Raw genomic sequence first — 72,089 nt, forward strand, 5'->3', positions numbered from 1 at the left:
AGTGAGCTCGCTCATTTAGGTGATGAGCATGCCTCCAGATGGAGTTCAATGGATGGCAGTTATGGTGGCTGCCTCAGTTGCTAAGGGATGGACATCCTCCTATAGCCTCCAGAGGTGGAGGACCTCCAAACACCCACATGTAGCTCAGTTGATTTGGCTCAAGATACATAACAACACCAAAGACCCACATGTTAGTCTGTTTTTTGGTAACTTTGGGTGTTCTGGCTAGCTTGTGCACGTTATTATTGATTCTTGGGGGAGCTACCCCACTGTTTACCAGGGGGACCTAATCAAAACCAGGCCAAGCTCAGTATGGATTAGCCCCACAAGAGTGGATAACATCTAGCAGGTTTCAAACTTAGAGACCTAGGAGGCAGCAAACCCCTACCTCCCAGACCTTGGCACCAGGCCAACCCCTTAGGGTTAAGAGCCACATGTAACTAACTGAATATCGCAGAAGGTGTATTGTCTGAACTGAACTTATTTTATTGGGGTTCCCATGACATTTGAGTCATTTGACCAATTTACTGAACTCCGCATGTGATTCAAGAGGTTTGAAACCAGAACATTGCCAATAGCAGAACTAATTTACAAAAAAAGTTTCAAGAAAGGAAATGAAGCCATGGCTATGGCCTATGGGAAGCAATTTTGTTGAAAATAAGTAGAAGAAAAAAGTCAATAAGAAAAGAGGGCGTTCTTTTCTTTACTTTTTTTCCTCTTTGGGTTTTTCTTTGCCTTGTTTTTCTCCTGAACTTTTCATGGCAAGGATGCTGGTAAAATCACAAGATGGAAGGGAGTTGCGCTCATTCAGGTTCAAGGATGAAGATGAAAGGTTACTAGTCAACTCCCTAATCTTAGTCATACCAAAGCATGCCAAACTTCTTTTTGATAAGTACGGTGATAACACAGCCAAGAGGTTCGCGCTGTGGAGAGGAGGATACTTCTGGAGACTCTTGCCGATCAACTGCCACCAGATTCAATCAGTTTTGGCTCCAAATTGAGAAAAATTGAAAGAAGTGAATCAGGTGGAACTTTGTTGGAACTCACAGATGGGTCAAGCATATCTGCAAAGGTGATTTTTCATTTTTCTGTTTGATATTTTTGTTTTGGGATAACTTAATTCATTCCGACAAAACAAGGCCAATGGCCAACACCAGCATCCACAAAACCAGAAGACACAATTACTCCGCCCACTCTGACACAGGACATGGCAGGGGAAAACCAGAAAGACAAAGCACCAAAAAAAAAAAAAACCCACCTCTAGAGTCTGGGCTACAGCTACTGATTACAATAGAACTACGTGAATACAACTATAGAGCTTAAGGCTTAAAAATTCTTGAAGTCCAATTCCAGCTGCTGCACCATTGTCTATTCTTAGCTTTGATCTCCATGGATCTCTAGGAGCTTAATTTGCCCTAACCCCCTCTACAATTAGCTTAGCAGTAGCTGCAGGGCTGGCTGCCTTGGTCTGCGTAATCCTAACATTCCATTTTCTCCACCAAATGTAAATCACTGTGTTAGAGTCAGTTTGTTTACTAAATTTAATCTCTCTGCGGAGCTTATTTCAACTTATCAACAGAAAATTGGGAGAGAGTTTGCTATCACTACCTATCTGTGAGTTAGTTGTAACTTCTAACCTTAAAACTGGAGCCAATATGCATGGGTAGCTATAGGATGTGAAATGCTCATCGAGATGAGTCTTTGTTCAATATTTATTTGATTCTTTGTCTTATATTGTTATTTTCTTCATTTAACTTCCGGGTATGGTACATTAGACTTGATTGTTTAATTCTTGAGCAAAATGATCCTATTCTTGGGTTCAAAATCTTCAACAGATAGTAATTGGCTGTGATGGGATACGCTCTCCAGTCGCTAAGTGGATGGGCTTCTCAGAGCCCAGGTACGTAGGTCATTGTGCTTTTCGTGGTCTTGGATTCTACCCTAGTGGACAGCCATTTGAACCGAAAGTAAACTACATCTACGGAAGAGGATTGCGTGCTGGATTTGTTCCAGTTTCTGCAACTAAAGTTTACTGGTTCATCTGCTTTAACAGCTCGACACCAGGTATAACTTCGTTATGCGTGAGATTATCCTAGAGGAGCTTTTACACTACATAAATAAACTACAATGGACCCGACTCATCATAGTCCGTGCTTTAAGTCTAATGAACAAGCCATGTTAGTAAACCTTCATTCATAGAGGGTGCTAGCCCCGTAGAATGGGAAGCTTTCTATGGATAGTCTCTAAACGTCGTGTCAAAATCACAGAGTTCATAGCTGTTTGTCCAGTGGCTTCTTCCCGGCAGTTTCTTATGCCTAGGAATGTCACTTCACTTCTAATAAAGATTGGCCATTTTAAATTGGTTTTCTGCCTTCAGTTTTAGATTCACACAACCTAATTCTCCTCTGCTTTTGTTTCGTTCTAGATCCACTATTATTTATCAAAAGTGCTTTTTTTGTTAAGTGCCAGACATATACATGGATACCCGTCAATGTTGTGCAAAATCCGGCGTGTTCTCATTGAATGCTACTTTCCTGAGTCAAATCGGCAAAGAATTCACCTAAAAGGATTTACCCCTTTTACGTAATGTTGGTTTTTTGTTATTCATGTACTGTTAAGTAGCCGAGGGAAAAGATTGTTCTAACAGTTTTAAACTTATCACATGGCAGGTCCAAAGATAACTGATCCGTCAGTGTTAAAGAAGCAAGCTACAGAAGCAGTACAAAACTGGCCCTCAGAGCTCTTGAACATAATAAATCTCACCCCAGATGACACAATCATTAGAACCCCATTGGTAGACAGGTGGCTCTGGCCTACCATAAGCCCTCCTGCTTCTTCCGGTAAAATCGTGCTGGTTGGTGACGCATGGCATCCAATGACTCCGAATCTCGGTCAAGGCGCTTGCTGTGCGCTGGAAGATGCAGTAGTTCTGGCAAGGAAACTGGCTAGTGCGATCAAGACTGGTTCTACTTCCGTTGAAGACGCTCTAAGATCTTACAGTAATGAAAGATGGCCCCGTATCTTTCCGTTGACGGTACGTGCAAATCTCGTGGGATCACTTCTGCAGTGGGATAATCCGGCAGTCTGTTCTGTTCGAAATAATGTTATCATACCCAAGGTTACGCTCGGACCTATGTTGGAGCATACTAACTTTGATTGTGAACCTCTATAGTATGGCTGGAAATTCAGGTCTCGACACAATTTCAGGCTAACGTCTGATACCCAATATATTGTAAAGTTGTTTCTACAATTTTTTGTAAAAATGCTTTTGACTGTTACAAGTAAACTCCAAAACAGCTTTTCTGTTTGGATTTTAATTCGATAAATTTAGCACGAGATACGTATGAAAATTAAATAACTGAATCAGTGATTCTATGTTCTTCATTTACAGAAAATGGAAAATTAAAATTTAAAAAAAAAAAAGGCTTCCACATGAATGACCATGTCCATGTATAATGGTGACTCTAGCTTATCTAAGAAATATATATCTTACAACCTTTCATCACTATTGTGGGTCTGGATCTGCGAAATGCTTTATGATTTAGAGTACCTCGGCTCCAGGTCTGAAAGCCCGCTGATTGTGCCATTGTCATCAATATATCCATCAACTATTCAGGCTCCCAATTCTGGCAACAAATGGACCATCTTCATGCACCAAATCTACTGCTGTACGAGAAAGCAAATGGCCTTGGATTTCGGAAAAAAAGAAAAGTGCTCAAGCACCTAAACAGTGTTGACCAAGTTACTCAAAATATGAATAATCAAACTCGACTTACAAACATAATCAAGTTTGAACCGTGTCATGCTCTGATATCGTATTTTTTAACACAAAATGAGTAAAATGAAAAATAGCTAGTATATAAAGGAAAACACCGATACAAAGTAGGAAAGATAATAATGGTTCTCCAAGTCCATCCGCATATATAGAGTTGGAGGGAGGGGGGCTGCTGTCCCCTTAGGGGCAGCAGCGCGCTGCTGTCCCCGAATTCGGGGCCCACTCCGGTCTCGATCCGATGATCGGAAACGTTCACTTCGTAGAGCTCGTCGAGTAGAACAACTATGCAAAAAATCAGCTTAATTGGATATCATTAAGTACTTGATCGGAACCTTTTTATCTTAAAAAGAATGGATCCGAAACACTGGATCAAATCCACTGTAACCCATGGACTAAGAGTTATATGGGCTCCGATCAGGTACTTAATGATATCCAATTAAGCTGATTTTTTGCATAGTTGTTCTACTCGACGAGCTCTACAAAGTGAACGATTCAGATCATCGTAGCGAGACCGGAGTGGGCCCCAAAATTAGGGCAGCAGCACGCTGCTGTCTCCGAGGGGACAGCAGCCCCCCCGCGTCCTATAGAGTTAGCTAATTCAGAACATTGAGCTTGTCTTCATTTCTCAAAGTACGTAGGTATTAGGAGGCATCCAGAAAGAGAATCTAATTAAGGACCAAGCCTTATTGTAGGCAAGCCGAAATTCATCCCATATGTCCACAAGCCTTAATGGCTAAACGCTAACACTAGTAATGACGGCATCCAGAAAAAGAAAACAATTAGGGACCAAAATAGCGCATTCAGACAAAAAGAGTTATCTAAAAAAGCAAACAAAGTGAAGACCAGAAAAGACTAGTTAATAAAGGGAGAAAGTGATTACAATTTCGTATAAAAAGGAGAAAATGCCAAATCTTTTGTCTGAGTCATAGTCGCAACAACAACAACAATAGAACCCATGTAGTCCCCAATCATTGGGGGTGTGGGCGAGGAGGATTGAAGATAGACCTAACCTTTGGCAATATGCACAAAGTGGCTGCTCTCAAAATCTTTCTTCCCAAAGTGACACCGACAACCTAGACCATACGGCAGCACATAGCAAGGTATGAGAAAGGTAGCCCGTCTGTTAGTCCAAGGCTTTACCCAAATGCTAGTTCGGTTACAGTAATCTTGCTTCGGCATTTAACATGATCAAGGGTTATAATCTCAGTTTATCGATTTTCCCTCACTTTACTATCAATATCTATTATATTATCATCCAGCCCTTATTCCTAATCTATTTTCCTAGTTTGGTCACAAATCAACCTCAAACATACTCATACACGCACCATATTAATATCTGGGTTGCTTCAAAGATGTGCAGATTCTACCTTGTCATTTCGTGATACAGTGACTAGACAAGCCACCAGCAACATGCGTCCACTTTGTCCATTGAGCCTTGGCAAATGTCAATACTAATCTCTTACTCTATAGTCCATATGTATAGTGAAAGCTACCATTTGATCAAGACCTTTAGCAGATTGTTCCTATTATTCTAGTCCAATGTAATCCCGGATCATGCATGTTTTCTATAACTCCAGGCCAAGGTCTTTGCCAAATGGGATAGCACGTCCTCCCTTAACCATGATAAGACTCTCCACATTCTTTAGGTAAGAATTAAGTATTAGGAAAATTTAACGACTCATTGAAGACATATTGCAGTTAGATTAGTGTTTTAGTGGTTGTTCAGGTGTAAGTATTATTCAGATGTAATATGATCTTTTTAACTCTTTTTTTTTCTTTTGATAACTCAAGCGTCCATGCTCACTTACACGCACCTCAACTAATCATAGGAGCCATCTTTTTAACTCTATAAACTAAAAAGTGAGAATCTAATGAGGAGCATCTGAATTTCCACTTCCCTGTGCATTCTAGAATCTCTGCCAAACACTCCAAACACAATTTAAGAATCCAAAATTAGGACTTGCCAACACCTTGGAACAAAGGCTCATTGAGCTGAGCTGTAAAAGTCATTTATCAAGTCATGATTACGAGAATCACACATATTTGGAAATTGATTTTAGCACTCCAAAAATTGATGGAGGGGCTCCAAAACAACGTCGTTTTGTGTATAAACACAGTTCAGTTTTGGAGCCCTTCCGTCAATTTTTAGAGTGCCAAAATCACAATCCCACATATATAGTTAAATATGACATCATCCTAATGTAACATGGAGAACAAAGATTCCAGTGTTCAATAGGATTGAGCTTTGGCTCTCCTGCGGTCTAACCCTTTGAACCAGGTCCTTTGCCTCAATTCCTCTTATTCCCATCTCCTTTCGCAAAAAGTACGCAAGATAATACGCAAAATCACGCATTACTATAGTTAACTGAACATGGTTTTTAATAATCTACAAAAATCAGACATCAAATGGGGTTGCGCGACAAACAACAAATCAATCAATAAATGGGTTCTCGCCTACAAAAAGAATATGAAATCAATTGGGGTTGCAAAAACAAATAACAAAGCAAATACAAATGGGTTCTCGTCTACCAAAAATCTGAAATTAATCAAACAGTGGGTTTAGAAACAAACATAAAAAGAAGATACTAGAAGGGGTGACCTGGGGTGGAAAAGAACCAGAGGATGATGCCACAGAGGACGAGCAATAGAGGGATGAGATGGACGGCGGTCTCTGCCGATTTGAGGCGACTCCTCTCCTTGTTTGCCACGTAGGATTGGGGATTGTATTTGGGTAACTGGTCGGCGGCGGTGGTGGCCGATTCCGACCTGAAACTTTGGTTAGACGGCGGGTGGTCGGAGTATTCGTCCGATACTCGGCTCCCACTCGACGAACGGTGCATATTACTGTAGTATTCGTCCGATACTCGGCTACCACTCGACGAACGGTGCATATTACTGGGTGGAGAGACAGAGAGAGAGAGAGAGAGAGAGAGAATTGAACGCGTCTGATCGGTTGTAGTCGTTTTGGGCGGCTGGGTGATTCGGTTTTTAATTTTTACTCGGTTCGCAGAAACCTCCCGCAAGTCTCCAAAACGTTTGCACTCTGCCTAACTCAAAACCAGCTTTCTTTTTCATTTTGAGAAAATCTTGTTTTCAGGCAGCCGTAAAAAAGTGTTTAATAATGACGGAGAACAAGTAGAGATTCAATTTTATGATCTATTAGATCGATCGAAGTTTCGAAAACTCAAACGATGTTTAATTACAAATTACTTAATTTGGCAAAATTTGGACGACCTTCGATTAGGTCTAAAATTGATGGGCTGACTGATTTTTGTGTTGCGGTCAATATCCACGACCCCGAGGTCATGACGTGTGGTGTTTTTAGACCCGAAACATTCGTTTAGCCCCTCAATTTGATTATTTTGCCGTTTTAGTAAAATTTTGTTTCGTTAATAACTCATAGACTATAATTCCTTATTACAGTGGTTGATTCTTTTTTAGAAAGTCATGTTTTTCTTTTTCGTTTTCAATTTTAGGAGTTTCACCAGATTATGGGACTTTTTATTTTTTGACTTAATTTTCTAGGGTTTCGGGTTACATCTTATATAAAGGGTTGTAAACCTAATATTTTGATCAATTTTTTTATCAATAATATTTAAACTTTATCTCTTTTTCTTGTGAACTCGAATTTATCAATCATTTGATTTGTAAGTAACTAATTTTTTTGTTAATTTCGCTGTGTCAAATAATCTCTTATTGGTAATAGATACTACTATTATCTATTACTATTAAGAGATTATTTTCAATTCAGACCGTCTGAAAACGGACTGTTGAAATCACTCAGTTCTGTAAAAAACCGCTTTACAATGGCTCCGTAAATAAATAAATCTCTATTATTTTTTCCAAAAATGATACTCACAAAACAATCCAAATACAACAACTTACACAAACTTCTCATATGTATGTGAGCTCCACACATAATTATGTGGAGCCCACATGCATATGAGAGGTTGTGTAAGTTGTTGTGTTTGAATTATTGTGTTAATAGCATCTTTGTATTTTTCCAGCAAAAATTATACTCACCTTCAACAAGGGATAATATCTAGGATTGGGAGATGCTGCCAAGCAGAGGTGCTTGGCAGCGGTGCCGAGCGCATCTCGGCCGTCCAAAAGTGTTTTGGATGGCCCGGATGTAAAGGTACCGAACGGATTTAAAAAAAAAGAAAAAGAAAAGGAAAAAGATGTTTCGATTCGGGCCATTGATTCCGAGATGAACGGCCGGATTGGCCGCTCGGCACCCGCTCGGCAGGGGTGCCGCTCGGCAGGGTCCCCGGGTCCGGATATATCTACGCATTGGAATCTTGGGACTTTGGGAAAAAAAAAAAGGGAGACGGCTTGTCTGCCGTTGCTGTTAGAATGGCACCAACAGCACCCAACCAGATGGCGACAACTCAGCAACCTACCCAACCAGTTTTTATTTTTCCTGAAAAAAGAAAAAAGGAGGCGACTTGTCCTGCCGTCAGCTGTTAGAACGGCACCACCAGTCCACTCAACTGGATGCGCGACAACGCAGCAACCAAAGAAACCGATGGTTCAGATCGACGCAATAACAGAGGCACTACTGCTCCCACACCGCACATGCGGTGACCATCCACCGCACGACTATTGAGGCCCACAAAAATACAAAAAAATATCTATAAATTTTAAAATAAAATTTTATAGAGCCATGTAAGAAATCAGCTCCACCAGATTTCGGTAGATATATTTTTCTGAATTCGTAATGGCAAAACTATGAATTCATTTTATATGAATAATTTGTATGATTTTGTGTGTAAAATGTGTGATAGTTTGTGTGATTGGTACACACTTTGAAAGGCATTGAACTAGGCAATATTTTGTCTCTCTCTCTCTCTCTCTCTCTCTCTCTCTCTCATTGGCAGTCAGACGAGTACATATTCGTAATACCATAGCAATTGCAAAGAAAACTGATTGGAGATTGTGCGCAGGAGTTTTAAAATCCAAAACGAACAAACCCTTCCCAACTACTATTTTAATTCAACCCTCAACACGGTGCCATAGCTTCAACATCTCCTACCAAACATTAGTAAAATACAAACTTTTGAGCATAATCCCAAACTTATAAACATCACCTTGAGACAATTTTCAAAAAAAAATAAAAAAACCTTGAGACAGAACCCAGTTCACTACAATGTCAGACCTGCTCATGACTCCCTTACTACCAATAGCATTACGTTAGAAGTTAGAACACAAGACATTCGAAACAAAGTTCTAGTACTTCCACCCAGTTGATTTGTTTTTAGGTATCCTTCAACGTTTTTTTGGGGTAAAAAGATGAGCTTGAGATTGGTGGTATTCTTCCATGTTGCCCCTGGCCGAACCTACAAACTAGTATTTCTCTCTCAAGCTCACTACACACACCACACAAAAATTTATATTTCTCTCTTAGTCCAAAAGATCCTTGTAAACAAAAAACGGAGCCCAATCCTGACCCATGCCAAATTCCACAGTTCCGCACCAAGCAACACCCCATTTATGCCGGTTCTGCCACTGTTTTCTCCTCCTCCATCCCCCACACACCTGCAAAACAACGTCACACTTTCAGCACCAAGAACCCTACTCGTTAACCGCATAGCAGCAGAGAGTGCTTTACATACAGTCCCTGTGAAAAGTTTCTCATCTTCCTAGGTAGAACTGTAACCGTTTTCCATCAATTTTCAAGCTGGATTGCTTGATCGTTTTCCATCCAATCTTCTCATTTCTTTTAGCACATCAGTTGCCACCTAATAGGCTAATTGCATAGTGTATCCTCCAGTTCTTGTACATCGCTGCTAAAAAATTAAGAAAAAAAGAAGTGACCTAATCAACATAAACAATCCAAGAAATAGGTTAATGTGGTTTTCAAATCCAGGGAATGGATCAAAATTAAAGGCACTGACGGGAGATTTGTTCTTGAGGATGCCAGAGAGAGAATTGTATTAATCTCTTTACGGATCAGAACCATTGCCATTTGTGACTGCTACATATTGAGACAATGACAAATAAGTATGTGGCGCCTGCCAACCATCCGTCATAGAAGAAAAGAAAAGCAAACAGAAAATGGAAAGCCATTTACCTTTGCAAAACGAGTCACAGCATTAAGGCATTTTGAGAATACTGACTTGACTGCTACAAACATGGATTGTTGTTCAGTAATTTGGCCTATACATGGAAATTATGCCTTCACACTTCAATTAAAAGAAACAAACACTTAAACTGTATGCACTAGAAAGAGAATATAACATTTTTTGCATGATCTTACTGTTGTTTGTATGATTGCTGAGACAAAAAAGATTACATGTTGCCGATTGGTCTGATTTTCATGCAGCGGTTCCACCGACTGGCAATGTCACGCCATGCAATTATTTAAAGGGGGTATCAAGCCAAGGAAATGCATTGTGGGTCTTTTAGTAGTAGCTATCGACATTCTTGAAAATAAGACAGACACCTTCGTCTTTCTAATGTAGAACAGGAAGATATAGGCATAGATATAGAAAGATCAATGTAACATCGACTCCAGGAAATACCAAACATGCTGGTTTTGAAGAGGTAGACGAATTTGATAATTCTGATATGCGTCCTACACTGGAGGTTAACTTAATGCAAATAATCTCAAGTACGAATCTAGCTCCTGTCGTTAAACAAAAAGGTGCAACCATTAAACATAATCCGGAAAGAATGTGCATATATTGGGGTTCAATGTTTGGCGATGTATGGTGATGTCATGAACTACATAAGCTATAGGGAAACCATCAGCCAAGCATCGTATACGGGTTCAATGTTTGTTGTGCCAGAAATAGCCAATAAAGTGGGATGGTCGTAAGGTCAAGCTTTGTCTTGCTTGCATAGAAAACAAAGGATATGACGTCATTCATGATGATTGATACAACTATCAGCCGTGTTGCTTTTGTTTTAACTTTCACTCTTATCCTGGTCCATGTGAAATATACCCCGTCTTAGACCACTTTCTCGGGGCCCACAACTCTAGATGACTCTTTCCTCTATCTCTATTAATCTATCATCTTCGCAATGCAATTTCAGAACAGGTCAATTCAAATTTAACTTTACTGAAACCACCAATCATCCAAGTGTAAGCCCTCATGATTTCCATGGGCAACCTCATCTACCAATTCTGTTTTTTGGGTGCCGAAATAGGTCATCTATCATTTCAACTGAATCATCAACTTTTCAATCTTCTTGGTTTGCTCTTTACCGCACAAAGTGACCGTAGAACTTGGATATGCAATCGTATCATGATAACTATCTCTCGTCCTTATTGCAGCTTAATCAAGGTTAACGCAAGAAGATGGAGAATCAATATAAGGCTCCACCCACAATAAGACTTTATGAATCTTTACTTGCACGTTGCACTTGTAAATTTATCCACTTATGACTTATCAATGGGACTCTCTCAGTCATATAGGATTAACAAGCTTCCTCTTACAAAAACCTAGGCCGTAAACCCTAAAGTTTAGACCGTACACCCTATATCATAGGAAGTAGATGTTAGCGGACATTGTGAACCTTATAAAGTTACAAAATGAATTCATGTTTTGCCTAATAATGACTTGTACTTCGGACAGTGTGACCCTTATTTGCTTGTTTCTTTTTGCTAAGCATGCTCTGCTTAACAAAATGAAGCTGAACTGTTTCTCTTTCCAACGTCGCAAAAACATACATCTCTTTTTAACATTTTCTTTCAAGGACAATTTGAGTAAAAATGGCTGTTTTTAAGTAAACAAATATGTCCATTTACTATTCTTTCTTGACCCAAGAATTCCACCATGCCTACAATTGTCTGCCTTGTTTCTACGTTTTCTCCTTGGCCAATCTTCATTCTAAGCTTAACTAAGTGAGACGTTGTCTTCATGCAACTAAACCCTAAGTTCATCAAGAAAAAGTAGAGAGAGTGGTGCATGGATTTTCTTCGTTGTCTCAGCCCTCAGGGATGGCACTCATCTAAAAAACCAATACAGGAACGATCATCTTACTCAGAATTTGTCAAAAAGGCTTTGTTTTTTAATTGTCAAAGACGGAGACATTTTTCCCTTGCAGAACGTGATAGACACTACAAAAGCTAAAGACTTTACTCCTTCAAAAACCAGTCAATCCCAAAGCTAATTGTAGTTTTAAAACTTCATGGCAAACATATATTCTCAAGTCTCAACGACCTAAAATCTGAAAAGGCAAAAAAAGATCAAGCATATCAAACAAAATGTGGAAACTCGTGAGTAACATATAATGTAATGTAATGTGCTTCAAAAAAAAAACATATAATGTAATGAAATGTCAGCTCTTTAAGTTTTGAACCAAACAAAAAGAATGGTGCAACTCTTGTTGACCAACCTTCAACATTTTTTACGATACCTGTCCATTTTTTTCTCCTCATGTCTTGAGCCCAAAAAGAAGAAGAAAATATATGCTTCTCCACTTCAATTTGCTTTCCTGTTGTTACCTTTTCCGCTTTCTCCTACCCAACACATTCCAACTTCCAAAAAAAAATTTAAAAAGAAAAAAAAGGAACATAGCTGGAACAGAACTCAAATGGCACTTAAAAGTGAAAAGAAGAATCGGAAACAGAAGGAAAGTAGCACAACTAAATGAATTCACCAGTGTTAATCTTTGTGTGTAGTTGAACCGACCAGGCTAAGCAATCTTGACAAGTAACTAAGTAAGTATGAAGCCTTTAATATTCCATAGCATCAAAACCTTACATGGTGTATTCATGAGAATTCACATCTTATAATCAATGCCAAGTAGGCACCAACCTAATATGAATGGAAAGTAATCTATAGTTTACACCAGTCACTTCTGATTACATCATATAAATACCTCCTTATCAAGAAGCATGTACAACAGAATCTGCGGCAAAAATACTACAAATTGGGCAATTGGCTATAGGGCTAATATGCTTTTAGAAATAACAGAAGTCAAGAAACATGATTAGGAAAAACTTTCATCTTGTTGGCAATGTTGTTTTACATGGATATAATGAAGTAACCAAAAGAAGTTGTTTGGCAAAACTTTTTTTTTTTTTTTTTGCATTTCTAAATCCTTATTTTATACAGAAATGAATTACTCTAACAAAGAGGAAGTTCTTCTTAAGGAGAAATGATTTTAAATTACTCTCGATTAACATGTTCACCGGATAAATAGCAACTGATACTCCCTCATCGCCCAAAAACTGTGACACAATATTTTAAGTGTACTAAATGTTTCAATGAAACAATGGAACCACCACCCAAAAGAAATTAAATCAAACAGTTAGTGCACATGACATTCCATCAATGGAATGACCCTTGCTTCGTTTAATCCAATTGCAAATCCAAAAGGCCTAGAAACATTGAGGGATGCAAATAACACCTCCCAACAGGGGAACAATTGCCATGAATTGTGACAGTAAGACTGTTCATGAATTAGAGCATTCATAAGCAATTGGCATGAATTGGATTTTCTATAAGGGGAGGTCGCTGTCATTGAAGCATTTTATCAAACAGTTAGTGGGCAAAATTATAAGAAAGGACTTGGTTCATATGTTTGCATTGCATGAGGGATTTGTTGCCTTCATCATAAAACAATGGGGAAACATAAAAAGCAAATTAATGGTGAAATTTAAGCAAGAACAACCATCTTCCCGTTGAATTGACTGTGAAGCAAAAATACTTCACTCGTGAAAAATGGATGCACGAACGAAGCAGAGGGAGGTTCTTCCACCCACAGGATTCATCAGAACCACCGTGGGCAAACGGCATACTGCCCTGTTCAGGGCGAAGTTATTGAATCTACAGGAATGAAAAATGTAATCATTCCCCATTGCCGGTCACAGATTTGCAAGATATTGCATACCACTTGCACGAAACAGATGCTGTCCGTAGAGGAATTACAGTAATTTCAAACTTTCGAATATTGGGGCTGCGGGAAGTGTTGAAATCAGCACATGGGATGCTGAAGTGTGGCTCCAATTCTCTCATTGGTCAAAGATTGGATAAAGATGGGCAGCCTTTCTTGACAATGGAAAGATCAGCTATGTGTTGTTGAAGATTGGCAAAGATTTGGAAAATCTTAGGCGTGGATACTGGAGTCAACGCCACAAGCGTAGCATTTAAACCACGGTTTGGGTTTTGCCTATAAATTGGGAGCTTTGCTCCATGGTTTTGAATCTCTCTTGAGTGAGAGACCAGAGAGGAGAGTGAGGTAGTGTAGAGAGAGTAGAGCAACGTGAGGGCTCCTCCTTCGGGAGGGAGCCGAGCTCATCCTAGGAGGCTCTGTCAAAAAGAGAATGATAGAGCATCTGAAAATCAGAGAGAGTTTGAGAGCAGCATATGTATGCATTTGTATCAGTCTATGAGTGAGTGTGAGTTTGAGTGATTTTGTAATCCTCCTCTTCCTCTATAATAGAAATTCGTCGGCCCTCTCCCGTGGACGTACCCGATTTTGGGGAACCACGTAAATCTTTGTCTCTGTGTTTGTGTGTGTGTTTGTGTTCTGATTTTTTTTTGGTCCTTAGTTTCCGCAACAATTGGTATCAGAGCGCCGGGTTCGGGCTGCGGACATCATCGGAGGAGCACGGACAGCACGATCGGAAGAAAGCACGGAGCATGGCCTAAGCTGGGTTCTCGGTTGAGCCGTCTGAAAACTCAATCGGACCAGTAAGGGTTGTGCACCTCACTGAGACGAGTCTATAGGAGGTGACGGGGTCGAGTTTCGTCACCGGATGAAGGCTCGGGAGCCATTCGATCGCTGTGGGCGGAGTCGGCGACGGGCAGAGAGGCTGTTTTGAAAAGCCCGATATTGTGGTTGCTCGAATTGAAGGTTGGAGCACAGGGTCGGATGGGGCTTGAAGAGACGATCACAACGGTGGTCGGAACGTCGCCGGAGGTGGCCGGAGGAGCGAGCACGCGCCGGTCAAAGGTGGGGCGTGCGAAGCGCGTCAGATCTGCGCGCGCGCGTGGATAGCGCACGCTGGCACGCGGAGAGCACACGCTGGCGTGTGGAGAGCGTGTGCCGGTCAACGCCACATGGGCGGTCAACGCTGACTAGGCGATGAGTCAGCGGCCCAGTAAGCAGCCACGTCAGCGACCACGTGGCGGTGCCACGTCAGCAGGAATGTCCCATTTTGGTGACACGTCAGCAGGTCAACGCTGACATGGCAGTCCAGTCAGCGGTACAGTTGCTGGTCAATGGTCAAACTGCCAGTTTTGGTTTTTTGCGATTTCGGGGCCATTCGGACTCCGTTTTTCGCGTATGATTAGTCGATTTTGACTATCTCGACGTTCCGGACGCAACCGCGGGCTCCATTTTCGGATTGGGGGCTCCTAGGCCGGTGCGAGCGCTTAGCGGAGCAGACTTGCAGAGATCGGAGGTTGATCGAGGCAAACATGCGCGGAGCTAGTGAGCAAGGATACACTCGGGTTGGTAGTGACACAGGCGCTCACTAGTGCATTGGTTTGCGGAGATGATTGACAGTGATCGGAAGCAGTCTGGTTCAATCGGATTTTGTGCTCTGTGATTGGGCACGGTGCGTTCGGGGTTCAGTCGCGGAAGATCTGGTCTTGCAAGGAGACACTCGGTCAGTTGGTAGATACACTTCCGGTGTGGGGGTGGTGAAACTTCTGATGGCTAGCAGTGACACAGGCGCTTGACTAGAGGGGCAGAACGGGATTGACGAACGCGGATTACAGCATCCAGGGGGTGATGCGGGCGCTCAAGCAGCAGAGGAGCGCGGATAGAAATGGACTTTGCTGCGGACATCTCGGGATTGGGATGTGGAGCATTCGGGTTTTGGATGCGGAGCACTCGGTTGAGGGGGTGCAATGTATCGGCGGTGTTGCCGATATGAGTCACGGATATCTAGCTGGGTTGTTTTAGCCTCCTCGTAGGTGATGTGTGAGATTATCTGGCGAGTGGAGCCTCTGGTGTGAGCAGGGGATAGCTGTGGTGCTAGAGTGGCGGATTGCAGTCGGACAACGCTGCGGATTCAACGATTACCCCACTCGGGTGTAGGGGGTGATTGGTATCATTGTTGCGGAAACTAAGGACCAAAAAAAAATCAGAACACAAACACACACACAAACACAGAGACAAAGATTTACGTGGTTCCCCAAAATCGGGTACGTCCACGGGAGAGGGCCGACGAATTTCTATTATAGAGGAAGAGGAGGATTACAAAATCACTCAAACTCACACTCACTCATAGACTGATACAAATGCATACATATGCTGCTCTCAAACTCTCTCTGATTTTCAGATGCTCTATCATTCTCTTTTTGACAGAGCCTCCTAGGATGAGCTCGGCTCCCTCCCGAAGGAGGAGCCCTCACGTTGCTCTACTCTCTCTACACTACCTCACTCTCCTCTCTGGTCTCTCACTCAAGAGAGATTCAAAACCATGGAGCAAAGCTCCCAATTTATAGGCAAAACCCAAACCGTGGTTTAAATGCTACGCTTGTGGCATTGACTCCAGTATCCACGCCTAAGATTTTCCAAATCTTTGCCAATCTTCAACAACACATAGCTGATCTTTCCATTGTCAAGAAAGGCTGCCCATCTTTATCCAATCTTTGACCAATGAGAGAATTGGAGCCACACTTCAGCAGCCCATGTGCTGATTTCAACAATCTCCACCTTGACGACAATTCTCCAAAGGTCCGATGCTGCCCCCAAATACAATCCAAAATCAGAACAAACAGACTCTCTACAAACTCGAACAAACAAAGAGAGACAAGAGAGCAAACTATAGAAGCAAACAACAGTGCTCTCAAAACAGAACAAACAAACAGACTGACTGCAGATAACAGATGCTCTTAACAAATTCAGAATACCGGAACAAACCAACAGAAGAGCCAGATTTCCGAAGTCTTCGAGTAAACTTCAGAACAGATTCGGACAAGTCGTGCGACAACTCAAAAGTCCCGGCAACAGATTCATATACAAATTCAGATGCTTGACCCACATCAAGCCAAATGCTCAACCTCGATTGAGCCAGGCGCCCCAGAGGCGCATGCACCCCGAAGGTGCTTAACATTGAATCAGGTGGACTGAGCTTGAACCACCATCAAACTCACTCCCAATAACTTCAGCGGACAGATCTGCAGTAGATTCAAAATCAAATTCCCCAATAACGGTGGCAGCTCCACCTTCAGCTTTACTCACACACACACAGTGCACACACTGCACTTTTCATACAACAAGGGGAAGTGATCCCCTGTGGTCACACCCACCCACTAAGGGTGTACCCCAACAGGAAGACACAGTTTAAGATTGAACTTACTAAGTATTTTTTTGGCAGCGGGAACATTGGCAGTCAGTACGGTTCCCGGGACCTTAGTGTTGGCGAATGTCGGCGGGTTAGTGTTCCCGGATGTCGGTGGGTTAGGGTCTTTGTAACAAGTCGGACGTCGAAGGTTGGAGATGAAGTTGGAAGGGAGTCAGAGAGAGTGTGCATTGAAGCTGTTGAACCATTAGAGGGAAATAGTTTTTTTTTTTTTTTCAATATTGTATACATAAGTGGGGTTGGTGGGGCAAGTTAGTGAGTTAGTCCATAAGGGTTCAGAGACTATTCATAGCTCTAAACCCACAAACTGCCCACAGCAGGGCTCGAACCTTGGTCTCCCACAAGGGAGCCATTTGTTAGTTGAATGTGTCGTTTGGGGTGGTGGTAAGGAAACAGTTTAGAGCATCTCCAATCAAACTCTATATTGATGGTAAGGAAACCGTTTGAATAAATCAGTACTGATGTACATGGTACTCAAAAATGTTGAAAAAAATGCTATGTTGAAAAAAAAATGCTTCTCTTGAAATTCTCCTACCATTAGCTGATGAGTCATGGCTAGTTTCGCAAGGCAAATGTTGGATTAATGCAAGATGAACAACTTTAGTACTTTAATTTCCTTCAGAAGAGCAATGGAAAATTTGAGAGCATAGCATCATCGTATGAAAATTGTTGAATGATTCAAGAGATCATACAAAAGAAGTAAACTTGTAATTTATTTTGTTTGGTTGGAAAATTTAAAAGGGCTGAGCTTTTTACAGATGATTTTTTAAACTCTTTTCAAGCTTCTTCTAGTATCTGCACTGAAGCGGAAGCTCTCCAACTTTCATCTAGTTAGAAGTGGAAGTCATGCGTTGGACAAGAGATGCATTGTGGAGCCAAATTTTTTTTTTTTTGATCAACAAAACTATGCCAACAAGGCTACAGAAAAGGAGGAGACTCTCTGCTAACAACAGAAGAAATAAACGACGGGGGCGCAGCCACCCAATTTAAAGGAAGCAAATTCCTAATTGCCTTAGTGGCTACAAAATGAGCTAGCTGATTACCAGTCCTCTTCACCCAAGAAAAACTCAGCCCAACATATTGCCTAAACTGCCTGATATCCGATACCAAAGACATCACTTCCCAAGGCGGAACCAACTCAGACACACTTAACTTGATAGCTTGTTGGTTATCCGATTCAATGCAAGCATTAGAAATCCCAAGAGCTCCAGCCATTTCGCAAGCCAGCCGAATAGCAAGCAGTTCTCCCTGTAGCGGACTGGTTACCGATGTTCTACCAACTCTGCCATCCACTAGATCTCCTTTCCAATCCCGCAGAACTGAGACAACCGCTGCTTCTCCCCTTTGGCTCATTACTGCAGCATCGCAATTGAACTTGTAACATCCCTGATCCGGAGCCCTCCAATGAGAATAACTGTCCTCAAAAGAAGGGTTATCCATATGGATACTAGGTGGGATCCTAATTTCTGAGAATTCACAGAGACATTGAAGAGCTCTCCTAACAGTTTTCTCAGGAATTATAGGATCAGAGTTGAAAATGAACTCATTACGGGTCTTCCAAATAAACTGTTACTGCATTACCTAAGAATTGACATAACTCTTTTCCTTTCAAATTTTCCACAACCTGAGACGTCCACCTCTGAATCGAAGAAGAGTTCTCCTGATTTAGATTAAGATGGATATTACAACCAAACCACACTGCTCGAACCCATTGGCAATTAAAAATCAGATGTTCAATTGCTTCATCCGTATCCCCACAAATAGGACAGACTTTTGATACACCACACCTTCTACGAACCAGATTTTCCTTAGTAGCAAGGCTATTACTACACGCTCTCCACCAAAAATGTCGCATCTTATGAGGAATGTCCAATTTCCAAATAATATCCCACATATTTTTATTAGGAACAAAAGAAGACGAGGGAATACTACTAAGAGGAAAAAGAGCTTGATAAGCAACTCTGTAACCTGATTTTACTGTATAAACACCAGTAGAAGAAAAATGCCAAACCAGAACATCTTCCCTAAGAAATAAGGAAATAGGGATAGAAGTAATGGCCTGAATTTCTTCAGCAGAGACCACCAAATTTAGTCTCTCCTTTTTCCAACAACCCCTCTCTTTATCAATGATGTCTGCTACCCATTCGATGCTACTTCCCACAGGCTTCTGAGTGGCTACTTTGAACTGTGGAAGAGAAGGAATCCACTTGTTGTCCCAGAATTTAATCTGGCTCCCCCCCTGGACTTGCCACCTTAAACCTTTAGCCAGAGTCTCTCTCCCATGTAAATGCTAAGCCAGACCCAAGAGGCTCTACTCCCCTTAACTGCCTCAAGAAACGAACTGTTAGGGAAATAAAGACCCTTAAGAATTTTTGCCCAATAAGCATTTGGATTCTTAAGCAACCTCCAGCTTTGACGAGCTAGAAGAGCTTCATTCATTGCTCTGAAATTTCTGAATCCCATCCCCCCTTCCTCCTTAGGACGAGTCATACACTCCCAACTCTTCCAATGTATGCCTTTCTTCTCTGGATCCCCTTTCCACCAAAAGTTGGAGACTATCGAATTGAGCTTATCACAGATACTCTTTGGTAGAAGAAAGCAAGACATGGCATAACTAGGAATTGCTTGGACCACAGACTTAATCATAATTTCTTTGCCCCCTTGAGACATTTGGGAGCACTTCCAACCTTGCATTTTATAAAGAGCACGTTCCACAAGATAAAGATAGGCATCAGCTTTGGATTTGCCCCAAAAGGAGGGCAGCCCCAAATATTTGGAGTCCAGTTTCATCGAAGGAATATCAAAAAAATCACAGACCAATTGTTTATCATTTGCATTTAAATTAGAAGAGAATGCAATACCTGACTTATCAAAATTGATCCTTTGTCCTGATGCCATACCATAATTCTTCAGAATAGCCTTAAGAGCTTTACAATACTGCATTTCTGCTTTGAGGAAAAGAATGGCATCATCTGCGAAGAAAACATGAGACAATTGAGGGCAGTTACGCGCCATCTTGATCCCCACAAGAGCTTTGTTCCTGCAGGCCTTTGAAAGCAATCGGGACAACACATCTTTCACAATGACAAATAAATAGGGGGATAAAGGATCTCCTTGACGAATTCCCCTTCTTGGCCTGATCTTCACTCTAGCTTCTCCATTAATGCACACATTAAAACTGACAGTTGAGATGCACTGAACCACCCACTGAACCCACTTTTGATGAAATCCCATCTTTACCAGCAATGCTTCCACAAAATCCCATTCCACCCTATCATATGCTTTATTGAAGTCTAACTTGACAGCCATAAACCCATCCTGCCCTTTCTTCTTCATCTTCAGAAAATGGAACGCCTCATGAGCCACTATAACATTATCCTGAATCATCCTGCCAGGTACAAAAGCAGACTGGTTTGGGGTGATAACCTTTATAAGAATACTCTTAAGCCTATTAGCCATCACCTTAGAAATCACTTTCATGGAGAAGTTGCATAAGCTAATCGGTCTGAACTGACCCAATGATTCAGGAAACATAACCTTGGGAATCAGAACTATATTAGTATTATTTAACTCCTTCAACATGAACCCATTAGAAAAGAAACGCTTCACTGCCTTACACACTCCTTCCCCTACCTTACCCCAATAGGTCTGAAAGAAAAATCCCGGATATCCATCCGGTCCCGGAGCTTTAAGGGAACCCAATTCGAATGCAGCATGTTTAATCTCCTCCACTGACACTTCTCTTACCAAATCACGATTCATCTCGTCTGTAATACATCTATCCACCACATAAAGCACATCTGAAAACTCTCTAATTCCTGAACGGTCGAACAAATTTGAGAAATATTCAGAGATTAAGCCATTAATACCATCCTCATCCTGGATCCAGTCTCCTCTATCAGATTTAAGCATCAAAATTTGATTACGTTGCCTCCTCTGGTTGATAGTAGCATGAAAAAACGCAGAATTTTTATCTCCGTAAGAAAGCCAATTCACTCTAGACCGTTGATGAAGAGCCATCTCCTCTCGCAATGAAAGAATCTCAATCTCCTTCAAAATCTCCTTTTCTCTAAGAAAATTTTCCTGTGAAAAAGGGAGAATTTGAATAGCTTTGAGATTACTCTGTAAAAGCTTCAACTTCAACTTATCTTTGCCAAAAACCTGCCTGCTCCATTCCAACAAAGCTGCTTTGCATTTCTTTAATTTTTGAACTAAACCAAATAAATCAGAGCCTCCTTGATGAAAGTCCCATGCCCTGGTAACCACTTGCCCACAATCCGAATGGGTAGTCCACTTCGATTCAAACTTAAAATTAAAAGGAACTTTCTTTAAAGGAACACTACATTTGATCAGAAGAGGGCAATGATCCGAGCCCACCCGGAGTTCATGCATGACTTGCGAAAGAGGAAATAAATTGCGCCAAGCCACAGAAGCCAAAGCTCTATCTAAACGAATACGGATGTTATTCTCCCCTCCTTGATTGTTAGACCAAGTATAGCAAGGCCCCTTGAATTCTAGATCCATAAATTCACACTCTGAAATCATACTATGAAATTGATCCAGTCTACCCCTGCTGCATGGGTTTCCACCTTGCTTTTCAGCTTGGGATCCACAATCATTAAGGTCTCCAACACACAGCCATGGATAAATATTCTCTCTAGCAACCATCTTCAAACTATTCCAAAATTCCAATCTATGATTCCAAATAGGAGGAGCATAAACAAAGGTAACTAACCACGGAGAGCTAACACGAGGCCATTTAACTACACATCTAAACATATTTTTAGATTTAAAACGAACATCCAAAATTACCTCATCAGACCACCAAAGAGCAAGTCCACCTGAGGTACCATCCGGGTCAACGTAGCACCCATTATTGAAACGGAGACTCCTCCTTATTTTTTCTAGTGTCACCCTCTTATTTTTTGTCTCCATGAGGAATACCACTAGAGGACGATGAGCTATACATAGCCCTCGTAAGATCTGGAATGTCAGGGGTCGCCCTATCCCCTGAACATTCCAGCTGAGCATCACCATTGCACCCGTGGCTGTTCAAGGCCAGCCACCAACGCCCCTTCATCATTCTGAATTGAACCCCCAGAAGCAGAGATCTCAGGCCCAATAACTCCCTCATGATCAGACTCCCCTGATTTATCCCCTTCTCTCACTTCTACATCCACCAAATCAACATCGCACAAAATCGGGATCTTATTCCAGCCTTTGTTGATGTTTCTGCCTGCCCTACCTCCTCGTCTACCCCTTCCCCTTCCAAGACCAATTCCCATGTTTCACAAGGCATTGAGCGGCTCTTCTATTACATTATGCAACAAAACTGCACTCAATACCTGTTTGGAATGGCTAAAGAAAATTGTGAAGCAGCAGCGGCTTACAATGCGCTAAAGATATCTGTACAATACAAAAGCTTATTATAATGTGCTTTAGTCATCGTTATTGTGGAATGGAGGACCGAAAACAATCATATTTTTGCCTTTGCTCGGTGGTAATGAGCAAGAACTTCGGCAAACAAACAAATGTGAACGGCCCCTGAAACATGGAGATTTTTATGATCACAAGGTATCATACAATTCTGTTACACAGATATACATAGAAGACAAGCTTTATGCCTAAAGTATAGAAAAACTTATTATCCATATGGTTCATCAGTTACATTACTCATCCATAAAGTTATGAAAACAGAGTATAGAAGCATCATCTGCCTCCAGAGAGTTGGGACTCTGCAACAGAATAAGAGTGCGTAAACGCCTTATCCATAGAAGACGGATACGACAGTGCAAAATCATCAAACCCTTCGCGGTGAGCAAACATTAGACCCGCGGCAGAAATGCCCATTAGTTTCAACTCTGGTAGAGGAATATCTCCCTCCAAATACTCCACAACTTGCCTCATATTCGGCCTTGCGACCGGCTCAGAGTGGGAACACAACAATCCCAGCTTCAAAACCAACTCCACTTCCTCCACCACATACTCACTTCCCAATTTAGGATCAACGGTTCGCAAAACTTCCCCTCTGCTCCAAAAGGAAAACACCCAATCCACCAAAACTAAGTCCTCTGCTGCTGCTCGTGGCTCAATGGGCCTCCTCCCACATACCACCTCGAGCAAAAAGGCACCAAAAGCATAGACATCGGTGCTCGTTGTGGCCTTCCCGGTTCTAGTGTGCTCCGGTGCAAGATACCCAAGTGTTCCAACCACATGAGTGGTTTGTGGATCGGTTCCGTGATCATACAATCTAGCTAGCCCAAAATCGCCCAATCTCCCATTTAATTCGCCATCTAACAACACATTACTCGCCTTGACATCTCTATGAATAACAATTTGCTCCCACCCTTCGTGTAAATAGAAAAGGCCCGCCGCCACACCCCTGATGACTCGAAATCTTTGCTGCCAATTGAGGGTACAACTCGGCTGGTCATAAAGCAATTTATCTAGACTTCCACTAGGCATGTAGTCATAGACTAAAAGGAGCTCACCTTTTCGGCGACAATAACCCAAGAGTTGAACTAAATTTCGGTGGCGCATACGTCCAATACTAACGATTTCCGCCACGAATTCCTTCATTCCTTGCCTAGATTCATGTGATACCCTCTTCACTGCGACCTCAATTTTTGACGTGGGCAGTATTCCTCTATAAACCCTACCAAATCCCCCACTACCCAATAGCCCCTTTTCCCTAAACCCTTTGGTGGCAATATACAAGTCCTTGTACTTGAACCTATGAGGACCATAGTCAAGTTCCCAATCTTCAAGCACTTCAGCAAACTTCCTCTTCCTTCCAACATAATAAACTACCCCTGAAACCACTCCAGACACCAAAACTAAACAAATCAAAGGCAACCCAATTGTCAGAAACCTAGAAACTTTCTTGGGTCCGATGCGAGGAAGCTTAGGGAGTTGAGAGAAATCAAACCCATCAGCCAATCCATTATTCATCTTAAAGCTCCAAGCCAAGATATAATGGGAAGTTGTGACTGATCCAGTAGAGGAAGAGAACCCAACGTACATATTTTGGTTCAAGAACGGGGAAAGATCCTTAGAAAGAGTCAATAGCGGCGTGCTCGGCTTGGGCGAACGAACCCGAGCCATAGTAACATTCATTTCCTTCTTTCCCCCATCGTATTCAACCCAAACTTGCATCGCCTTACCGCTGATCAGACTCAAATTTTGAAACCTCCCATTTGAAGAATAGTACCCAGCTGGGTGAGGCACATCAGATTTCAGCCCATTAATATCAATGCCAACATGGTTATCATTTATATCTTGAAACTCGCTACTGGTTATTGTATCAAGCTCTACCGCAACCACGTGGTTGGTTGAGTTCCCGTTATTGGTTCCATTGAAGAGGCCCAACCACTGGCTGGGTAGAGCACCGGGGAGGTGCGGGGCGGGGGCCACGACGAAGGCGATGCCGTGGCCGGAGAGGGTGGGGTACTCGGGGATTATGGAGAAGATGAAGGAGGTGGAGAAGGATGAGGCGGTGGAGTTCGGGGAGGGTTTGAAGAGGAATGGGGTTGGGTAGAAGGCGTGGCCCGTTCGTTGGCGGGTGCCGTTGGTTAAGGCTAAGAGCCCCGAGGGTGTGAACTCGGCTATGCCGTCGAGGGTGAGGTTTGGTGAGGGGGCTTTGAAGTTATTGAAGGAGAAGCTGGGGTGGTCTTGGGCGGGTGTGGAGGGGAGAAGAGCGAGGAGGAGGAGGAGAGGAGAGAGAGAGAAAAGAGAAGTGAGAAACATGGCTAATTGGCTATGGAATGAATGGGTGTGAGAGTCTCCAGACCGATGCTTAGAGGGAATGGGATCTCCTTTTATTTGGTTCGATGTAAATCTTGGTGTGGGTTTTGCGTGGCATTGCTATGTCGTGGTAGGGTTCTTTGGGAGGATATGTGGGGTATGCCAAGTGTATACATATGAAAGGAATCTTGGCCAGTGGGTACTTTTTGCTTTGAATTGGATTTCAACCTAACATGTTCGGAGTAGCATTTAAGTTAACTATTTTAGTCAAATAGTAATTCTTCACTGGGATGTTTCGCTCCGACTCTCTATCCTCGTTTTACGCTACGGCTCACAATAAACAATACTCTAAAGTGTTCAAAGTTAAAATAGGAGGGTATTCAAATAAGGGGGCATTAAAATATCCTAATCCTAAAGTGTAGGTATTTAGCATTAGGTGAGAACAAGTTTGATGATACTAGTCATTTTGAATACCATAGCGTTGGTTCTAAAGCTGCCGTTGTACAATTACACTAGAAACGAGTAAAATTTTACGATAATTTCTTCAATATCAAAGTGCATACAAATTTCTAATTAAATCGTTTGACCGTGGAAAGATCATTCTATCCTTCAGGAATAATGCTCTTTCCTCTCTTGAAGGACTTTTCTATTTTTATAGGCAAAACGAACCCTCCTCGAATTTGCAGGGTCCCTCTTTTTTTTTTTCTTTCTACGGAATTCTATTCCAAACTCACAGACACGTCATGAGTAGAGAGCGGTGTTCACATATTTGGATCAGGAGCCCCTACTCTTACGTCAGATGAGTAAATTTGCACCTAAAGCACAAAATAAATTTTCTTGATGACGCTACACAATTTTTTTTGACGACACCCCACAATGTTTCTGCAGTATCACCACGTGGTGCTTCAAATACATTTTCTGTCGGGCATTAGTGTGGATTCCACTTTCAAGCATGTGGCTCGTACGCTGATGTGTGGGGGAAGAAAGCCCCTGAAGCACCTCCTCGCGGCGGTTCTCTCGGAGCAATTAATAATTCTCCATTTTTGTGAGAACAAAAGCCTAGATTTCTAAAGGGAAAATTGCTGGCAGGTGGAGCACCAAGCACAAAGAGAGAGGGCGAGTCGTGGTCGCTGTTATATAGAGAGAGGGGAGACGAAGGAGAATTGGGGGAAAAATGAAAGTGAGGGTTTTAAGTTGTATATAAACGAGGGTAAAATAAACATTTCAAATTAACACACCATATATTGGTGAGTATTGTACCTCTTGCCATGACAGCGATAATTTTGAAACTGATCCCCATGGATTTGTGATTAAAGCCCGTCCACATCTCTCTCCGGTCATTCTACCATTTCTAGAAGGAAAACAAATTGATTGCCGATGGGCCAGAGCCCGTACACTTCGATTATGCCACTCTTCATCCTCCTTCAACGGATCCAGACATAGCCACTGAAGTCTTTCTTTTTCTTTTTTTTTTGGTAAACGCCACTGAAGTCTTTCTGGTGGCTATTTTTGGTCAATAGATTTGGACAATCGTAGTCAATTGTCGCCGCGCACGACTGTGTTAAGGTGGGCTGCGGCTTGAAATTTGTGATTTCACTGATTTGTTGTTTGTTTTCCTAATTAATTCTTAGAATTGGAAAATGATTTTCACACTTTCCTTTTAATTATTCATACTCCTTTTTTTTTTATTCACATGAAATTACAATATTCTTTTTAAATGTGTGAAAAAGTGTATTAAACAAATGGTAAAATAGTAAATTCAAGTGAGTAAAGATAAAAATGAAAGTATGAACAATAAAAAAGAAAGTGTGAAAATTAATTTCTTAAATCTTTTGGTTTTTACTGTTCAAATGAGGACTTTAATAATGCAATGTACTATATGCAAAAGACTTGAACAAAGGGACACGTGACGGTGGGACCACCACGGCTGCTCTTGCAAATCTTTTCGTCAGCATCGGCCAAACATTTTGGATTCCGATCCTGTCTATTTGATTCGGACCAATTCGGTCTATTTGAGTGCATTTAAATTGTTTAAAAGTGTTTTGAGTGGTCTATATTTGAAGAGATTGTTAATTATTTTTAAACATTCCTTTAAATCTGGGCCATCCAAAATATTTTTGGATATTTTGGACGGCCTACATGCAACAAATGGTCTGAATTGGTCCGAGGCAAATGGACGGAATCCGCCCCAAAACTTTTTTAGGATTTCTTGAACCAGTGATAGTCTGATCTTTTTAGCATGATTTTTTAAATTTCTTTCTTTTAGTTTTCACAAGATTTGGGTCAAATTCTTACACTAAATGGAAAAAGTATAAATATATAGATTAAAGTTGAACAAGATTCATAAACGATGAAAAAGACCAAAACAAATTGAAAATTTCGAATTTTGGGGATAAAGTTGGACTTTTTTTACCAATAAGACCAAAAGATTTTATTAACAACAAAAGTACTATTTTCATCAACGAAAATACCAATAGAAGTTGTGTAATACTGTAATTCACCCTTTATGAATTGTGAATTAGCATGTTTAGGTTTTAAGTTTCAAGATATGTGCACAAAGTACTCGAATATATACCGAAGAAAAAAAGAAATATAATATCCCGTATATGTTTGATCGAAAAAAGAATTATTGCATTAAGAGCGAATGATTATTTAATTAGTTTAGAAAAGGAACCAATTGAAATATGGCATGCTCTTACAAACCCGTTCAAATGTATTTATAGGACAAGTTTTCAGCAAAGTTAATTAGTCCAATTTTTCATCATATATTCGGTAGTTTTTTTTTTTCTTCCATGTAAACGAGGGCTAAATTGGGAACCTTCTAACAAAACCTTATCAGCAGATGAAGATAAATGGATCAACCTTTATGGTTTTGCCCCTTCGGGTTGTTCTTGTTTTGCCCCTTCGGGTTGTTCTTGTTTTTTGGCGTTAGTTTGGTTTTTGCATGGTTCTCGGTTTCAGGATTATTTAGGATGTGCGGTTGCCTTCTTGTCTTTCTTTACTTTTGGTTTTCGGGTGACGTTTCAACTGGTGTTCCCGAGATTCGTTTAATCGTTATTATCTTCTTCAAAGATTAGTAAAATCATTTTTGCCTATAGAAAAAAAATATCTTGGGAGAAAATCTTCAAAGTCAAAGAGTATTTTGATTTTATATTCAATCGAGAACATTCCTAGGTCTTGGTCTTTCTTTAATTATGATAGAGGACAAAATACTATGATCCTTGTTAATATATATTGACTTCTCAATCTTATTAGCACCTCACACTCAGGACTTGAGATTTATATTCCCATTCACTGCATGCCACATGTGCGGTGTTTGTTATTCTACCAGTTACCCCACCACTAATCCAATCAATTTTAATAACTTGGGAAAGCAGAACCCACGACTTTTTTTTTGTTTTTCTGTGTTTTTTCCTTTCCAAATGGATGTCTAGGCAGCTTGCACATAACTCGACGAACTCCGAAGCCTCTAAAGTTAAGAATTGGACAAACCCTTTAATGACCCCAAAATTTAAACGGCTTGAAGTTGACGGGTATGTGGAGAAAGTTCTCAAACTAAAACTAGTATAATGAGTATTGGCGAACGTCATTCTAATCTCCACAAAAGAAAATCAAGCTGATCAACTAAGATGAAAGAATTATACCTTGTTTGGATTCAACTTTAAAAAAAAAAATTCAACTCAAAAAACGCTTATTATCCATACTTTCAATCATTACTCTCATTATTCTCTCCACTCATACCCATATCTCCAATCTCTTTTTTTTTTTTGGCAGAAATGAGAAAATTTTATTAATCTGAAGGGCCAAGGAATGCCTAAACATCAGAAAAGATAGAATTTCATGGGAACAGAGTAGTCATCCATAACTCGAACGAATCACTAGAAAGGGCTTTCTTTGCACTAACATGTGCAACCTGATTATAATCACGTTTAACAGAATTAAAATCACAAGGGAAAATGACGGCCAATGACGTGTGTTAATAATTAAAACTTGCCAAGGACATGCTAAGAACATGTGTTAATACTGAAAATATCTTTGGCGAGTATTAATTATCAAAACACATCATGGGCCGTCATTTTTCCAAATCACAAGCCCTTGAGGGCCTGACAATCATGGACTAGAACAACAATATCCTTGGCCGGAGTATTCGTCGCCACACAACTCTTAACAATAGCTTCTGCATTGGATTCAACTATAACATTGGAAAGATTCAACGCAAGACCCATGTACAAACCATCTCGAATGCGCGAGAGCCTCTGCTAATCTAGAAGAGCTAATACCAACATGAATTTTGATTGATACACCTAACATAACCCCATCTGCTCCCCTAGCTATGACACCCGCTCCCACCATATTTAGATCCTTCAGAAACTGTAGCATCAACTTTAATCTTGACCGTACCTTCCTCCGGACCCTTCCAATTGCTTGTATCTGAACTCTGCTCCCTGGACATAGTTGAGGAAACCTTTTCATTTGTCTTTAAAAACTCATGAAAATCGGCTTGAGTTTTCCCACTAACTGTTTCAGTTGCCCATCTTTTGCCATTAAAAACAAGATCATTTCTAGTCCACCAAATCCACCAACAATAAACTAAACCTAGCTCCATTGTCGAAGATGGAAAACCCGCTTGCTTAATTCGGTCTTGAATACAACTACATCAATCAGACATATACCACCAATCTTGAAGCTCCTCTTGTCTCAACCGAAAGGGGGAGTGAATCCAAATTCTTGTAGCAAAATCACAATGAAAAAGGAAGTGGCAAATAGATTCCTCCGCTCTCCCACATACAGGACACATTGGATCAGTTCAAATTTTCCTTGTGACTAGGGCAGAATTAGTCGCAACAGCCTCGTTGAAGCACTTCCATGCAAAAAATTTAATCTTAGGATGAATAGGCAACCCCCACATCCGTTTCCAGATTGAAGGCATCATCCCAGCCGAACTTGTTTGAGCTATTTTTCTTTCTATCTCTCTTCACTTATTATCCATATCTCCAATTATTATCATAATTTCTCTTTTTATTCATTATCCCAAAAATCAAACCCCAAAAAAAAATCAAATTTCAATCCGAACAAGACATTAATGGAAGCCACTCGGATCTTAATCTGAGTAACGGGTGCTTGAGATTCTTATGCACTCGGATTAGATCCAAGCCATCTGTGCTGAAATGAGCGGCCTGATGGGCCGCTCAGCACCGCTGCCAAGAACCTGTGATTGGTAGCATCTCCCATTCCGGTTTGGGAGGCACAACTACATTTGAATAGAGTATGTACTAGTGTTGTATCTGTTTGATGCACGTGATAAAAAAATAATTTGTGCGGACTCTACACTTTTTAGTAAAAACTACTCAAATATAAGAGGTGAAGAGATGAATTGGGCCACCAAATGTCTCTAGGGCATTAAACAAATTTTCTCAATTCCCCCAAAATCTCTCACCCCTTCCCCACATTCTCTCCCCCTCCCATGTCCTCTCTCTCCTACTCTTTCCAAATTTTAAAAAAGTAAAAGAAAATAAAAAAATTAGAAAATTAGGGAGGGGGGTTTGGAGTCTTTGTTGGAAAAATGGAATTTTTAACCAAAGAGAATTTGGCGGGACCCACATCGCGCGAGGTGGGCCCAAGTGGGTTTTAGATACTCATTGCTAAGGAGTTTAAACCGGTGAAAGAATGAACAAATTCTATTGAGAGATGAATAGAAAATTATCTCTCAAAGTGGGTTTCGGACCAACAACAGTGCACAGTTGGCTGGTCATGGTTGGGTTAATTACACATGATTGTGTATTCAATTTCGGGAATAATAACTATATCAGTTTTATTCCAAAATTGAATTGCGGAATCAATTCCCCTATGAATTGTATAGGCTCCTCCATGAATATTTATATTCATTGTCGTATTGATGGCAGATGCTCCTCTTTCAGCTATAAAAGGGGACCTCTACCTTTGGTTTCAACCACCAAAAACGATCCAAAGCATCTCTCTCTCTCTCTCTTCAAATTTTAAAAAATTAACAGAAAATTAAAAATTCAGAAAATTACTTAGGGGGTTTGGAGTCTTGAAAGGCACAAACACATTTGCATAGGATATTGTTAGATAGATAGATTAATAGTGGAGTATGTATTGATTGATTGATGCCATGGACTCCTGAATCCACCTTCGAAGTACTGGATCGGTGGACTATGTTAGCGTTGAAGCCCAGTTCTATTTCGATTGGGGAAGAGTTTTAATTCGTTCTGTGTTCCATGACTCGATCTAGCCCAATTCAATTTTCGTATGACTAATTTTCATGTGCAACATTCCTGACAATCGAACAACGCCTTCGGTACTTTAAAATAGATGATTTTTTTACTGGGGTTTCAATGAGATCCTACTGGCCAACAATCTACCCCAAAACAAACCAGACGAGCTAGGCAACAATTCTAATAGCCCACATAACAAATCAGACGAAAACAAACCAAGCGCATAAACAATTATAATTTTACTAGGATTTTTCTTTTTGCTGTTAATTTTACTAGGAAATTTTTTTTTGTCATTCGTTAAATCTAATTTACTCTATACTAGGAAATTTGGGGAGAGAGATAGGTATTTATGTGAATCGAACCCTACCTATGTGCATGAGAATATAAGGGAAGCACCAACTGAACTCTATTCCACTTGCAATTTTACTAGGATTAAGAGGACTAGAGGAGCTGATTAAACAAAAAAAAAAAAAAAGGACTAGAGGAGGGAATTTTGATGTAAAAGAGGAATCTAGCTATCCACCTACAATTTTCGGCAAGGTGGCTAGGATGTGGGTTCCAATTAAGTGCAAGGAAAACTTACGTGCAATTAGTGCGTATCAATAAGGGTCCGTTTGATTAAAAAAAAGAGTATACATATTGGAGAGTGATATGACAAAAAGTAAAATAAAAGAAAAGAAAGTGAAAAAAAAAAAATCCATGCGTTTAATTTAAAAAAAAAAAAAAGAAAAAGGTTTGTAAGAATCATGCAAGAAAATAGGGAAAAAAACTGAAATGGTTCATGTAGTTAAGTGTTTGTGTCAACTTGGTCCTTGTAGTTGTAATTGGCTCGATTTACACTATGGATTTTCTATTTTGTTCCAACTTGATCTAATTACTAATTGCCGTTAGTCCACCGTTAGTCATTTTAACAGCAAAATCAAATGGCCCCTTTTTTTGGGGTTAAAACAGTAATTCTCTCATTCTCCTCTTGTCCTAATATACATCTGAACCAAAATGCAGCTCATTATTCTATTCTCCATTGATAAGGAGGCACCTGAGAAGAAATTTGGTTATAGTTATCTGTAAAAAGTTGCCCTCCAATTCAACATTTTCATGATCAGCTATGAGGCAATATAACCACTGGTATTGTCTACTTATTCAACTTGTGGACAAATATTGAGATGCCTTATTTTTCTGCATAGTATTGAAAATGCATATAGAACCATGTCCAAAAGTCACAACATGATATAGATCCAAAAGTTAGAATATTACATAAACTTAGTTCCAAATTTAGCAAGTCTTAACCTAATACATAGACATAACAAACCATTCAGCTAGGTTACAATAAACCTAACTTGACAGCTCAAGTGGTTACAAAAAATAGTGCTCTGTCATTCCATTCATTTTCCTACACTTGGCCCATGCACTGAATCCTGACTAGGAATGTTGAAGTTTGAGTAGTCCCACATTGGTAACAACGGCTTGTTACTTATCATTGTCTTTCCTCCTTTACCTCTTGCTCTTCCTCTACCTCTTCCTCCACCTCTGCATCCATCTCTGCCTCGACCCCTACCTCCACCAGTCTTCTCATTGCCTTTGCCACTTGATCCCGCACCTAGTTCAGCTGTCATTGCACTCGATCCAGTACTTGGTTCATTTATGGTGATACCTCTGGCTCTTCCCCCACCTCTTTTTCCTCCTCTTACTCCACCAATCTTCTCCTTGCCTTTTGCTGTTATTGGAATGGTACCAGTTGTTGTCACTGCACTTGGTTCATTTATGGTGATGCCTCCGTGACTAAGTATAGGTGGTGCAAAGCTTGGGGTATGTGTCTGAAACAGTGGATGTTATTAAAATCATATTAAATATTAAATGTGTAAAGATTGGATGCATTACATAGAATGAAAAAATGGCACTATCATACATACAGGCAAATTGGTTTATCTGGTTCCTTTTTCAGCAACTGGACCTCCTTTGCATCCTCTTTTGCTGTATCCCAATGTTCCACAAGTGCTGCAAGTACGTGGTTGTGGTGTTTCCCCTCCTCAATTTGGTTGCATTTGCATCTTCCAATTCCTCTGGTTGCTTCCTCCTTGCCTTCTTAGGCCTCCTTGGCTGCCTTCTACATTTTGGTGGTATGATGGGGGGTTGCCTAGTTCTAGGCCACATCTCACTTCCATTAATAGGGTATATGATGGGCTCATAACTAGCCATATATGTATCCTTTCTAAACCAGTGTGCCACATAGTCTATTGGCTCTTCATGGTTGGGATAGATGGCTGATATAGAATGAGGGCATGGAATTTCACTTAATTGCCATTTCCTACAAGTGCATGTCTTTTCTCTAAGGTCCACAACAAATTGGGGTCCACTGAAATTTTGTGCCATAAAAGAAAAACATTTTTCCATTGTTTATTAGTCCAAAAACTCACCATATTCTGCTATGTTTCCATTGAAAATTAAAGTATTTGAGCGGAACATTTTTCCATTGTCTATTAGTCGAAGTACTCACCATATTTTGGCTTGTTTCCGTCGAATCTGTAGCAAGCCATATCTGGTTCTTCCATCTCTTGAAGTTAGCCAAGGTGTTGGATGTTCTTCTACCTCCAAAATCGTCTGCTTCAAAATGAGAAGTCCAAATCCAGTGGGAAACAAATTAGGGCAGCAAGAGAATGAGAGAATTACTATTTTAACTCCAAAAAAGGGGGCCATTTGATTTTGTTGTTAAAAGGACTTAACGGCGGATTAACGACAGTTAGTAATTGAACCAAATTGGAACAAAATGGAAAGTACAGAATGTAAATCGAGCCAATTACAACTACGGGGACCAAGATGATACAAACACTTAATTACATGGACCATTTCGATTTTTTTCCCAAGAAAATATTTATATTTGCTACCGTTAACATACTTACGGATCATGCTAGGAAAGAAAAAATTAAGGACATAATAGGAAGTGATATAAAAAAAACTTTATTTTCTTGTGTTCTTTTTCCATAGTCAATTAATTTCCTAATCTAGTGCTCCATTCCACCACCCAATTCCCTAAAGTTCTAGATATGATAACCTATTCCTATGAATACAATGTATTAAACATACACGTCTTTGACTTAGTCAAATGATTGACTAATCTTTTTGCTTGGTAACTAATTTTCTAATTTAATATTATATTCCTTATTGGCCCTATTCCTTCATCTACTCTTCTTTACTTTGTTGATCATGTTTGTGAGTTTCCTGATTTTAATATAATTAATTTTAAAATAAGTTTCGGTCTAACATATCTATGCAATTTTAAGTAGGAAATTGTTATTCGCACTTCTAGTTTTGTTATTCATACTTTCTTTTTAGTCTTTTAATAAAAAAAGTACATACACTTTCAACACTAAAAAATAAAAACAGGAGTGTGAATATTAATTCTCTTTTAAATACTTTAGATAGTCAATGGAGATGATATCACAATTTTCAAGCGAACTGTGGTTCAAAACCGAACCGAATTGTATTTTAATGGTTTGGATTGATTTGATTCTATGAATTTTTTGGGTTGGTTTCATAGTCCGTGGGTAATGGTTTGATTCTTAGTTTACTAGTATAAAACCAGACAATCCAGTGCATGCTCACCTCTAAGTTTCATTTTAATCAATCACTGGAAATCAACTTTCCTCTTTTTTTTTTTCCCTTGCATTTTTTCACTATTTTCACTCTAATCAAACGGACTATAAGCGTTTTGGTACGACTTAATTTCTCTTTTGGTAACTCCAAGAGATAGCTCAAGTCGCAACATGGATGGGTTGTAAACCCCAACATTATGAGTTTGAATCTTGACAATCTCTTGGGGCCAAGTGCCAAGAGAAAAATCTCTTGTAAATTTCTTAGTTTCGGTGTGGATGACCTGCCTTCAACTGGACCGAAGAGGAAAAAACTCAAGGTGCGCATAAAGTGGCCTAGACACCCCTGACCGTTTGGAAAAAAAAAACTCTTTTGTTGGAAAGTATAAATCATGGGCAAATAAAAATATAAAATCTTTCAGAATCTTGTTCTACATCATCATAAAAAGGATAGTAGGGTTTCTTTGGAGGGGATAAAGAGCACTCGGATTAAAAAAAAGAAAAATACAAAGAGCACAAAAACGTATCACGAGAAGAAGAAACAGGCCAGGCTGCAGCAACAACAAGATGATCGCCCGCGTGTTCGATCACAGTTGGGAAGAAAGAAGAAATAAGGTACGGATCAAGAATTTTTTTTCTTTTTATTCTCCAAACTATGCATATTTTTTCTATTTAGTCTCTAAACTATCAATTTGACAATTTCATCCCCTCAACTATCATTCTATTACCTACTTAGTCCAATAAATAAAGGAAAATAGGAATTTGGACGGAAAATGCCATGTAAAGTCTATTTGGGACCCTGTAGAGCAGATATTTAATTATGAGAACTCTAGAAAGAAAAATTAATTATGACCTTTTAAGTATAAAATGATCAGAAGAATAAGATCTTTACATCGGTTCACATGAATTGAAAATTAGAGCGCTTAATTTTTAATCATTTTTTAATATATAAACAGTCTAAATTCTATATAAAGAACTTAGTCTTTTAAAAGAAAAAAATGAATGTGTTAGTCTCTATAAAATGACACTTAAGATTCTAATTTATGAATCTTGTAAACAAATTAAGTGTTCCAATTTTTAATCTGTTTGAACCGATGCGAATGTTTTATTTTTCTGATCATTTTATTCTAAAGATTCATAATTAATTTTTATCTCTAAAGCTGTCATAATCAAATATCTGTTTTACATGGTCACAAATAGGGTCTTACGTGACATTTTATGTCTAAATTTCTAATTTCCGTTATCTATTGGACTAAGTATGTAACGGTATGATAGTTGAGGGGATGAAATCATCAAATTAATAGTTTAGGGACTAAGTAGAGAAAATATGCATAATTTAGGAATAATAAAAAAAAAAACTCATGGATGAATACCTCTATCTTTATTTTGGTCAATGGAGTTTTAATCTTGCATGATCATCTTTGTCGTATATTGTTCTCGGCTCATTAATCGATGTGCTGATAGAGTCTTCGTAGTGAAATGGAATTGTGAACTGGAGTAATTCAACAGAACTTTATTATTGATTGAGAAAAAGAATTACAGAAACAATTGTAAAGGGAAAGAGTTACAGAAGAAGAAGACAGAAGAGAGAAGAAGAAAACAAATGGGTAACAACAACTCTCCTTACTCCTACGCCACCTTCCCCCTTATAACCGACTGACGGACTAACCAATCTCCGAACAACCGACAATACAACCAACTCCAATTACAATATTTGCATATTAAGCCCTGAATACTTGCTACAATTAGGACTGACTCCCCTATGCTTATCATGTGCATGAAATTCTGAAAATTCTAGGGTTTTCTTAAACCTCACCGAGACCTTGCCAATGGCGGCCGCAACATATCTCGTCAACTCAGAATCAAGCACAGACCAATTACAAACCCTAACCTCCTCCCTTTCTTCTCATCTTCAACCTCCTCGTAAAAAGGTAGCAAATTAATCTGCTATCATACATGCTAATAGAAATTCGCAAAGAGTTTTTATGTGGTAGAACCGTAGAGGTTTTCCTGTTTGATCTTATCTATTGCCTATTGTTATGACAGAAGAACATCAAGAAACCAAGGTTACTCCTCAAGAACGAGTTTTTCGTGAATCTTTTGTCTTCCCACCAAGTAAGTCCTGTTTATTCCTTCAACTTAATTTCTCTATCATAAGTAGTACTTTTTCCATTTGCGCGGAGGAAAGATTTATTGGAAGGAAACATATTCTCTTTCGAAAATGCCATGAAAGCATTTGACCGTAAATACGATAGAAAATTGATCTGCTATCATATATGCTAATAGAAATTTGTAAAGAGAGAGTCTTCCTGTTTGATCTTAACTATTTTTATTGATTTTTAATCCGAATTCTTAGCTATTGTTATGACAGAAGAACATCAAGAGACCCAGCTTACTCCTCAAGAACGAGTTGTTCCTGGATCATTTGTATTCCCGCCAAGTAAGTCATGCTAATTTCCAACTTTCTCTATCATAAGTAGGTGTGTGGATTTATTTGAAGGAAACATTTTCTTTCTCGTAAATGCCAGGAACAATTGTGGGGCTTATCTTAAAAGTATGACTTCCCCAAGAAACTCTTACACTATCTCATAAGAGCCCGTCTGAGAATCCGAAACCTTTAATTCCATTCTTCAACTTACAATAATATCTAATCACTCCGGACTAAGGGCTTTGGCTTTGGCTTAGGGAGGAGAAATTGGAGAATACAAAAGAGTTATGTGGTCAAGGATGGATGTGGGAATTAGCAAGAAGTGGCAGTCGCCACCTCTGTGACTTTTAAAAAACCATTTGGTTTTGTTAATTTATTCTCAGTTTATCGTCAAAACTATATACGTCGTCTTTGGTTTTGTACTCGCGCCCATGATCCACTTCTCCAAAACCCCAAAACTCGTTCTTGATTTGTAATTTTAATGAATGATATTGGTGGTTGCCCCTCAATCCATTTGTAACTCGATCTGCTCTGTACTAGCAGGAGTCGTGTTGGGAGAATGAAGATAATGCAGTATGTTTACGTGTAGGCCATCGTAGCGCCTTGCTTAAGATGTTAGAGTGGATTGGTTTTACTTATATTGCTGTTATTTTTCTTTTCTCCACACCCGTCAAGGACTCAGTTGTGATTCTCCTCTATATAAATGAGGAAACTATGTGCAAGTGATGCATGTTACCTGGTCTAGGTGAGCTATGAAGAAAGAATTGTGCGCAGATTTTGTTATGGCGTCCACCACGGGTCCTACACAAATGAGTCGAGCTGTTCATTAAATGTAAAACATTTTTTCAAGGGTTGTCTCAAAAAATCAGCTCAATTTAATCCATATAGGTGCTCGATCCAATCATTTAAATTTTCATTCAAATTTTCGGATAAATAAAAAGTTAGATGATTGGATCGAGTACCTATAAATACCATAATTGAGCTAATTTTTCGCGGTAGCCTTTGAAAACGTGTTTTACATTTAATGAACAACTCGAATCGTTTGTGTGAGACCCGTGGTAGGCTCCACAACAAAATCTGTGCATAATCTAGGCACAGATTGTCTGTGAAACTTTTTTTGTTAAGTGACGACGTCAGTAAAAATCTAAGCCTAAAGAAGGATCTAAAGAAGTAAAGGGTCGGTTGGGGATGCTCTTGACCAGGTTGTTCGATCAATGCTATTCTTTTCCTTCCCTTCTCTCTATCATGTTATGATATGCAATCAATTTGGCTGTTTCTGTAATTGACCAAATACGTAGTTTGAAAAAGGTAATCTAAAAACAAAAAAGCATGCGGCCGGGAACATAACATAACGTTAAACACAAGATGTAGTTTGAAAAAAGTTGTCGTAAGTCTATGGGCATCAAACGATTCTAGACACAATGAAATCGAAAATTTGATCTAAATATGTGATGTACGACAAAATTTGGAAAGACTTACGAGTATATTCTTAATTATGGTCTAGAATCGAACTACCTTCTCTATACGTGCTTGCAATTTCTTTAATTTTTACAACACTGACTGGTATATTTCACTATCATACTTTTGCTCATGTGTCATGGTTCAAACTTTAGTATTACAATTGCTTAAATCGTATGGCACTTTTTTTCCCTCTCAAAATGCTTAAGCTTTCATATGGCTAAATTGTTGCGTATACAAATTTGCGTGTATAGTTCCAAACACGAGTGTGTCCAGAACTTTGCGTTGCACATGGGCCTACAATGCTTATTTAACATCGTATAATCCCTCTTGTTAATTTAATGGAAGTACCACACAATATATACTGTCATTATTTTGAAAATCCTTCAGTTCAAAAATTCTTCCGTCATTGGACGGTTCAGCAAAGATTGCAAACAAATCACAAAAGTACAGAACCATACATCAAGTTGGTGTGAGGCCAAAATGTGCTTCATCTCGGGCTCCAAAAATTTTATTTTTATTTTTTAACTTACAAAAAATAAAAATTTGTGAAACAAATGAAGCCGATCAGACACAGGTAACTTAGTGCCTGGAAACCAGCACTGAAATCCAATCAACTTACTTATGGAATTCTATTCCTTCCCACTAGGCTGCGTTCTTTCAAAAATATAAGTTTGGAACTAATTTTGGTATTTTTACTTTTCGCAACTTTTTGACGTAATTTTTGGGGTTGACGAATCAAAAAAGTATAAAAATATAGACCGTTGTGGAAAAAATTCAAATAAGACGGTATTTAAGCTCTAAAAGATAGCTATTTGACATTTTTTCGTCTTTAGTGAACTTTTTTTTTGCTTTTGGTTATAATTTTGTACTTTTTAGACTCCTTTTATTGAGATGGATGATTAATCCAAAAAAAATCACGCGAGTCTAATAAAAATTCAGAAAAGACGTAAAAAAACACAAAACAAAAAAATAAGTGAAATTTAGAAGAACTTAGCGCCACAACCCAACCCTGTCGACTCTCGAGCCGATAAATAAAACTCAATCCCACTAACACCTCTACAGTTGCTGCCGCCTCCACCTTCTTCTTATCAGAACAAATGCTGTGTCTGCAACAACAAAAACTGGCGGCTTCGGCTCAAAGTTTCTCTTCTCGAAACTCCTCTCCGCGATCCACTTACCTGAACAGAAACTCGGGAGCAGATTCAGTCCAGTCCGGTCTCTTTTTGGGTCATTTGTGGGTCTTTCCTAAGCCCACAATAATGATCGGAACTATTTATTTTTTAGAGTTCGCCAAGAATATTTTTCACTTCGAAGATCAAGTTGATTCGATATCATTTGATATGGTTTCAAAATGCATTAAGTTTTAACAGAACAAGTGTGCAACACTGGATTAAAACTCATGTAACATAATTGTATGAAGCTTAATACATTACGAAATCACATTAAATAGTATTGGATCCATGTGATTTTTGAAGTGGTTAATGTTAACTTTAAAAAGTGAAAGATTTTTATCATTGTTGTTGGCTCAGAAATTACCCACAAAAGACCTAAAACTGAACCAACATAGGGGATTGGGCTGGATCTGCTCCCAAGAAACTACTCTTAGGCTCCGTTCCGCAATAAAAAATAAGTCCTTATTTTTTAAGTAGGTAATTTCAAGCTCAAAAATTATGGGCTTATTGAAATCTAAAAATATGTAATATGGATCTTATTTGAAAGATTTCGATGAGATCTTTTATATGATGCAAAAAAAAATTGAAAAATTATGTTTCATTTACTTTATTTTTGGGTTTAAAAATGTGAAATAAGCTGCTTATTTTTTAAGAAGATTTCTGGAACAGGGCCTTAGCTCTGTTTGGAACTAAAGGAAAGGAATGAAAAAGAAAAAAAGATGGGCAAATTACTCAAATGGTCCCTATAGTTTGGTCTTTATGTCACTTTGGTTCCTTTAGTTTTAATTGGCTCGATTTTAATCCTACAGTTTTGATTTTGTGCCATTTAAGTACAATCACTAACTTTGATTTCCTCCTACTAATTGATGAGCACCCAAGATTCTATAATCTTGATGTTAAAATCCTCAATTTTCAAATGTTTTTTCATTTAATTGATCATTGTAAGTTTAATTTTGCATGTAAGGTGTTTCATCTAGTTTTGCAAGGAAAACGTGCCAATATAGTGTTTTTGATTGCAAATGGATGTTCCTGGTTCTAGTTAAGTGTTCAAGCACCCGCCGGTACTAATCTCATTGTGACTGGGACCTATCCGATGTCATGCGGAGTCGTGTAGGACATTCGGTGGCCTAATTGGCACGGGTGGTGCCTAAGCGTAGCAAGCCCCTCACGCCAAGTGCATCAAGAATGACCCTTGGAGTACTCGAGTACTCGAGACCATCATGTGCTACACTTCCAAGCCCCTTCGAGTTAAGTGACGATGCCACGGAGATGCCATAGCAAGGTGGTTCAGCCTTAAGCTTGAAGTCTGCAGTTTCTGCAGACTGTTATCGATAACATTGAAGAAGTAATCGATACCTTTACACTATCTTGGTCCAGAATTTGTCCAGAGGCAAGGGGAGCGATAACAATTGTTCCTGGTATCGATAACTTCTTTCTACGGGGGATCATCAGAGTGATGTTATCGATACCTTTCCTTTGGCTATCGATAAATTTTGTCGCCAACAGATATTTTTCTTGCTTTTTCAGACTTTTCACTTATGGAAACTTTCTTTTAATAAGTAGCTTTTTGAGATATTTTCTGGCATTTGCAGAGAGAGAAGCCCTCTTGTGTATAATTAGGGGCTTTCCTTTACTTGGTTGTATCTAGTTCATTACAACTTTTAGCATTTTTCTCCATTAATGCTTTTAAGCTCTTTTCAAGTGTAATTCCTCAATAACACAATAAGATATTTACGTTACGTTAATTTCTCGAGTATTAAAGTTGTAGCTATGGTCAAGATCCTTACTATTATCAAGTTCGTTTTTGATTTTGTTGGTTAAAGATGATTGTCAATTCCAGCATGCTTTCTAGACTTTTCAATATGTGTGAGTAGTCAATTAGGCTTGGCTACGGAGTGATTAGCGCCATGTGACTTATGTTAATTTTGTCTTTCTCAACTAAATACTTGAGGTTCGGTATGGAAAATGAGAAGAGTTTGCCTTTTATGTAACAAAACTTGTCGATGTTAACCTCCGGTGATCATATGCTTGCACATATGGTTTCATGAGTTATGTCTCGCCTCGTGTTTGTCAAGAGAATAAAAGAGCTCGCTTGTTCTCCATACTTAATTTCTAGTCTTTAAAGTTTTCCTAGCTAAATCTTCCGGTTGATAGCCTATGCCGTATGATTCAACTGAGTTTTCTTTGAGAAGGGTCAGTGGGCTAAGTCACGGGTGTTATGAACTTCTATGCCTTGCTGCTTGTTTAATTAAGTTAAAACTCATTTTTAAGTTATTGTTAGAAGTGTTAATCACTGACCAAAGCAAAACCAAAAGCCCTTACATCTACAAATGCTAGCAAGCCATAAAGAATTTTCTCAGTGGGAACGATACCGGGCTTCCGGATATTATGCTGACAACGACCTAGCCCTACGCTCGGGGTAAATCAACCTATTTCAACGGTTAGGGTGTGGCAGAAGCACTAACGGAACCAATTGTGCAAATTGCACTTGACCCCCTGTGATTTGCACTTGGTATAAAATTTTCCTTATTCATTTAGAAACTTCAACACAATCCATGGTGATTTGTACATTAAAGTGCATCATTACATGCGTTAATGACAAGTTATTTATTCTACTTTTGTTAGTTTTGAGTCAAATATTTTTTGAATTATTTATTCATCTTGACAAGAGGAAGTTAAAAAGTAAAAAGTTGTATTTGACTTCTTTAAGTCGCTAAGTACAGATATAAACCAATATATATTCAGAAAGTTTTGTCGATCGTGTCTCAATCCCACTGTCGGAAATCACTCTTGCATCTCGTTGTCAACTTCCTCCGAAACCACCATATCGAAAGCTCACAAAATCATGAAAGGGTGCTAACAAAGAACTATATACTATAGTTTATATATACATACATATTATATCTGTATTGTATTATTTTTTTCATTAGTGAACTTTTTTTTAGGATTTTGGACATAATTTTTTACTTTTTTTCATTCCTCTTGTTGAGACTATTAATAACTTAAAAAATTGGATTAAGAAAAATTAATCAGAACAAAAAATGAATGTTGATAGTTTGAGATTTAATTAGGTTGATAAGATAGTCAATTAATATCGTCTTATATATATAGACACACAGTCAGTCTCAAATGAGGGAGTCCTTATTTTAGTTAAAATGCGGACCTCCTCATTTCTCCCATTTTCCGATCGAATTTCGATGATCCGAGCCATTCAATGTGTTCAGAATGTGATTTTAAGGGTACCCGCGAGAAATTGGCCAAAAAAATGACCGGGAAGGGCTTCATTCGAGCAGTTTTTGTTTGAACCGTTCGATAAAAAAACAAACAAAAACTGCTTGGATGAAGCCATTCCCGATCATTTTTTTTGCTGATTTCTCGTGGGTACCATTAAAATCACATTCTGAACACATTGAGCGGCTCGGATCATCGAAATTCAATCGGAAAAAGGAGGTCCGCATTTTATTAAAATGAGGTGGTCCTTACTGGAGACGGACTGTATATACAGTCAGGTTCCGGTGAGGGATCCCTCATTTTATTAAAATGCAGGACTCCCCTTCCTGATTGAATTTCGATAATTCGAGCTGCTCAAAGTAATCAGAACGTGATTTTAAGGGTCCCTGTAAGAAATCAGCAAAAAAAATGACCGGGAAGGGCTTCATCCGAGCAGTTTTCATTGAACGGTTCAAAAAAAAAACTGCTCAAATGAAGCCCTTCCCGGTCATTTTTTTTGCTGATTTCTCGCGGGGACTCTGAAAATCACGTTTTGCACACATTGAATGGTTCTGATTTTCAAAATTTGATCGGGAAATGAAAGTTTCGCATTTTAACAAAGTGATGGATCCCTCACTTGATCTGTGGTGTGTGTGTGTGTGTATATATACACACACACGCATACACACACACACACACACACCACGGATCCAATGAGGGATCTCGCATGATGCTACCGTACAGGACGCCCATTTCCCAAGCAAATTCCGATGATTCGAGCTGCTCAAAGTGTGTAGAATGTGATTTTAAAAGTATCCTCGAGGAATCAACAAAAAAAATGATTGGGAAGGGCTTGATCCGATCAGTTTTTTACTGAACCATTCAATAAAAAATTGTTCGGATCAAGTCCTTTCTGATCATTATTTTTGCTGATTTCTAGCGGGTACCCTTAAAATCACGTTCTGATCACTTTGAGTTGCTCGGATCATCGAAATTTGCTCGAAAAAGGAGAGTCCCGCATGGTAACACCGTTTGGAATCCCTTATGGGATCAGGACTAATATATATATATATATATATCATCTTCTATATATGTTCCTACATGTGTGGACGGGGAGAAAAGACAAAAAAAAATTAGTTAAGGATAATATCGTCTTTTATATGCAGTATTAACGGGGTTTTTTTTTTTATATAAGCATTAACAAATGAAACGTGCACTTTTAGTTCATAAATCACATTGGGTCATGCACTAGTTTTTAAAATGACAAGGGGTTATTTCACACAAACTCAAATCACAAGGGTTCAAAGTGTAGTTTCTACAATTAGTTCCGTTAGTAGCAAACAAAAGTTATCAATTGTAGTTGATTGACACAAAATCGTAACTACAGGGTTAAAATCAAGCCAATTAAAATAGAGGGATTAAAGTGACACAAAGACCAAATTACAGGAACCATTTGAGTAATTTATTCAAAAAATATTTTAAAAAATTCTTTTCTATTGTTTTGTTGGAAGGGAGAAGAAACTACCAATTTTAATTTTGTAAATAGTAAATTTTCTCTCAGTTCCTTTTTCTTTTCTTTTCTTTTCCCCTTGTATTTTCCCATAGTTAAACAGATCCTTTTACTACTACTATTCCACAGTTCCATTCCACTACCCATAGTATTTCCCAAAACTCTAGGGTTTCCCATAAACCTCACTCAGACATCTCCAATGGCGGCGTGCTACTATTCCACAGTTCCACTACTCATATTTCCCAAAAATCTAGTGTTTCCCATAAGCCTCACTCAGACCTCTCCAATGGCGTCCACAGCAATCTCTCTTCCACTCGGAACCAAACTCAGACCAATCACAAACCCCAGAGTCTTCTCACCATCGTCGGGTAAGTTATGATGAAATTGTTGTCTTGGGTAATTAGTTGTTTGATTTTTTTAAGTGTATTGTAATTGCATCCTGTTGAATTGCCTGCTGTAGTTGTTGTTGTGATAAAATAGCAAGTTCACCCGTTGATGCCGAGGCGGCATTGACAAAGCTAACGATAATGTCAAAAAAGTAATGATAGGAAACACGATCAAGGCTAGGGTTAGCATTGGGAAACTTAATTATGAAATGGGGTGGGTCTCTTTGTGTGTCCATGTGAGAGACAAAAACAGAGCTTGAAGAAAAGGATTGGGGTCAAGCCTAGCTGCTAAGAGAGAGTGAGAGAACAGAGAAGTGAGACAGAGTTCGGGGGTCTCCCCCCACCATTGTTAGTGCGTGAAAGAGTGAGATGAGATGCGTGCGAATGAGTGAATTGCATATGTAACTTGTATTAGTATTCTGCGAAAGATTTGGGAAATAGAGAGTTGTGTTTGTGAGTGAATTCTCTTTAAGATCTTAAAAACAGATTTGTGTCCTCTACGGTCTTTTACAGAATCTTCAAATGTCAATCTCGATAGGATTGAATGATAGAAATCACACCGAAGTAACAATACAAACGAAACAAACTCATGTTTAGTACTCTCTCATATGAAGACCCAAGACTGAATGGATACGGGAAATCAATTCAAGAATCTACTCTTGATTCATTTTAAAGAAACAAATGGTAGACACACGCACACATATAGATGTATTCGTGACAATAGTCACAAATGGAAGAGACACAAGTGTTCATTGATAAAAGTGTCATCGAATAGACGCAACTATTATTAAAAAAAAAATGAATAAACACAACTCTCGGCAAATAACTAATTAATCCATCTAAACAACAATAAAGTCCATAAAATAAAATCGTAGAAAAACATTACAGATTGATAGGGGAAATTTGATTTTATATCTTCAAAGTAAAGGGTACTAAAATGCTGCTTATTTTCAGAATCCCATTTCATTCTGATATGATCTCTTCAAAGTTAAAATGCAGCTCATTTTCACAAACACCAAAACTATTTTGTTCTGTTCAGGAATTAGGTATAAAATGTTTATTATCAGAATAAAATCGTCGATTGGAGAGACGCCACTTAAAAGTAACGAATGAGGAGTTATATTAGTTTATAAAGTGACATTTCATTGCACTTTAATCCTTTTTATTTTCTTTTATCATTGAGGAGGAAACTGATAAATCCATCTCCTAGCATGACAATCAAGATCATTGGCACCTAGTGCGTATTGAATCTGTAACACACGCTCTATAAGTAGAATCTTTGTACAATATTTTCATTCAGAATAATCTTACCAAGACCGTGCCTGTGACGTGCCACATTTAAACGTGTTGTGCCGGCTTGGTCCATTTGACACCTCTAGTGGAGAGTGTAGGAAAATTTTGATTAAAAACATATAGGGAAAAGGCCCTATTTATAAAATGAAAGAACTAGGGTTAAAGATAACTAATAGAAATTAAATAAATATGAAAAATAGAATTTATTTCCATTAAAACTCTATCTTGAAATGTTTGGAGAGTGTTGAACAAGTTGAAATGATATGATTGAAAGAGTTTGAATCGAAAAAGAGATGACTGTGAAGCGTAATAGTGTTTTGAAATGTTCTATGCGCAGAAGGAATTGACGATCGCTATTAATTAGTGATGATTGTCACTTTTGGAAGTGTGGATCGCCACTTTGTTCCTAGCGATCGTCACTTATTTCTGGCGATCGCCACTTATTTCTAGCAATCGTCACTTTTACTCTATACAACTTATCATGACTAAACTTGTGGGCTTGCTCAGGAACTCGGATTTGTGTGTTTTTTGGACCATGGAAAGCTTGTAAAGTCTACTTTTTAACCCGAGTGGTTTGGATCCAAAATATTCTGCATACCAAAGATATAACGATTATGCTGTCAACGGTAGACCCAGGTAGCAGGTCGTGTTGGGTCGTGTTCGTGTCGTGTCAATCGGGTTCGTGTCACAAACTACCCAACTCGAACCTGACCCATTTAGAATTCGTGTTTCTCGAGTCGTGTCATGTTCGTGTTTTGTGTCAGAAATGCTTAACCCTAACCCGTTAACTTCGTGTCCAGTTCGTGTCGTGTTATCGTGTCTGTTGCCCAACTCTATATAGAATTACAGATATACCATATATTATATATATATGTTCGTGTTAATGGGTGACACAGATTAGTAATCGTGTTGGTCGTGTCAATTTTGTGTCTCGCGTGTTCAACCCGAACCCGACCCATTTAGAATTCGTATTCTTGAGTCGTGTCATTTTCGTGTTTCGTATCAGAAATGTTCAACCCTAACCCGCTAACTTCGTGTCGTGTTATCGTGTCCGTTGCCCAGCTCTATTCAACGGGTCGGAAAATAAATCATTTTGGTAAAATTCTCGCCTCTCCCTCATTTTAAATTGGATTAAGACTTTATATATCAAAATAAAGAGGGTTTTGAAAGTGCTAAATGATGGTGGAATCCAATCATAAAAATAAGGAAGTTTGGTTTATGAAAATGGGCTGAAAGCATACTAAATTGATGATCAATGGTGCTATTAAGGCTAAAACATTTGTCAACACACTTCTGCTCACTCTAAGTGTTATTCGGCACTCGTGCCCCTAGGTCTAAGTTGTTCGTTCATTCTTTAAGAGTTCGACATAGTTCATAGGGGTTTCCACACTTCATCAAAGCATACGAAAAATTGTATCATCATCGGGATATGCCCAATGTAGGACTTAAATACTTGTTAAGCCAAATTAGGATTTCTACAATACTCGATTGATTGCACTTAACTATACTATTAGTTCATTAGCTTTCTTGGCTGCTTTAATGGTTTCACTTGCTTATCTAAGATCCATAGTTGGCTGATTCGTTTGAATGGTTATTGACAAAATAGGTTCTGTTCTTTCTTCTTCGTGGTTTAAATTGGGCTCCTATTGGATTTTGGCTATTTGCTACTACTTTGCCTTTGTCCTTCCGTGACAAAACGGGGGCAATTTATCAGCTTATAACCGATTGTCCATTGTGCATTTTTTAGTGTTTCTACAGCTCTACAGGTCGTGCCCACAATCTGTTAGGGGATAGGTTTTTCTTTGTTAAGTGTGACAAGTCCTAAATAATGTAAATAAAAGGGCTTATCTCTTTCATTTTTGTCACACACACACGCAACTTAGTTTATTTGATTGATGTTGTGCAGAAAAGTTGTATTTTTGGTGTTACAGGTTAATCGTAAGAATAAGGTGGTTTTGAATGCCATGGATGGCTTCCGAGAGCATCCAAGGACCCAAGGCCACATGGCACCCCACCACCGAGTCCCGAGGAGCATGAAAAGAAACATCGAAAAGTGCTTGGGACTCCCAAAGCTGAGGGAAGAAGCAACAAAGAAAGGGGGTAGTTTGCCCAGCCACTACGAGTAGTGCAAAATCGCACCATCAATATTTAGAGACCGGAGGCCAAACTTTTGCAGCTACTATAGGTAGTGCAAATAATCACTACCCGTAGTAATTGGTTAGAGGCCAGAAATTTGCTGTTACTATAGGTAGTGCGAAATTTCACTACCGGTCGTAGCTGGAAAATTCTGCAGATTTTGTGCCCGATCCTTATAACTTAGGGGTACTTTGGACTTTTGTAAAACGTTTTGTAAGGGGTATGAATAGGTTCTAACTCCATTTTACCAGATTATCTCCCTTTTTACTTTCTCTCTCTCTATCTCCCTCTCTTAGGGTTAGCTCTCAATCCTCCATGGATGGAGCTTAGATTTTTATTCTCTTGTAATTTCTTCAAGAATCATGCAAGTACTCTTCATTTCGGTCAATATTCTAGTTTAATTTCATGTTTATCTCCATGTTTTGTGTTCTCTCTTCTGTTATCTTGTTGATTTCGTTTCCCGTGGAGGGGTAGCCTCTTTGGGCTTGGTCATGGGGTGATCTTCATCTCATGACCTAGGTTATTCAATATTTTCTCATTTTGATCATCAAAGCTAGTTTGTGAATGGATTAAGTTCTTACATTTTTAAACCAAAACTAGGGTTGTTAACCTTATTGATTATGTTTAGACAATGACTTGATCTCTTGTCACATATAATTCTTAGAATTATGTCACTCTAAGTGTTTGATAAAATACCTCAAAGAACTTGTTGAGCTTTTGATACAAAGCTAGGGTTGTTAACTTCTATAATTGTATGTAGAGAAGATTCTTGGCACACACAATACTTAAAACCATGGCACTCTTAAGTGTTTGATGAATTGCCAAAAAGGGTTCATTCCATTTGAAAACACCATTTTCTATATAAACAAGATTTTCATTGTAAAATCTTCTGAGCGAGAGCAAATGACTGTGACTCTCACTTGAGTTATCATCAAGAAGAGTTGAATAACTTAGGTTATGGATGGGTCGAACCCTTAGACCTTGCCTTTAGTTAAATTTACTTTTATGTTCATTTCTAGTCAAATTAGAGGTAGAGAGAGAATTTCACCAAATTCACTTAAAAAGTTGGCCGTTCTAATGCCAAAACCCTCTGTAAAACAAACCTCCCACTAAATCCATTGCATTACCTATGAATTTGACCTCGGATTTTTTAGTTTATTATGCGACAAATAATCTAGTCCTACGCTTGGGGCAAACTCTTCTACAACGCACTTACGTTCAGCAAGCAGTGTGTTCATGCCATGAAAGTGCCAAATGGAGAGATTGTTAGGATCAGAGGCCATGGTCTCTTTGTGTTGGTGAATTTCTTGACAAAACACACGTTTAATTGTATTCCTGTTTATTGAGTTGCAATTTATTTTTAATTTATTTCTAGAGTGTTTGTTTAGAAAGTGGAAGAAAATCAATGGTATTTTTGTATTTGCGAGGTCGAAAGGAAAAGAAATCAAGAAAACCAAGGGTTTTGATCATATGGCAACGTTTTACAGAAAGTTGCTTGAGCAACTCAAATAGGCTTAAAACGGATTGCAGAAGTTGCTCGAGCAATTCCGATAGATTGTGAGGATTCAGAATCATAGGGTACGATTACTTGTAACTGCACAATGTTTTATAGTGTTTGATTTCTTCTCGTGATTTTTTAAGGCTTTTCACATATATGCGTTCATGTTTTGATTTCTTCTAATTCGTGTGATTAGCTGGCTTATATATTGTTTGGTGGATAATTTCTATTAAAAGTTGGATTTTGATATTCGCGCTCTACTTTGTTCGTGAGTTAACTTCACGTTAAAAGTGGAGCGTCATTAATTAAAAATAGAGCGCGAATATCAATTTTGTAAAAGTTTGAACATAACAAATCGTTTATAAACCTAGGCGATTAAGGACTTTTCAAAAATATTTACTGGTTGAAACTTGAAAGTGACCAGTGGGGAAGGCTGAGGAGGGTATAACAGTCATTGCATCATGGTTTTACGTGATTACAAAATTATTAGTGGGGACCAAACATAAGTCCTGCATTATATAGTGGGTTTGGATTGAAAAGTAGGGAGACTTAATTTTTTGCTTCATTTGATTTTTTTTTGCATTTGTTTGTTTTGCGTCAAACTTTTGTAACATATTGATTTGTCTCGACCAAAGGAATCGGAAAAGTAAAATTTTTTGATCAAATCTCATAATTTTTTGAATAGAGACAAAAATAAGTCAATAAGACAACTTTTTTTTACTTATTCTTTTTTTTTTTTTAAATTATGAGTTTCGATCAAATTTTTTTACTTTTCTGATTCTTCTTGCTGAGACAAATTAATAAGTCACAAAAATTTGACGTAAAACTAACAAATGCGAAAAAAATTTGAATAAAGTCGAAAGAAAAATTACTATTTGACTTTTGAAGCGAAATGAGCATATATGGTCATCATCCTCACTGATCTGAACCTTCCGATAGACCATTGATTTTTTTCCACTTCTCGCTACGTGATTGGCTGGTAGTATTTTTGCATTATAGGTGGGAGAGCGTTGAATTAATAAATCATTTACAGGTGTCGTAGAGTGGCCAAACTGGTTTCTTATTGGTCATCTAAAAGGCCAAAGGTCAGGAATGTTTATAACTAAACAAGTCCATAAACAAAAATTTGAAAATACAATTCAGAATACATCTATATCTTGAACCGTTCAATACTTGTGGATCATTTACAATGCGGATAGAAGTTACCGAACCATCATTAACAGAGTTGTGTCTGAAGTGATATTTTAAAATTGTGTGCATAGTATAACCATTTTCGTGCAATAAGTAGAAGAGAAGAATAATAAACGCAGATTATTGAGTTGAGTATCCAAGAAATTTCCAAGGTCAGGAGGAGACTCATTAAATCATAAAAATCAATAGAAAATTAGAGACCGGTCCTCTTTTTTAGGTTCGTTTTGATTCCAAGCCTAAATATTATTTCCCAAGCTGCGTAGGCTCGGATATGTCATGTCATGACTTTCTTGCCCTTTTTACTTTGTCTCGTTGATTCAATCTCACCATCATCAACAAATCATCTCTTTCTCCCTCTTCCTCTCCAACAACCACCTCCTCTCTCTACCTCTACACCTGGCATGTTTTCGTCCATGAAGAAGTAAATTCCAAGGCGTCCCCTTCATCTCTGACAACGGCGGCAGCTCCGGTGGACCGGTGTCGTGTTCTGTCGCCGATGCAGATCTCTCTCTTTGTTAACCACGTCATCGCTGTCCTCGTCTTCTTCGTCAATGGCGATGCTCTTCATCCTCCGGTTCATCGCAAGCTCCGGCGTCGTCGACTACGCTAGAGCGGCGGCGTGATCAGAGAACGAATCCGCAATCTACAATCAGTGGCTGCGAGGAAACAATCTCGAGTCGGCAATTACTATAACATTATCTTAGTCGCACCTCTGAAGCTATTAATGATACAAAACCTGTGATTCTTTGTTTCGGTACTTCAGTCCACAAGATTTTTTTTTTGTTTTTTTGAAGCTTATCAAATGGTATTTCGGTACTTCAGTCTACTATGTGTCAAATAATATTGTAGTATATACTAATAAAAAACTAGATAAAGCTTATCAACTGGTATATTGAAGCTTTGCTCTAGATTCTTCGTGCTCATTTAGAAAATTATTCTGTAGTTGAATTTTTGTATTTATTATCTATGTCAATTAGGTGAGTTGTCTATGTGAACTATGTATTTTTCTATGAGAATTATGTATTTTTTATGAGAACTGTATACTTTTCTATGAGAACTGTATATTGTCCCTGAGAAGTGTCTATGAGAATTGTGTATTTTTTATGAGAACTGTGTATTTTTAATGACAACTGTGTATTTTTCTATGAGAACTATGTATTGTCCATGAGAAGTGTCTATAAGAGTTGTGTATTTTCTATGAGAACTGTGTATTTTAGTGTGTGGTGAAACTATGTGAACTGTGTATTTTCTATAAGAATTGTGCCCAGTTCTCATAGAGAGAGTTCTAATAGACATAGTTCTCATAACTAGTCTCATAAAGACAATTCTCATAGACACTTCTCATGAAAACAGTTCTCATAAAGACAGTTCTCATAAAAACAATTTCCATAAAGACAGCTCTCATAGAAAAAATTCTCATAGGAATAGTTCTCATAGAGTCAATTCTCATATAAATAGTTCTCATAGAGAATTCTTATAGCAAAACGATACCGTCAATTCTTAAACCAAGCACGAATGAGGTTATTAACTTACTATGCATGGTTCATGTTAGCCTCACCTTCGTATTGTGCCTACTGCCTAGCCTGTTTAATTTACTTTGTCTTGCTCTTTATCGACTTCATTTTGCTTATGCCTAGCGAGGTTAAGAATCCTTTCCTTCGTTTCTTTCTTTCTTTGTCATCCTTCTAATAAAGAGCTAGCCTTAGTTACTGTCCCTTGGTACTATTCACCCCTTAAGAAAAGACCATATCCTAGCTTCCAAGCCCACTGTTTTCAAGCCTAGTTTAAGGTAAAATTTTGCAATCGGCAATCCTGTTTCGACCTGTGGTTGGTTAGTCCAACAATGAAGCCATTAGCAGCTGCCGCCTAATTTCCACGGACTACTCTCATAATCGATAAACTTGCTTTAGAAATCAAGCCGAATCTATTTCCCCCCTCCCCCTTTCAATCTGCTTATTCCAGTTTGGTTCTTCTACCCTTGAAAACCCTATTTATGAACTGTATATTTTCAGTTCTCATAGCCATTTTCACATAGTTCTCATAAAACTAACTATGAGAATTGACAGTTCTCATAACCAATTCACATAACTAAGGGTAAGAATTGTTTATGAGAACTGTGTATTTTATATGAGATTATTATATTTTTTTATGAGAACTGTGTATTATACATGAGAATTGTGTATTTTCTATGGAAACATTGTATTTTTCTATGAGAACTATGTATTTTTCTATAAGAACTGTTTATTTTTCTAAGAAAATTGTATATTTTTTATGAGAACTGTATATTGTTCATGACAACTATCTATGAGAACTGTGTATTTTCTATGAGAATTGAGTATTATACATGAAAACTGTGTATTTTCTATAACAATTGTGTATTTTCTATGAGAACTGTTTATTTAAGTGTGTGGTAAGACTATTTGAACTGTGTATTTTTCAGTTCACATAGTTATTTCATATAATTCTCATAGAACTGACTATGAGAATTGCCAGTTCTCATAACCAGTTCACATAGTCAAGGATATTTTTGTCCGAAACAGTTTTCATAAAGACAGTTTTCATAGGAACGGTTCTCGTAGAAATAATTCTCATAGACAGTTCTCATGGAGACAATTATTATAGAAACAGTTCTCATAGAGAGTTCTAATAAAAAATTATATTTTTTTTAATCTTACATAATTTCATATTCAATATGGATCTTGTTTGGTAGATACCGTTGAATAGGTTCCAAAAATATAATTTTTAAAAAAAATGAATAACTACAACAAAAGATATTACTTTTTGAAATTTAAACAATGTTTTAATGGTGCACCAATACTCATGGAGCATTGGATAATTTTTCTATATTAAATGTTCTCTAGTTCAGTGGGCTGCTGCACGTGAAGGAGCAAGGTTGGAATAAAAAATATAAATAATTGTGCAGGACTAAATGAAGTCCGAACCTAATTTTTAGGACCGGCCTAAAAATTCCCCAAAAATCAACTGATAGATTTTAATAATTCAAACCAGCTTTAACGCTTGACCTTGGAGAAGAATCCGCTGCGCCACCAATGAATTTTGGGCCCCAATAATTTCCAATTGTTCATTCATAGTTAGGGCTCACTCGTCATCAAAATGGAACTGCGTCCCTTGTACTTAAATAATAAATTCCTTTTCTATATGATGAGATTCATATCACTCCACTTATACTTAAATACTAGTATTTTTGGTACTTAGTATGTAGTGTGTATAATTTTTTTAAGTGTTCCCGAAACCGCTCGAATATATATATATATATATATATATATATATATATATATATATATATAGTCTGGGAAGGGCTTCATCCGAACAGTTTTTTATTGAACGGTTCAATAAAAAATTGCTCAAATCAAGCAATTTCCGGTCATTTTTTTTGCCGATTTCTCGTGGGTACCCTTAAAATCATGTTCTAAATATATTGAGCGGCTCGGATTGTCAAAATTTGATCGGGAAAGAAGAGTCCGCATTTTAAGACACTACAAGAAAATCGGGATCTAAGAGCATCCACAATGTAATAATCAAAACTAAAAATTTGCTAAAATTAGCAATATTTGCTCAAAAAAATGCTCACATTATAATAACCAAACTTAGCAATCTCTTAGCAACTCATCAAATTTTGACCTTTGAATAACCAAACTTAACAACTTTTACCAATAACTAAAACTCAATAACCAAATTCAAAACTAAAAAATTAAAAAACACCTCACATTAGAATCGTCTCATCGAGACAAATAATTTGGTGTGGTCGGATGCGTGATTGGAACTCGTTTGCAATTGGACATAGATGCATTGCGTATTGTGGTTGGGGGGGGGGGGGGGGGGTTTATAGGGATACAAAAATAACCAATGTAGAGATCAAATTTGTTAGGTTTGATTATAAACTAAATGGATAATCAAATGCTGACGTGACACATTTTGGTTATCGATTTTGATTATTCCCATTGCGGATGCTCTAGCAACTGTCAAAAGCGTTACTAAAAAACACAAAAAGCGTTGCTAAAAGCAATACCAACGGTTCACCAAACCGTTGTGAGATATCCGTTGGTGTAGAGCAACGGTTTTGACGAGCGTTGGCATAGATTTTTTTTTAGTAACAGTTTCTTTGGCAACGGTTACAACCGTTGCTAAAGGCAAGTTTTTTTTTATAAAAAATTTGGGGTAAAATATGACATGGCAACCATGTGGCGCTGACATGGCCTTCCCCTGTCGCCCACGTAGCCCCCACTTGTCACCCACGTGGCGTTGACGTGGCCCCAACTTGGCGCCTGCATGGCAGCAGACGTGGAGCATGGAGGGCAACACAACAATTTTTGCTCCTCCTAGGAATCGAACCCAGGACCTCGTGTATGCGCGCGCGAGTGCAAACCTAGCCCAGCACTTGTGTAATATAAAGGGCCTTCTAATATTTATACTATGCAAACTAGTTGGGCTAACTTATGTCATTAGAGTTTTATCGATTTATTCTTAATCCAAATTTTTAAATTTGGTTTATACTATACAAACACCTATTTTTTTTTTTCGATTGGAACCGTCTATTTTTTAAATAAGTCAAAGTGGCTTATTTTTTGTCCTTATTCAATTTTTTTTGCATTTGTTAGTTTCTCATAAATTTTTTTGGGATTATTGCTTCGTCATGACGAGAGGAATCTAAAAAGTAAAAAATTTCGATCAAAACGTAATTTTTTTGAATAAAGACAAAAAAAATAAGCCAATAAGCCAATTTTTTCGTCTTTATTCAAAAAAAATTAGATTTCGAGCGAATTTTTTTACTTTTTAGATTCCGCTTGTCATGACGAAGCAATAATCCCCAAATAATTGACGAGAAACTAACAAATACGAAAAAAATTTGAATAAAGACAAAAAATAAGCCACTTTGGCGTATTTGTCCAAACACCCTACGAAAAATGAAATTAATCGGGTATCGTTACATACTTGATTGAGTAGAAAGATACAACACAAGTATATATTTTAAATATAATTACAAATCCGATTGAGTCAAATTTTTACGAGAATGATTTAATCAACATGAAAAAAAAATCAACCGTCTCGATCGTTAGTTCGAATTTGGAAAACCGATCACATGAAAGAAAATTGGTTTTGGCGGTGTAAAAATCTACTAACGGTTAATGAAAACCGTTGCTATAGTCCGGTTTATAGTAACGGTTATTGGAAACCATCGCTATAGTCTGGTTTTTAGTAACGGTTATGGAAAACCGTTGCTATAGTCTTATAATCTAGTAACGGTTGCATGAAAACCGTTGCTATAGTTTTGTTTCTAATAACGTTTTGCAAACCGTTGCTAAATACCATCTATATCGACGGTTTTTTCACTCGTTACTAAAAAAACCGTTGGGAGATCTCAAATTTCTTGTAGTGAGAGATCCTCATTTGAAACTTTCTATACATATATATAGACACACACATCTCGGGGGATAGAGAGATAGACACACGAACTCATGCATTTGATTGTTGAAAGTATTGCATTCTCAATTCCAAGTTCCAACTATGTGTTAATCCTTAAACATGTATCTCCATGCACTCCTCTTGTTTCTTTCCTACCTCCTATTAGCACAACCCACACTAGGAACGGAAACAAATGGTCCGAATTGATCCGAAGCAAATGGACGGGATTTGCCCCAAAACTTTTTTAGGATTTCTTGAACCAGTGATCATAGTCTGATCTTTTTAGCATGGTTTTTTAAATTTCTTTCTTTTAGTTTTCACAAGATTTGGGTCAAATTCTTACACTAAATGGAAAAAGTATAAATATGTAGATTAAAGTTGAAAAAAATTCATAAATGATGAAAAAGACGAAAACAAATTGGAAAATTTGAATTTTTGGGATAAAGTTGGACCTTTTTTTACCTATAAGACCAAAAGATTTTGTTAACAACAAAAGTACTATTTTCATCAACCAAAATACAAATAGAAGTTGTGTAATACTGTAATTCACCCTTTGGCCCCGTTTGTTAACCCCTTTAGTATTGGGGATTGGACTAATAATTCAAATGGCTTCCTAATCCCTTGTTTAGTAACCCAAAACTACTCCGGACTATGAATCCCTTGAGATTAGCATGACCCCAAAATTGAAAGTATTAGCAATACCTCTTGAGACTTGGTATTCATAGTCCAATCCCAACCTCTTCTCATTACTAATCCATTCTCATTACCAATTTCTTCTGTCAATCCAATCTCATCATCTAATCTCATCCTAAACAAACATACCCATTACTAATCCTTACTCATTATCAATCCCTTCTCATTACCAATCTCAATTCTAATATCATTTCCTTACGAATCTCATTTATCCATCACTGTTATCAAACGGGGCCTTTATGAATTGTGAATTAGCATGTTTAGGTCTTGTTTCAAGATATGTGCACAAAGTACCCGAAACACTAACGAAATATTTTCACAATTGAACTGAGACAACTGAATAGTGGGTTACCTCTCGTCACTATTTGAACCCTTTAAACCTTCCGAACCTAGATTATTTTGGCCCACTACAGTATGATGGCATGATGCTGGTTGGGGATGCAAAATGTACTCGGTCAAAACAATGGAACACGCGTCAAGTTTTAACTTTTTCCTAAGAAAAGAGAATTTTGCACAGTGGTTTGAGCGTTCCACTTGTGGCGGAAAAGAATTACCCATTTCCAAGGTCAAGAGAAGAGAAGAATAATAAACGTGGATTATTAATTGAGTTAAATATCCAAGAAATTTCCAAGGTCATGAGGAGACTCATGAAATCATTGCACCACCGAGGAATTTTGGGCCCCAACATTACGACAAAAATGGTCTATCACAACCAAAATTGAAGATGAAATTCTCATTTCGTCACCAAATTAGACCCATTTGGCGATGAAAATAGAATTCCGTCGCCGCCAGTAGGTACCGTTAATTTGGTGACGAAAATAAAATTTTGTCGCCAAATGCAAGACTAATTACTTTTTCAAATTTCAATAAATTTAATATATTTTCAATAAATAATACATATCGATATATATTACATCTTTTACAAATTATTAAAAAAACTAGTAATATATGCTATTAAATTTTGCAATATTATCAACAAAATGAGAAGTGGCCTAGTGTTTGGAGTGGTAGTTTAGAAACCGGAGAGAGTATGAAGTACCAGTGTATATATATAGATCTCGGGGGGATAGACACACGAGCTCATGTATTTGATTGTTGAAAGTATTTCATTCTCAATTCCAAAGTTCCAACTATATATATGTGTTCATCCTTAAACATGTATCTCCATCCACTCCTCTTGTTTCTTTCCTGCCTCCTATTAGCTCAACCCACACTAAGAATGAACACAGTACTATCAATCAGTGGCGGAGCCAAGATTTTGATTCTGGAGGAAGGTTTAATAGACGTATATTTTTTATTGGAACGTATAGTACTTATTATATCTAAGATTTTTTCTTTTCAATGCATTAATTACATTTGCACATTAAAATGATTATTTAGGATACTTCAAATGTCACGTGCTTATTTTTTATTTATGAAAGAAATTGAGAAATAAGAATGTAAAATAACCGTTTTTTATCAAATCGAACCAAAATTATTAACATTATAAGTAGTTATACACGAATAATTATTAATAATATTCAAAATCAGGTACATATAAAAAAAAAAATTTTTGAAATTCGGCCGCTCGAAGAGTTGGAGCTGGGAGGGCCACGGCCCCAACATATATAGCTCCGCCCTGCTACCAACATCACCGCCAATGTCGTCACTGTAAACAACTCCTGCGATCTTCATCCCAAAGCCTGGCTGCCAACCCACATGCAGAAACCTAACTGTTCCCTTACGGGGTCTTGTCACGATTTTAATCTTATTCTCTGCTAATGACGGTAGAATTAAATAATCAGAGATTAATTAAAATGTGCGTAACCTAGCCCAATCCTGAGTTATCAAAAGGAATACGTATAGTATCGATGTATAGTAGCATATATATGTTTACATGCAGTATGATGGCATGATGATGGTCGGGGATGCAAAATGTACGAGATCAATAAAATTCCCCAAGCCACCAATTGACCAGGGTATATGATTTTTTGGGTATCACGTAAGCAAACATGCATGTAATACGTACCATCCGCAGGTTTTGAGCTCTTTCCTAATCCGCCAAAATGTCATTTTAATTATGACCATTAATTCAACCCATTACGTGAATATGTGGTTTATAATTGGTTGGTGACAATGGACCACGCGTCAAGTTTTAACTTTTTCCTAAGATAAGAGAATTTTGCACCACTGGTTTTTTTTGACTGTTCCACCTGTAGCGGAAAAGAATTAAAACCATTTCCAAGGTCAAGAGAAGAGAAGAATAATAAACGTGGATTATTGAGTTAACTATCCAAGAAATTTCCAAGTTCAAGAGGAGACTAATGAAGTCATTGTGCCACCGAGGAATTTTGGACCCCGACATTACGACAAAAATGGTCTATCGCAACGAAATTTGAAGTTGAAATTCCCATTTCGTCGCCAAATTGGACCCATTTGGCGATGAAAATGGAATTTCGTTGCCACCAGTAGGTACCATTTGGTGACGAAAATAAAATTTTGTCGCCAAATGCAAGACTAATTACTTTTTCAAATTTCAATAAATTTAATATATTTTAAATAAATAATACATATTGATATATATATATATATATATATATATATATATATATATATATATATATATATATTACATATTTTACAAATTATTAAAAAAACTAGTAATATATACTAGTATTAAATTTTACAATATTATCAACAAAATGATAAGTGGCCTAACTAGTGTTTGGAGTGGTAGTTTAGAAACCGGAGGGAGTATGCAGTACTAGCTAGTATATATATATAGATCTCGGGGGGATAGAGAGATAGATAGACACACGAGCTCACATGCATTTGATTGTTTAAAGTATTGCATTCTCAATTCCAAAGTTCCAAACTATATATATGTGTTCATCCTTAAACATGTATCTCCATCCACTCCTCTTGTTTCTTTCCTGCCTCCTATTACCACAACCCGCACCAGGAACGGACAACAGTACCGCCAACATCACCGCAAATGTCGCCGATATAACCAACTCCAGCTTCTTCATCGCCAGGCGCGGCTGCCAACTCAAATGCGGAGACATAACCGTCCCTTACCCGTTCGGCTTTGGAAAGAAGCGCTGCTACCACCCGCAGTTGAAGCTCACGTGCGACACTTCTTCCGGCCCTCCAAAGCTTCTCCTAGGCGAACTCGAGGTCTCATCAATCTCCCAAACCCAAGTCCGGGTCGGAAACACCGTCGCTGTTCAGTGCTACAACCAGACCGGGGCCCTCACCTATGAAGACCCAACCTGGATGACGTTGGCGAAAGGCAGAACGTTTTCGGACACGGCTAACAAGTTCACGGTCGTTGGCTGCAACGTCTACGCCTGGATCTCGTGGTGGAATGAAGACCGGGATTTCAGTACTGGATGTTTGTCCGGGTGCTCGGGAAATGGCGAAGTGCTCCCTGGGAAGTGCACAGGGATTGGCTGCTGCCAAATCGATATTCCAAAGGGGCTCACAAACTACAATGCTTCCCTGGGCAGGTTTTACAGTGGAACTGAACCCGAGGTTTGGATTTTGTTTCCTTTTTTCTGAGAACCAGCACATGAAAAATAGTTGCGAAAAGCAATTTAAAAAAGAAAAATCACTTGCCACAAATTAGTAGGTACTCTGACCGCAACGTAGCACAGTTGCACTCAAATTTCATCCACAGCTACGAACCTGCGTATGATTGTGTAGAGAGTATCGTGGCAGTGCTCCAGTGCCCCAGACCCCAAGACCATATTTGTTTCGGGGTTGTGGATTTTGGACTCTCTTTTTTATGCACAGTCTTCAAAAAAATTTCTCTACTCTCATTTCTCTATCTATCTATCTCCATTCATTACCAAAAATTTCAAAATGAACATGGCCAAAGTTCACTATTTAATAATTACTCAAACCTTACCAATCATGTTAGATTTTCAATGTATTTCTTGGAGTTATTTCTCTCCTTAAATGGGGCTTGTAGATGACTTGGACTTATAGTGATTGTGATCTTTTTGATGGACTTATAGTGATTGTGATCCTTTTGATGGACTTATTTTAGTTGTTGAACTTGGTTATAGGCTTGGACATATATAATGTAATGATCTCTTCTACTGATTGGTAAAAATATCAAGAGCAGCGAATGGGAGAACTTCGCTAATATTTACTCTCCTCGTGATTATTATAAGGGCCCGTTTGGATGAAGGGAAAGACTTGGGGGTATTAGTTAATAGGGGGATAAGATAATATGGGGTATTAGTTAATAAGTGATGACCCACATTGATGTGATGTTTATGGAGAGAGGATTAAATAGTAGGTTGTTTTGATGATGTATAAGAGATGGAGGATTAAATAATATTTGTTTTGGATGGAGGATTAATAGGTGGTATAAGGAATAGTGGATGATATAAAAAACTGTCAAATGACCATTTTGCCCTTATGCAGTTCCTAAATTAATTATGTATTTCGTTTTATATATATGTAATTGCAAATTTAATTATTCTTTCACAATTTAAGCGGAAATATTTATTTCTACTAACAAATTAACAAATTTAGTATTATTATTAAATATTTTTTAATATAAAATTCGGTTTTTTTTAAAAAAAAAATAAGTGTTTCAAATTTCAATCCGTTTGAACCGGTGCAAAGATTTTAGTTTTATGATCATTTTATCCTAAATAGTCATAATTAAATTTTGACTCTCGGGCTCTCGTTGATTAGTCCTAAGAAAGTCGTAGAATCAAATATCTGTTAGGGCTAATCAACAAGAGTTATAGAATCAAAATTTAACTATGACCATTAAGGATAAAATAATCAGAAAACTAAAAACTTTCCACCGGTTCAAACGGATTGAAATTTGGAGTACTTAATTTTTCAACATCTTTAGACAGTTTATATATTAAAAAATATGGTTAAAAAATTAAGTGTTCCAAATTTTAATCCGTTTGAACCGGTGGAAAAATTTTAGTTTTTGGATCATTTTATCCTAAATAATCATAATTAAATTTTGACTTTAGGGCTCTCGTTAATTAGCCCTAAGAAAGTCGTAGAATCAAATATCTCTTAGGGCTAATCAACGAGAGCCATAGAGTCAAAATTTAATTATGACTATTTAAGATAAAATAATCAGAAAATTAAGATCTTTGCACCGGTTCAAACGGATTGAAAATTAGAACACTTATTTTTTTACACCGTTTATATATTAAAAAATATAGTTATAATTAAGTGTTTCAATTTTCAATCTGTTTGAACCGGTGCGAAGATCTTATTTTTCTGATCATTTTATCTTAGATAATCATAATGAATTTTTGACTCTAAGGTCTTTCAATGAGCACCCTAAGAGAGTCCTGAAACTAATTAAGGAGTCTTAGGATAAGTTTGAATAGAAAATATGATTTTGGATAGAATGAAGAGTAGAAGTTTGTTGAATGGTGGATGGAGAAAGGGGATAACGAGGGGTATTTTCATCCACAAAACACCCCTTCAAACCCGAATTATTTTTGGGGACCTCAAGAGAAGCCCAAAAATAAGACTTGACAATTCCTACAACCGGCGAGAATGAAGACGGGAAAAGAATGAAGAGGGGGAAATAATAGGGGAACAAATTGAGATGCCAAGAGGGAGAAAAGGGCTGAGCCCCTCCCCACATACCCCTTCTTATTCCCCCCCCCCCCCTGCTTTTTCCTTCATCGGAGCAGGGCCTTAAACAAATATTCTACCCAAGTCCTAATCCAGTCCACTTCAAGCCATTAGATATTATTACGTAATAATTTATTTACTCTTAAAAAAAACTCTTTGTTATCCCCGTCCATACGAAATTCAGCAAGATTGATGATCTCCACAAGCTGTAATAAATCAATGGCTTCGATTGTCCCCGGCCCAAAATTTGTAAAATTGGACGGTCTAGTCCCTTGGATAGAAGTTTCACCCTTTTCTCTTTTTTCCCAATTTTCTTCTTAAGATCAAAACTTCCTGAAAAGTCATTCTCTTCTATCTTGTTCTTATGCCTCTTACAGGTTTCGTCCCCCTGCTCCTATGCATTTCTGGGGGAGCAAGATCGCTATAAGTTCGAAGGTGAATCAGATTTTGGATTCCCGAAAGCAGTAGAAAGACGAATCTTGCGTAATGTACCCGTGGTAATAGATTTTGTGATTGGAAATCAGAGTTGTTCTAAAGCTCGAAACTCGGGTACATGGTTGTGCCATGGTGACGATCCTTTATGTACGGATTCGGATAGTGCCAATGGAGGATATCGATGCACCTGCAAATACGGTTACGAGGGCAATCCTTATCTCAGTCCTGGATGCAAAGGTTTGTTGTTGGCTATGCTATATTTGTTTTTCCAAGTCGTGTTGCTTTGAGGTAAACTCATAAGAGCATCTCCATTACATTCCTCAAATAGAAAATTTAAGCAATCAGGCATGAAATCTGTGCTCAAACAAATCCCTTAAGGCCCAATTCAGTTGCCAGAAAAGTACAGGAAATGATGGAAAAATCAACTTTCCCATGACTTTTGTAGTGTTCAGTTGGCAGGAAAGTAGTGTGAAATATGTTTTTAAGTTTTCCTGCAAGATTTACTTTTTTGCAAAAGTGATCCGGCCAAAACCATAGGATTTTGCGTCACGGGAAAAGTTTTCTCCGTTGTGGGGCCAAAATAATTGGCGGGTAAGAAAAAAAAATGAATGACGCAAATACCAAAAAATACGAATTAGGTTCTTAGAAAGACACTTTGAGATTTACGTGAGCAATAATAATTTTGACTACTATGGTGCTTTCTGAGATAATTGTTGTAGAAAAAGATTGGTAGTTTATTTTTTTTGAAAGTATATAGTTATCTTGTCATTAGTCTTCAATTTTGTTTTGTACTAACTAATCTTCAGTGAGTTTTTGCATCAGCAATTAATCAAGCACGATTGTTTAATATTTATTTATTTAGTTATCATCTACTTATTTTTTAAACTTCATTTGTACGGTTGATTATCAGAGAATATCAATTTAAATGGGGGATTTGCATGACCATTCAGAATATAGCAAATTGAATATGGAATTGCAAGTCGATTTTTTCATTTCATGTTAAGGCTTTGCATTAGATAAAATACATTTTCTGTATGTGTTAATTTTTAAAATATGATAGCCTATTACTTAGCTCTCAAAGTTACTTTTATTTAAAATTAGCCATGTGAATTTTAAATAAGGAAAATTCTCATAAGTGTCTTTTCCCGACAAATGAACTACTAAACTTTAGTTTTCCTGAAAAAAAAAATTGTCCAATGAACACTCACAGGAAAATAGATTTCTTTTTCCTTTATTTCACTTTACTTAACATTTCCTAAGAATAACTTTACAGTATAACATTCCTGACTACTGAATAGAGCCTAAATGCTAAATCATTTGAAGTCATCCTTTGAATTTTCTCTCTCTTCAAATTTAAGGAATGTTCCTCACCCCTTAAACATCAAAAGATTATTATTTTATTATCTTATTTTACACACTGAGCCCCACATATTATTATTATATGGGTCGGTTCCTCTCATACAAAAGTTGACACAAATTTTGTGAGGGTCCCATTCTGGAGTCACACGAAAATGATCGGAGCCGTTCAAATTGTTCAAATTTTGACACAAGACTATGCAAAAGTTGGTTTAAATAAACTGAACGGCCCCGATTATTTGTGTGATACTCTGATTAATTTTGTGATAACTTTTGTTAAGGGCTGGTTCCCCTCACACAAATTAATCAGAATTCCACACAAATAATCGGAGTCATTCAATTTGTATAAAACATGTTTTTAATAGTTCTTGTGAAAAATCAACTCATTCGTATATCGATAATGGCTTGATAAGTTTATTCAATTTTATTTGGTAAAATTTGATAAGAATCAACTGAATTAACTGATCAAGTCCTTACTGATATCAGAATGAGTTAATTTTTTGCATGGGGGTCCTACGCAAATGTTGTGTAAAATATTTTGTGAGCAAAATTGGCCCCATATATTTATAGGAGCGGGTTCGCCTCACACAAAAGTTGACACAAATTTTTTGTGGACTCATTTTGGAGTCTCACACAAATGATCGATCGGAAGCACTTAATTTGTTTAAAACGTATTTTTAAGGGTTTCCCTAAAAAATCAACTCATTTGGATACCGGTAAGTGCTAAATCAGTTCATTCTATTGGTTCCTGTCAAATTTTACGGGATAAAATTGAATGAATCGATCAACCAATTTGAACATGAATTCTCAAAATTCAGAAAGTTAAGTATTTGGCTAGATGATTCAAAAAAAAAAATATTTTTTGCATAACACACGATTTTCTAACTAGTCAATATTTTGAAAACAATTAGAATAGAAGTAATTAAGCAATACATATTATCTATTAGTGCTCTGACGGCTTGTATTTAATCTCCACCTTTAATTATTTTACATAGACAATTATGAAAGTGATCCTGTTTTAAAATCTTTCCGATAGATTACTTTGATGTAAAATCATAAGATAATTCAGCTCACCAATTCCTTAATGTTCTATTGGCAGATATCGACGAGTGCAGCAATGCCACGCTCAATAACTGTCACGAGAATGCAAAATGCAACAATACTGCAGGAAGTTTTAATTGTACATGTCTAGATCATTACTATGGCGATGGAAGAAAAGATCAGGGAAGTACTGGGTGCCTTCCGAAGGCCTCACAATCCTCAGGGATCAAGTTATCTCTAGGTACGTACGTAATTGCCCAACTAATAAAACCTGCTTCAAATTCAATTCTCTTTTTGGTAAAGTCATGCACAATATGCATGGTTGCTCGGTTGCATTAACATAGCTGTTATCATAAGTGTTTTGGATGGAGCTAGACCTATCAATGGACCGAATTTGATCAGAATCTGACAAATCCGAATCCGATCCGAGTCAAATCCAAATCTGAAAAATCTGATCCGATCCGAAAACTTTTTTACTTCATAAATTTTAGCAAGAAAAAAAATTTTCAAAAAAATACAATTTCTTTTCAAAAAAATTAAAAAAATAAAAATAAAAATACATGTTTAAAATAAAAATACAACTTGTTAAACATTTTTTTTTCAAAATAAAAAATTTACAATTTTTTTTTTAAATATAAAAATTTTAAAAAATAAAGTTCGGATCGAATTGATAACGTTTAATCCGATTCGATCCGAATTCAATCCAACATTTGGATTACCAGATTCGGATTATCGGATCAACGTTATAGAATCCGGATATAATTTTTCAGATCGGATTCGGATTGAATCCGGTCTATTGATAGGCCTAGATGGAGCTATCGCACAATCTTGATCATAACGTTACATACGAATGAGTATCGCTCTACAGTTAAGATATTACCGGCTGGTTTCGGTATATTGGTCATTGCTAGTGCTGTGTCTTAACATGCAAGTTGTTGGGATATTACCCGGTTTCGGTATATTGGTCATTGCTAGTGCTGTGTCTTAACATGCAAGTTGTTGGGATGGTTTTGTTTTCCTTTGATGAACTGGGCTTTATAAGAAAATACGCGCTATTCATATAAAAGTTTTTTTTGGGTAAATTTCACTTGATGTTTTTGGCAAATGCAAATATATACCTCGCCTAAAGTTTATGAAATATCACTTTAATTAGTTAGTATAAAGAAAAATAGAGTTGCGCCTTTACCATTAATTACCTGTGGATTTTGGTAAGATTGTAAGCGCTTGTTGCTTGATCCTAACACCTGCTACCCATCCTGACACCTAAAACTCCCATGCCTCTTGAGCCAACTTCATACAGTTTGGATTAGATAGCCAAATGTCCAAAAACCTAAAAGGTTTTGGACCCCAATCCCAGCAGTATAGTCATCTACCAACATGATGGGGATATGATCAGATGAGTACTGCTATATACACCGACCAAAACATACTGAAACCGTACCGACGGCCGCGCGCGGCCGTCTCCGGCCACCGAACGGCCGATCCGAGCCGTCCAAAAATTTTAAAAAAAAAAACCGAGGGGCCTTATGCGGGAATCAACGTCATCTGATGTGTGTAGAGTGCTCGATTTAAACACCCTATTTTTCGTGTATATATGTATGTATACACGAAAAATAGGGTGTTTAGATCAAACACCCTACACACATCGGATGACGTTGATTCCCGCGATGACGTTGATTCCCGCGAGGGGCCCCTCGGTTTTTTTTTTTTAAATTTTTGGACGGCTCGGATCGGCAGTTCGGTGGCCGGAGACGGCCGCGCGCGGCCGTCGGTACGGTTTCGGTACAAAAATGGTCGGTACACATAGGATTTTCGTGATCAGATATGGGTCTAGGAAGACCCCATTGCTAATTACAATATAAATCACACTTCAATTTATACTATTATTTAAGCAATTAAATTATAGTTTAATTGAATAAAATGTTTTCATTTTGATTTAAAAGTTTGAAATGATACCCTTTTTCTCAGATTCATCTCCGTTTACTTGTCAAGAAATTACTGCGGAAAAATTATTTTTGAGAAACTCTTGAATGTTTTCATTTTTGATTTCAAAGTTTGGAATGATACACTTTTTCTCAGATTCATCTCCGTTTACTTGTCAAGAAATTGCTGCAGAAAAATTATTTTTGAGAAACTTTTAGTGAGGTGAAGCAATGAAAAATGAACTGGGCTAAGCGGTGCTGATTTTACAAATCGGGTTGAGTCGTGTTGCATGGAATTTGAAGTTTTCTAGTACAAGTCAAAATTGTTTGTTGAGGGTGTTTGAGTCTTTTTGTCTCCAAAATTTGCACCATCAAAGCCAAAGTAACTTAGATTTTACATTAGTTTGAAATTTAAGGGAGAGAAGTGATATTTCAAAAACTTCATGGGAGGTCTATGCATTTTTTAGAAATATTGGGGAAGATTAGAGAAATCTATCCATTTTTTTTTTTTTTTTTTTTGAGCTGATCAAAAAAATTCTTTTATAGTGAGTATTGTCATACGAACTTACAAAGCTTATAAGTTGTGGTTAGTTGTATGATTGGTCCCTATCATGTCATTCTAGTTTTTTTTTTGGAGAAAAGTTTATTAATCGATCTGGTAGGCGAAAGCCTAAACAGGACACAAAAGGGAGCCCCATGGGAGCAAAATAGACGTCCACAGACCGGACAAACCATTAAAAAGGACTTTCTGAGCCCAAGTGTTTGTAGCCTGATTACAATCATGTTTAATGAAATTAAAGTCACAAGAAATAAAAGAACTCTTCAATGCACAACAATCAAGAGTAAATAGCACCGCAATATCAGAAGGTGGGCCAAGTGTAGGCATGCCAATTGGACCTGCTCCGCCCAAAACGGGGTGGGTAAATTAATCCGTTCCCCTATTGGAGCGGGAACAGGGGTACCCAAAAAATACCCGGCCGGGGTACGCCAAAACCCGCCCCACCCCGTTGCCATTCCTAGTCGTGTCAGTCCAAACAACTTCTCACAATTGCTTCCGAATCTGATTCAATAGACACCCGTGGAATTTTAAGGGCCATCTCCAGTTCCAATCCATCCCGAATTGCCAGAGCTTCTGCAAATCAGGCCAAGATAATTCTAGGATGAATATTCAGCGATATACGAACCCAAAACCTTACCATCTTCCCCGCGAGCAGGAGCTCTAGTTCCAATTATTTTTGTGTTCCTTGATACTACCGCATCCACAATATTGATCTTGACTTGATTAACTATACGGCGTTGTTGCCGGGCCAAGATCTCATTTCAAGTCAGTTTTGGTGAAGGATGTAAGACCTTGGTATTTGCTTCCAGGAACTCATAAAAATCATTGTGCCTAGCTAATAGTTAATCTCTGTAAATTTCCGTTTGACAAAAAAAAAAAAAAAAAACTGTTTAAAGTGCAAACTTTCATCCATGCCTAGCTACTGGGTACGTTAAACAAAATAACGTATTCATAATATTCTATACCAAATACTCGATCAAAATGAGGACGCAACAACATTTCAAAATAGTAGGCCAAGTTTGACGGGCTTTAGTTTAAGTGGATAAGGGAGTACGTATAAGGGAGACACTAATTGCACTCTACTCCACTTACTATTTGTTGTCTCATTATTATGGCTTATATTCAAATTCCACCATTGACATAGTACCACAAATCAAGGAAATTTTTTTAGAATTCTTCCACCTTAAATGGAAAGGAAGTTTCATCCATTTTTAAGGGGGGAAAAAGAGAGACAAGAATGGTGTGTGCTCCTACATGAGATCACATGGTCTATTTCCACAGAGGCAAACATTCCAAACCTTGAGACCATTGGAGGTACGCGTAAGCTGGCGCGGACATCGGTTATTTAGAAAAAAGATAGGAATTGTGAAAAAAATGAGAATGATATCATATATACTGCCACTAATCCATTTGAATCATAACCAATTTACTCTCATGGAACACAAAGTCTTTGGCAAAGCTCACTACATGTACAACGTACTTCAAAAATAGTTTTTATTCGTTTTAAGTAGAGATTACCTAATGACTGAATCTATACCTAAATTTTTCGCAGGATTGAGCATTGGCTTCTTGTCATTACTGATAATTGTAACTTTGCAATACTTCGGCATAAAGAAAAGGAAGCTAATCAAACAAAGGGAGGAATTCTTCGAACAAAATGGTGGGTTATTAATGAAGCAAAAAATTTCTTCAATTAATAAAACAAGTTCTGCAGAGCCGCTGAAAATCTTCACAGTTGAAGAGCTAAAGAAAGCCACTAACAACTATGCCAAGGACCGGATACTTGGCCAAGGTGGTTACGGTGTGGTTTACAAGGGAATTCTACCTGACCAACGCGTAGTTGCCATCAAGAAGTCCAAATTAATGGACGTGGACAAAGACCAAGTAGACCAGTGCGTCAATGAGTTGTTGATCCTAACACAAGTTAACCATAGGAATGTTGTGAAGGTCTTGGGGTTTTGTTTAGAATCAAAAGTTCCCGAGCTTGTTTACGAATATATTTCAAATGGCACGCTATCCCAACATATTCATAAGAAATTATCCTGGTTAACGTTGGATCATCGATTGCGAATAGCCACAGAAGCAGCCAGTGCACTTTCTTATCTTCACTCTGATGCTTCAATTCCGATAATTCACAGAGATGTCAAGTCTGCCAATATATTGCTAAATGCCGATTATGTGGCGAAAATAGCGGATTTTGGTGCTTCGAGATTAGTCCCCTTGGACCAACCTCAAGTGATCAATACAATTGTACAAGGGACTTTAGGTTATTTGGATCCTGAGTACATACGATCTGGCCAGTTAACAGAGAAAAGTGATGTTTATAGTTTCGGAGTGGTTCTAGCGGAATTAATGACCGGAAAAAAGCCTATTTGTCCTGAGAGGTCTGAAGCGGAAAGATATTTGGCGACCTACTTCATTGTGTCAATGAAGGAAAATAGGTTGTCCCAAATTTTGGAGCCTCGGGTGTTGAGGGAGGGGACGTTGGAGCAACTCCAAGCAATTGCGGAGCTTGTGAAGAGGTGTCTTTGTTTGAAAAGTGAAGAGAGGCCTGCAATGAAAGAAGTGGTTATGGAATTGGAACGTTTGAGGAGGTATAGAAATGATCCATGGGTTAATCAACAAAGTCTTGAAGAGAGTGAAAGTTTGCCAAGTGAAGAAGCACGAGTAGACTACTCTCGCACTGAGCCACCAAGTCTTTCTACCAGCACTAGTGAAATATCTCAGCAATATTATAGTTTTCAACTGCAGCATGACATTTCCGATTGATAGCTCCCGGTATTAAGAGGTGGTGCTTTGTCTCATAGCTCCTGGTATTCCAAGGTCATGTGTCGGGCTTTCTAATAAGTAGCATTCTGGGTTCCGACAGACCAAAAATGCTTTGGAAATATATATATGTACAATGGTGAATTGCAAAAGTAGATTGTTCTTCATTTGGATATGTCGGAATTTGAGTGTAATAAGGTGAAGACATTTTCTGGGTTTGTCTCATGATTTTCTTGTTTTCCAATAAATTATGGTCTTGTGGTAGTGTTCTTCAGAATGCGGTCTCTGTTTTTCAGAATGCAGTTTTTTTTGTACTCGTGCATGCAACTCTCAACATAAGTCTATGATTCGTCATTTTCCCAACAAAATTCTAAAACCACATCATAAAACACCCAAGTGCACATTCCGGATCATTCAAGAAAGGAAATTGGCCAGTAAAGGGATACCCGAACAGAAACTTCTAGTACATTTGTTTTCCCCTACGTGCCGAGTACTCGTAACTTTTTAATCTCTTCCCACTAACCTCACTCAGACCTCTCCAATGGCGGCCACAGCAATCTCTCTCCAACTCAGAACCAAACTCAGACCAATCACAAACCCCAACCTCCTCCACTTCTTCTCATCATCTTCAACCTCCTCCTCATCAGATTCCACCAATGTCGATGACCAAAACACACCCCCTCCATCCCAAATCGACAACTCCACCACCAAAACCCCACCCCCCATTCGACGACATTCGCAAGGGTTTACTTGAGATTGGATTAAAAAACCGTGCCAATACCACCAGCCGAGTCAACAACAAGGATCCGATGCCGCTTTGCGTTTCGGTGTTCGAGAAGGAGATGAGGGAGAAAAAGGAGAATGACTCTGAGGGTGAGAACGGTGAGTGCTGGCTTCGGTTATTTGTTGAATTTAATTATTATTTTTTTTTGCGCCAATATTGTATATTTCATGCGGGGAGTAGGTTAATCCTCTGAAGGGTGCAAGTTTGTTCACCTTTTTTTAAAGATGATGAACGTTACCCACCCTTTTATTGGTTGAAAGTGTATGTCTCACCCTGCAATACACTATTTGGGTAAGCATGATATCATTTTGTAGTAAAATTCATATCATTTTTATTAATACAAAAGATGATAATGTTTACCCACTTAAGTGGAGGTACAAGGTTTTGATTAAAAAAAAGTGGAGGTATAGGGTGAACAAAATTAAATTCGTTTCAAAGGCTATTTATAACCGTGAATTTCAAAGGCTCACGATGGAGAGTCAGAGACTTTCCACATAGGGAGGACCAAGAAATGCTAACAAGACTAGACTAGAGCCCATTGACTTGTTGAAATTAATTAACAGGACAAAAGTGAGTCGAGACTAAATTTTAGTGTATCGTAAATGC

The 72,089-nt window shown here is 38.1% G+C and overlaps 5 protein-coding genes and 2 long non-coding RNA genes across 7 annotated transcripts in view; 3 read left to right on the forward strand and 4 right to left on the reverse strand.

Moving 5' to 3' along the window:
• LOC131322049 (monooxygenase 2-like) overlaps positions 1-3,359 on the forward strand; it is a 6,243-nt gene extending 2,884 nt beyond the window's left edge. Inside the window, exons 3-6 of the mRNA XM_058353149.1 lie at positions 767-832; positions 910-1,072; positions 1,836-2,064; positions 2,670-3,359. Coding sequence (XP_058209132.1) covers positions 767-832; positions 910-1,072; positions 1,836-2,064; positions 2,670-3,172 — 961 coding nt within the window. The 3' untranslated portion in view covers positions 3,173-3,359. The remainder of the gene's footprint in view (positions 1-766; positions 833-909; positions 1,073-1,835; positions 2,065-2,669) is intronic.
• A 341-nt stretch (positions 3,360-3,700) lies between these two features.
• On the reverse strand, positions 3,701-6,674 carry LOC131322050 (uncharacterized). Its single transcript, XM_058353150.1, has 2 exons — positions 6,375-6,674; positions 3,701-3,723 (listed from the first exon to the last, which is right to left on the reverse strand). The coding sequence occupies exons 1-2, from the start codon at positions 6,664-6,666 to the stop codon at positions 3,716-3,718; spliced, it is 300 nt and encodes a 99-aa protein (XP_058209133.1). The 5' UTR covers positions 6,667-6,674; the 3' UTR covers positions 3,701-3,715.
• Positions 6,675-8,791: 2,117 nt separating this feature from the next.
• Positions 8,792-17,243, reverse strand: LOC131322051 (uncharacterized). The gene is made up of 4 exons (XR_009198678.1): positions 17,043-17,243; positions 12,140-13,554; positions 9,391-10,230; positions 8,792-9,313 (listed from the first exon to the last, which is right to left on the reverse strand). It is a non-coding gene; the product is annotated as an uncharacterized LOC131322051 (long non-coding RNA).
• A 720-nt stretch (positions 17,244-17,963) lies between these two features.
• Positions 17,964-21,919, reverse strand: LOC131323922 (uncharacterized). Its single transcript, XM_058355756.1, has 4 exons — positions 21,858-21,919; positions 19,347-21,738; positions 18,627-19,230; positions 17,964-18,511 (listed from the first exon to the last, which is right to left on the reverse strand). The coding sequence occupies exons 1-4, from the start codon at positions 21,917-21,919 to the stop codon at positions 17,964-17,966; spliced, it is 3,606 nt and encodes a 1,201-aa protein (XP_058211739.1).
• A 656-nt stretch (positions 21,920-22,575) lies between these two features.
• LOC131322052 (L-type lectin-domain containing receptor kinase IV.1-like) lies at positions 22,576-24,873 on the reverse strand. Its single transcript, XM_058353152.1, has one exon. The coding sequence runs from the start codon at positions 24,789-24,791 to the stop codon at positions 22,755-22,757; it is 2,037 nt and encodes a 678-aa protein (XP_058209135.1). The 5' UTR covers positions 24,792-24,873; the 3' UTR covers positions 22,576-22,754.
• Positions 24,874-44,489: 19,616 nt separating this feature from the next.
• Positions 44,490-48,625, forward strand: LOC131322053 (uncharacterized). Its single transcript, XR_009198679.1, has 2 exons — positions 44,490-44,760; positions 48,003-48,625. It is a non-coding gene; the product is annotated as an uncharacterized LOC131322053 (long non-coding RNA).
• An 11,095-nt stretch (positions 48,626-59,720) lies between these two features.
• On the forward strand, positions 59,721-70,976 carry LOC131322054 (wall-associated receptor kinase 1-like). Its single transcript, XM_058353153.1, has 4 exons — positions 59,721-60,526; positions 62,998-63,292; positions 65,511-65,693; positions 69,486-70,976. The coding sequence occupies exons 1-4, from the start codon at positions 59,876-59,878 to the stop codon at positions 70,700-70,702; spliced, it is 2,346 nt and encodes a 781-aa protein (XP_058209136.1). The 5' UTR covers positions 59,721-59,875; the 3' UTR covers positions 70,703-70,976.
• The last annotated feature ends 1,113 nt before the right edge of the window (positions 70,977-72,089 follow it).

Source organism: Rhododendron vialii, chromosome 4a (assembly GCF_030253575.1).
Source record: "Rhododendron vialii isolate Sample 1 chromosome 4a, ASM3025357v1".
NCBI classification, from domain to species: Eukaryota; Viridiplantae; Streptophyta; class Magnoliopsida; order Ericales; family Ericaceae; genus Rhododendron; species Rhododendron vialii.

Bases quoted from the DNA above. Each gene is read 5' to 3' on its own strand.
- LOC131322052 (XM_058353152.1), bottom strand. From the start codon at position 24,791: ATGTTTCTCACTTCTCTTTTCTCTCTCTCTCCTCTCCTCCTCCTCCTC.
- LOC131323922 (XM_058355756.1), bottom strand. From the start codon at position 21,919: ATGGGTGCTACGTTGACCCGGATGGTACCTCAGGTGGACTTGCTCTTT. The intron at 21,739-21,857 runs GTAATTTTGGAT...TTGGAATCATAG, and splicing joins CTCTTTGGTGGTCTGATGAG to ATTGGAATTTTGGAATAGTT. The intron at 18,512-18,626 runs GTAATGCAGTAA...GTGAATTCTCAG, and splicing joins AGAGTTATGTCAATTCTTAG to AAATTAGGATCCCACCTAGT.
- LOC131322050 (XM_058353150.1), bottom strand. From the start codon at position 6,666: ATGCACCGTTCGTCGAGTGGTAGCCGAGTATCGGACGAATACTACAGT.
- LOC131322054 (XM_058353153.1), top strand. From the start codon at position 59,876: ATGTGTTCATCCTTAAACATGTATCTCCATCCACTCCTCTTGTTTCTT. The intron at 63,293-65,510 runs GTTTGTTGTTGG...TTCTATTGGCAG, and splicing joins TCTCAGTCCTGGATGCAAAG to ATATCGACGAGTGCAGCAAT. The intron at 65,694-69,485 runs GTACGTACGTAA...AATTTTTCGCAG, and splicing joins AGGGATCAAGTTATCTCTAG to GATTGAGCATTGGCTTCTTG.